Raw genomic sequence first — 72,089 nt, 5'->3', positions numbered from 1 at the left:
ATTGCATAAGATGCAAGCACCAAATAATTGCTTTACTTTATCGCTATGCGATAGCAATAGTTGCAAGAGCAATAGTTGGCGAGACGACCATCACTACAAGAAATATGTCAACTTATGACCTTCTGTCAGTGACCCTCGAAGAATTGGTCATAAATTTATGACCATTTTAGACCAATTGGTCAAAAGCTGTTCAGGGGGCTCCAAACCCTAAACCATTGCGACCATTTTGGTCAGAAAGGTCGTAATTTCCTTACACGAAATGGTCACAAAGCAAACAGTGCTAGTCCGCTTCCTTATTTCTAGTTGTTAATGACCAATATAGATGGTCATAGCCTTGTAGATTGTGGTGGGTTGTGATGACTAGGCGCCATCTCATCAGTTTTGCCTATGTGTCATGTCCATGTGGCAGTTTTTGCCCTAGGTTGTGAAGCAACCTATATTTCTATCATTCCCAAAATTCCCAAAAAAATCTCATAAATTCTTTGGGGCATATCTTCATCAAATATGTAAAAATCCTTCCTTGCCTAGTTCCAAACTAATTCAACAATATTCATTTTCCTATTCTGTTCACAACAACACTTTATGAAGGAAGTGCCATTTATATATTCTTGATTGCCCTTGGAATTTTTGGGCACTCTTTCCTATCCAAATCATTACCGCATGACAAAATTCAGCTCAATTTGCCTAGCAAATCTTCCTCGGCAAATTTCCAAAGTTTTTGTCCACCTAGAAGCATTGTGAAGGAAGTACCTTTTTTATATCTCTAAATGACATGAAATTTATACAGTTCCTTCATATGCCCAAATTATCACCCTCCTCCAAATTGCAGCTCAGTCAAATCATCTATGTGAGCCCAGGTTCAATTTATATTTTATGGCCAAATTGGCACGTTGCAAAGCAAGTGTTATATAGACCCCTCCTATTACCCTCAAACTTTTTGGGCACTCTTCCATACCCAAATCATTGCCACATGATAATATTCAGCTCAATTTTCCTAGTAAATCTTTCTCAGGAAATTTCCAAAGTTTCTACCTCGAGAGAAGCTTTGTGAAGTAAGTACTAGCTAGGATTACCCAAATGATCTGAAAATTTACCAGCGCATGACCATATCTATGTAACTTACCTACACCAATTTTTAGCTCATTTCATTCATCCAATCTCTCTCACTAGTTTTCTCAAGTTTTTGTCCATAGAAGAGCATTGTGAAGGAAGTACTACTTTGGCATGTCAAAATGATATCAATTTTCTACAATGCTTTCCTATGCCCAAATAACCATCCTCCACCAAATTTCAGCTCAATCCATTCATTATTTTGAGCCCAGCTTCAACATTCATATTTTTGTCCAGTGTGGTACTTTGCAAAGAAAGTACCACCTAGGATCCTCCTTTTGAGCTGAAAATTTGTGAATACATTCTCCTTAGTCGATAATCATCCTCGGCCAAAACTCACGCCCATTGGCCATGTGCATTTCCCGTACCGCTAATCAAACACTTGGCTGCTTATTCATGTTTGAGCATCGATCGGTCTCCTCGTGAGAATCTTATGTTGTAATTTTCTTCCTAGCACCTACCTGGGGAGTTCCCAACCCACTAGACATGCCTATGCCGCCCAGAACACATGGCAATGCCAGGGTCACGCGGTGACCACGCGGCGGGCATGCGAGTTTACGCGCTCTAGAGTTGGGGCCCTCGGCCACCGCCCAAACCTCGACGTATCGCCACCAAACCATGTATTTATGATTAAATAGGTACTTATGTACCTAGAAATGATTTTTGGAAAAAATAAATAGCAAACTATGAGACAGCTGCAGTTCAAATTTGACTCGCTTCCTACTGAATCGGCGGAAATTTGTCTTTTTCATGAGAGGTGGATCAAAACATTTTACACCCAACCATTTTGTCAATTGTGCATTAAATATGGCCTAGTATTTTAGAAAAATGATTTGGTCCAATTTTGCAACAATTATTTGGGAGGTCCTTCACAAAAAAACCTCCTTTTGGGCACTCGAAAAATGGAAAATGGTCTTTTCGTCCAAAGAAAATGAAAACTTCCTTAGGCAACATTGTTTGCCATTCCAATATGCACCCTTGTGCACAATATGAGATCATTTGAACAAACTATGCCATGAATGTGGCCATAAGATTGATCATTTGGCTTGAAAGCCATTGATCTCCACACGTGATAGCTCGTTTCTGAGAACACTTTTTTAAAATAATTGCCGTATTACAAGTTTGTTATTTTTCCTGGGAACTTGTCCACATATAATGACACAATGCGCAGGTTTTCCATTTTTTATTTTTTTTTGAATTTTTATGCCCGTTTCAAAATGCGGTCAAAACGGCGGGAATGACCGTTCCTAGCTAGTGGTTGAATCTTGGAATTTTTTTGGTGTTTCTATGATAAAATAGATACTTATGTACCTAGAAATGATTTTTGGAAAAAATAAAAAGCAAACTACAAGGCAGCTATAGTTCAAATTTGACCCGCTACCAACTGAATAGACGGAAATTTGTCTTTTTCACGAGAGGTGGATCAAAACTTTTTACACCCAACCATTTGGTCAATTGTGCATTAAATATTGCCTAGTATTTTATAAAAATGATTTGGTCCAATTTTGCAACAATTATTTGGTAGGTCCTTCACAAAAAAACCTCATTTGGGGCAATCGAAAAATGGAAAATGGTTTTTCCGTGCACAGAAAATGAAAAATTCCTTAGGAAACATTTTTGGACATTCCAAGATGCACCCTTTTGCACAATATGAGATCATTTAAACGAACTATGCCAAGAATATGGCCATAAGATTGATATTTGGCTTGATAGCCATGAATCTTCACGCATGATAGCTCATTTCTAAGAACACTTTTTTAAAAGAATTGTCGTATTACAAGTTTATTATTTTTCCTGGAAACTTGGTCACATATAATGACACAATGCGAAGGTTTTCCAATTTTTTGATTTTTTTTGAAGTTTTTATGCCCGTTTCAAAATGCGGTCAAAACGGTGGGCTTGACCGTTCCTAGCTAGTGGCTGAATCTTGGAAAACTTTTGATATTTCTCTGATTAAATAGATACTTATGTACCTAGAAATGATTTTTGGGAAAAATAAAGAGCAAACTATGAGGCAGCTACAGTCCAAATTTGACCCGCTTACAACTGAATCGGCGGAAATTTGTCTTTTTCACCAGAGGTGGATAAAAACTTTTTACACCCAACCATTTGCTCAATTGTGAATTAAATATGGCCTAGTATTTTAGAAAAATGATTTAATCCAATTTTGCAATAATTATTTGATAGGTCCTTCACAGAAAAACCTCATTTGGGGCACTCAAAAAATGGAAAAGAGCTCTTTTGTGCAATGAAAGTGAAAACTCCCTTAGGCAACATTGTTTGGAATTCCAAGATGCACCCTTGTGCATAATATGAGATCATTTGAACAAACTATGCCATGAATGTGGCCATAAGATTGATCATTTGGCTTGAAAGCCATGAATCTTCATGCATGATAGCTCATTTCTGAGAACAATTTTTTTAAAATAATTGCCGTATTACAAGTTTATTATTTTTCCTGGAAACTTGGTCACATACAATGACACAATGCGAAGGTTTCCCAATTTTTTGATTTTTTTAATTTTTTATGCCCGTTTCAAAATGCGGTCAAAACGGCAGGCATGACCGTTCGTAGATAGTGGTTGAATCTTGAAATTTTTTTGGTGTTTCTCTGATTAAATAGATACTTATGTACCTAGAAATGATTTTTGGAAAAAATATAGAGCAAACTTGCAGTTCAAATTTGACCCGCTTCAAGCTGAATCGGCGGAAATTTTTCTTTTTCACCAGAGGTGGATCAAAACTTTTGACACCCAACCATTTGGTCAATTGTGCATTATGTATGACCTATTATTTTATCAAAATGATTTGGTCCAATATTACAACAAATATATGGTAGGTCCTTCACAAAAACTCATTTTGGACACTTGAAAAATAGAAAATGTTTTAAAAAACTCATTTCTCCTAACTCTTTTAAAAGACATTTTTCTTATTTCGATTTGTCATTATTCCTGAAAACTAAGGTCAAATTGGATGACACATGAGAAGGTATTCCATTTTTATTTTTATTTTTCAGGTCATAAAATAGCCAATATGATTTAAAACCTTACTTTTAATCGATTACGACCAATTTAGATGGTCAAAATATCATACTTGTATACTGCGTTCTGATTGGTCTAGGAGCATCTCACGCGGATCATGCCTAATCACCGTCGGATGCTCCTGAATCCAACGGCCCGCCTGTCTCACCCACGCACCCAACCCACAACACGCACTCCTCTCTCGCGAACCCCACCCAACCCCTCGTGTCCTCCTCTCTCTCTCTCTCTCGAACCCTAGCGCTCCACTCCTCCCTGGCCGCCGCCACCTCCGGCGCCCTCTGTCCGGCGAGATCCCCTCCAACCCACGACTCCACGACTCCTCCTCCTCTCTGGATCGATCACCCCCAACCCACGACTCCTCCTCTTCTCTGGATCGATCACCCCCAACCCACGACTCCACCTCCTCTCTGGATCTATCCACAACTGCTTCCAACCCAGCCACCGCCGTAGACCTCCCCCAATCCCGGCCTCCTACACGCCGAGCCGAGACGTACCCCTTCCTGCTCGATGGCTAACCCCTCCATGGCGGCCGGCGGCGGGGTGCCATTGGCGGAGGGGGTCCGCAGTGTCGGGGCCCAGATCCGCAACCGCTTCTGCGTGGCGCCTGTCGACCGCGTGGCTGTGGCCCTGGCGACGCGATGGCAGCATCGGCCCTGGCGGCGTCGGCGGTGGCAAGCAGTCCCTGAGAAACTGCGAGATCCTCGACACCGTGGGCACCACCACGGCGGCGCTCTCACTCGCTGGCTCCTCCTTCATCGTGCTCTCCTACCTCCTCTTCCGCGAGCTCCGCAAGTTCTCGTTCAAGCTCGTCAATTTCCTCGCTGTTGCGGTGAGAGCATTGGATCTGGGAGCTTTGCTTTCTGTTTTATAGGTTTGGGATGCTGATTGCGTGATTTGGCATGGCCACGACTTGGAATTTGGGGCTGGTGGCGCGATCTGCGAGCAGTGGTTTGATAGTTTGGTCCGTAATTGAGCGATTTTGATGCCTGGTTTCGTTAGTTTGCACATAATGGTTTACCTTTAGTGCATACGAGCTGAAGTAGATGTGGAGAATTCGGTGCAGGAAGTAGTCAGGACTGGGATCTTTAGAAATGTTCGTCGAATTTTGACACGTGATGCTTATTTCTGCCAGTTGGGGCCAGTATAGAGTCATTTTCCTGATAGTTTCGTAGCTGCAGCAGCTTTGGCACGATGCTAAGCATGTCTTACACTATGGTTTGCTTCAATTATTGATCAACTTAACACTTGTTTCATTTTGTTGTTGAATTTGCAAGTTGCAACCAGTGAGATGATGATCATACACCTACTTTTGGTTGAGGTGCTCCCAAACATTGTTTCTAGGTCCTGCTCCACCTAAAACTTTGTTTGAATCGTAGGAAATGTTTGTGTGGAGAACTGATAGCACTTCATTAGAATGTAGAGAACTTTGAAATGTCCAGAATATTTTAACATTACAGATCACTGAAACGGATAGCTTTGCTTGCTCCTAAACATAAGCTTTTCATGATTAAGATCAGTACTTAATGTACAGTTCAATTTTGAGCAAATGTGATGTTTATTCTCTGAAGTTGATTCTCATGTGAGCAAATGTGTGAGCAAATTAGAATGTCAACTTAAATTTTTCATGATTAAGATCAGTACTGAATGTACAGTTCAACATCAGTGGCTGGATTGTAGTTGTTTGAATCAGGAAAAAAAATTTGTGGGGAAATGGTCCATTTATCCTTGATTGCATTGTGTTTTCTTTTCTAGAATCAGTGTACTGTACATACATGTTTATATGTTGTTTGGATGCATGAGAGGAAGTGTACTGGATCCTTATTGCGTGGCTAAGCCTGGCATATCAGTTTGCATGTCATGGGGTTGCAACGGCATACAGATGCTGCATTGCGTTGTGTGGATGGCTCTCTTAGACTTGTATAGAGCTGTACTTGGTGGCGGTGCCCTGTGTTTCGATGCTCGGTTCCCCGTGTTGTTCCCCGTGTTCTTGGCTTCCGCGGGCTCTGATCGTTTGCATTGGTGGTTGTTGCTGCAGGTTGGCGGCCAGCGGCAGGATGAAGGCCAAGGAAGGCTCCCACACCGGCGACTCCCTTGCTGCTGGCGGCAGGATGATGGCCAAGGCAGGCTCCCGCACCGGCGACTCCCTTGCTGCTGGCGGCAGGATGAAGGCCAAGGTCAGTGCCCCGACCCGGCCCTTCCCTCGCTCCTCGTCTCCCCAGTATCATCTCGTTTCGTTTCCCGTGGTGGTTCTGCTTGGGTTCTCCTGCTGCTGTTGTCTCGCGTCGGCTTCTGATCCAGTTTGGTCTGCTGATGCTATTTCTGTGGCGGTGGCTGTAGATTGGGTGTTTGGGTGTTTGGGTGCAACTGCTGTAGATTGGGTGTATAGGAGGCTGACCTACTACTCTTCTTAGTACCATGGCTGCTGTAGGTTGGTTTTCTCTGCAGTACATACTATCTTGGTTTAGTTTAGGGGCAAATAGAGATGTTTCTATTGGACCGTGTTATGTGATTGATAGGTCACTGTCCCATTACATACTATCATGTAAACATACTATTTTCCTGAAATGCTATTATTGATAAGTCACTGTCCCATGACATACTACTCTATTTGAGCAGGAATAGGTGGTGCCAGCGGTGCTGGATGCAGCATGAGTGGTTTAGGTGACTTTTTTGGTCCCTCCCCTTTCTTGCCTATGTGGTCTGCGATACCACGATCGTCGAGGCATGGCTGGCTTTTGTTACGCTGTTATTTAAACGCATTGAAACTGTTGTAACATCCAAGTAGTTCTCTTGAACTTTCAGTCTTTATGGACAGATAAAGTAAAACATTAAAGGGACCAGTCTCATTATAACTTAGTTCCTGTATTTGCAGCCATGACTTGGTTTCAACCTATTGTTTGCTAGCAGAAAATATGTGGCTTATTTTTTATCTTATCTTGCATTAAGCTGCCTTGTCTGTATTGAACTCTGTAATTCCGGCAGCGACCACCACATCTGGTGAGAGAGACACTCTCTCTGCTGTATTTTCTGTTTATTGTTTCTAGTGAATGACTTTCTATGTCTTGGTAGGTAACTGGTATCATGTCCATGTTTTTTTTGGCTAGATGGTAATGGTTATCAGAATATGTACACATGAGTGTATCATGTAACAAATGACAGGGTCACCAGAATATAGACACAGTAAATCCATTGTTCTGTTTTATCATTATGCTTCATATGTTAACGTGTTGCAGTCAAGTTTTGGAAGTTTTGCTATGCCATGCTTAGTGCTTGCTGAACTGAGGCATTTGGGCATTTATGTATAATTTTTATTCTCTTGAATGGATATATTTTATTGGCAATGATTTAACTTCCAATAATAATTTATGTAGATCAAGATCTAATGTCGTCGAGGTTGCTGCTATTCTAACAGAAGATCAGAAGAAGCCTGAAGATGTGCACCATAGTTTTAGTTGATGGTGCCTGTGTATTTGTTTTTTATTGTATATGTATAGTTGTTGGATCGTGCAGACATGTATGTGCTGTTGTGAGTTTGTGGATTTGATCATTTAATTGAGAGAATTATTGATTGTTTGCATTTGAAATGTGTAAAATGAAATATGTGAATGAAAAAGATGAATGTTCTACTGGATCGAATAGTATTTGGGCTTTAAAAAGGCTATGCCCCAAACAATAGTGGACTAGAATATTCTGCATTTATGAAAAACCTGTAAAAAAGGCTTAATGAAATGGACTGCGAAATGGAATGAAATAAAAAGGCCGAATTGCTGGGCCAGCCCATGTAGCTAGCAAAAATTAATAGGAAAAATAAATATTAAAAAGGCCGAATTAATGGGCTCGGCCCATATAAACACCGAATTGGACCGGGCTGAATCTTGTGCCACGTCAGATTGCCACGCTGGATGCCTACATGGCCTGGGGAGGTTGCTAGTGACCAAAACGCCACAGTAGACGTATTTTGGTCGTAAACGTCTTCGACCATTCCAGAAGAAAGGTCGCAATAGTCAGTTTATGACGGCCAGCTTTTGACCTTATGTTTTTGGTCACAAAAAGGTCACAAATGGAAATTTGTGACCATTCAGTGACCAATAGTGGTGGTCACAAGTTGACATATTTCTTGTAGTGCATATGACGACACATTGATATAGATCAAGATGATGGAGATCATGGTGTCATGCCGGTGACGATGGAGATCATTACGATGCTTTGGAGATGGAGATCAAAGGCACAAGATGATGATGGCCATATCATGTCACATATTATGATTGCATGTGATGTTTATCTTTTATACATCTTATTTTGCTTAGTTCGGCGGTAGCTCTATAAGATGATCCCTCACTAAATTATCAAGGTATAAGTGTTCTCTCTGAGTATGCATCATTGCGAAAGTTCTTCGTGTTGAGACACCACGTGATGATCGGGTGTGATAGGCTCTACGTTCAAATACAACGGGTGCAAAACAGTTGTACACGCGGAATACTCAGGTTAGACTTGACGAGCCTAGCATATAACAGATATGGCCTCAGAACACTGAGACCGAAAGGTCGAGCGTGAATCATATAGTAGATATGATCAACATAGTGATGTTCACCATTGAAACTACTCCATCTCACGTGATGATCGGACATGGTTTAGTTGATTTGGATCACGTGATCACTTAGAAGATTAGAGGGATGCCTATCTAAGTGGGAGTTCTTAAGTAATATGACTAATTGAACTTTAATTTATCATGAACTTAGTCCTGGTAGTATTAGCATATCTATGTTGTAGATCAATAGCTCGCGTTGTTGCTTTCCTATGTTATATATATGTTCCTAGAGAAAAACTAAGTTGAAAAATGTTAGTAGCAATGATGCGGATTGGATCCGTGATCTGAGGTTTATCCTCATTGCTGCACAGAAGAATTATGTCCTTGATGCACCGCTAGGTGACAGACCTATTGCAGGAGCAGATGCAGACGTTATTAACGTTTGGCTAGCTCAATATGATGACTACTTGATAGTTTAGTGCACCATGCTTAACAGATTAGAATCGGGACTTCAAAGACGTTTTGAACGTCATGGACCATATGAGATGTTCCAGGAGTTGAAGTTAATATTTGAAGCAAATACCCGAGTTGAGAGATATGAAGTCTCCAACAAGTTCTATAGCTAAAAGATGGAGGAGAATAGCTCAAGCAGTGAGCATATGCTCAGATTGTCTGGGTACTACAATCGCTTGAATCAAGTGGGAGTTAATCTTCCAGATAAGATAGTGATTGACAGAATTCTCTAGTCACCATCACCAAGTTAGTAGAACTTCGTGATGAACTATAATATGCAAGGGATAACGGAAACGATTCCCAAGCTCTTCATGATGCTGAAATCGACGAAGGTAGAAATCAAGAAAAACATCAAGTGTTGATGGTTAACAAGACCACTAGTTTGAAGAAAAGGGCAAAGGGAAGAAGGGGAACTTCAAGAAGAACGACAGGCAAGTTGCTGCTCAAGTGAAGAAGCTCAAGTCTGGACCTAAGCCTGAGACTAAGTGCTTCTACTGCAAAGGAACTGGTCACTGGAAGCGGAACTACCCCACGTATTTGGCGGATAAGAAGGATGGCAAAGTGAACAAAGGTATATTTGATATACAGATTATTGATGTGTATTTTACTAGTGTTCGTAGCAACCCCTCGGTATTTGATACTGGTTCAGTTGCTAAAAGTAGTAACTCGAAACGGGAGTTGCAGAATGAACAGAAACTAGTTAAGGGTGAAGTGACAATGTGTGTTGGAAGTAGTTCCAAGATTGATATGATCATCATCGCACACTCCCTATACTTTCGGGATTAGTGTTGAACCTAAATAAGTGTTATTTGGTGTTTGCATTGAGCATGAATATGATTTGATCATGTTTATTGCAATACGGTTATTCATTTAAGTTAGAGAATAATTGTTGTTCTGTTTACATGAATAAAACCTTATATGGTTACACACCCAATGAAAATGGTTCGTTGGATCTCGATCGTAGTGATGCACATATTCATAATATTGAAGCCAAAAGATGCAAAGTTAATAATGACAGTGCAACTTATTTGTGGCACTGCTGTTTAGGACATATTGGTGCAAAGCGCATGAAGAAACTCCATGCTGATGGGATTTTGGAATCACTTAATTATGAATCACTTGATGCTTGCGAACCATGCCTTATGGGCAAGATGACTAAACACTCCGTTCTCCGGAACAATGGAGCGAGCAACTGACTTATTGGAAATAATACATACTGATGTATGCGATCCGATGAGTGTTGAAGCTCGCGTCGGGTATCGTTATTTTCTGACCTTCACAGATGATTTGAGCAGATATGGGTATATCTACTTGATGAAACATAAGTCTGAAACATTTGAAAAGTTCAAAGAATTTCAGAGTGAAATGGAAAATCATCGTGACAAGAAAATAAGGTTTCTACGATCTGTTCGCGGAGACAAATATTTGAGTTACGAGTTTGGTCTTCAATTAAAACAATGTGGAATAGTTTCACAAATTCGTGCCACCTGGAACACCACGGCATAATGGTGTGTCCGAACGTCATAACCGTACTTTATCGGATATAGTACAATCTATGATGTTTCTTACCGATTTACCACTATCGTTTTGTGGTCATGCATTAGAGACAGATGCATTCACGTTAAAAAGGGGCACCATCTAAGTCCGTTGAAACGACACAATATGAGCTGTGGTTTGGCAAGAAACCAAAGTTGTCATTTCTTAAAGTTTGGGGTTGCGATGCTTATAAGAAAAAGTTTCATCATGATAAGCTCAAACCCAAATCGGAGAAATGTGTCTTCATAGGATACCCAAAGGAGACAGTTGGGTACACCTTCTATCACAAATCCGAAGGCAAGACATTCGTTGCTGAGAATGGATACTTTCTAGAGAAGGAGTTTCTCTCGAAAGAAGTGAGTGGGAGGAAAGTAGAACTTGATAAGGTAATTGTACCTTCTCCCTTATTGGAAAGTAGTTCATCACAGAAATCTGTTCCTGTGACTACTACACCAATTAGTGAGGAAGCTAATGATGATGATCATGTAACTTCAGATCAAGTTACTACCGAATCTCGTAGGTAAACCAGAGTGAGATCCGCACTAGAGTGGTACGGTAATCCTGTTCTGAAAGTCATGTTACTAGACCATGACGAACTTGTGAACTATGAGGAAGCGATGATGAGCCTAGATTCCGCGAAATGGTTTGAGACCATGAAATATGAGATAGGATCCATGTATGAGAACAAAGTATGGACTTTGGTTGACTTGCCCGATGATCGGGAAGCCATAGAAAATAAATGGATCTTCGAGAGGAAGACGGACGCTGATAGTAGTGTTACTATCTACAAAGCTAGACTTGTCAAAAGGGGTTTTGACAAAGTTCAAGGTGTTAACTACGATGAGATTTTCTCACTCGTATCGATGCTTAAAGTCTGTCCGAATCATGTTAGCAATTTCCGCATTTTATGAAATCTGGCAAACGGATAACAAAACTGCAATCCTTAATGGATTTCTTAAAGAAGAGTTGTATATGATGCAACCAGAAGGTTTTGTCAATCCTAAAGGTGCTAACAAAATATGCAAGCACCAGTGATCCATCTATGGACTGGTGCAAGCATCTCGGAGTTGGAATATACGCTTTGATAAATTGATCAAAGCATATAGTTTTATACAGACTTGCGGTGAAGCTTGTATTTACAAGAAAGTGAGTGGGAGCACTACAGCATTTCTGATATGTATATATGAATGACATATTGTTGATCATAAATAATGTAGAATTATTCTGCAAAGCATAAAGGAGTGTTTGAAAGGAGTTTTTCAAAGAAAGACCTCGGTGAAGCTGCTTACATATTGAGCATCAAGATCTGTAGAGATAGATCAAGACGCTTGATAAGTTTTTTTTCAATGAGTACATACCTTGACAAGATTTTGAAGTAGTTCAAAATGGAACAGTCAAAGAAAGAGTTCTTGCCTGTGTTACAAGGTGTGAAGTTGAGTAAGACTCAAAGCCCGACCACGGCAGAAGATAGAAAGAGAATGAAAGTCATTCCCTATGCCTCAACTATAGGATCTATAAAGTATGCGATGTTGTGTATCAGATCTATTGTATACCCTACACTGAGTTAAGCAAGGGAGTACAATGGTGATCTAGGAGTAGATCAATGGACAGCGGTCAAAATTATCCTTACTGGAATAAGGATATGTTTCTCGATTACGGAGGTGACAAAAGGTTCGTCGTAAAGGGTTACGTCGATGCAAGTTTTGACACTGATCCAGATGACTCTAAGTCTCAATCTAGATACATATTGAAAGTGGGAGCAATTAGCTAGAGTAGCTCCATGCAGAGCATTGTTGACATAGAAATTTGCAAAATACATGCGGATCTGAATGTGGCAGACCCGTTGACTAAACTTCTCTCACAAGCAAAACATGATCACACCGTAGTACTCTTCGGATGTTAATCACATAGCGATGTGAACTAGATTATTGACTCTAGTAAACCCTTTGGGTGTTGGTCACATGACGATGTGAACTATTGGTGTTAAATCACATGGTGATGTGAACAAGATTATTGACTCTAGTGCAAGTGGGAGACTGAAGGAAATATGCCCTAGAGGCAATAATAAAGTTATTATTTATTTCCTTATTCCATGATAAATGTTTATTATTCATGCTAGAATTGTATTAACCAGAAGCATAATACATGTGTGAATACATAGACAAACAGAGTGTCACTAGTATGCCTCTACTTGACTAGCTCGTTGATCAGAGATGATTATGTTTCCTAGCCATAAACATGAGTTGTCATTTGATTAACGGGATCACATCATTAGGAGAATGATGTGATTGACTTGACCCATTCCGTTAGCTTAGGACTCGATCGTTTAGTATGTTGCTATTGCTTTCTTCATGACTTATACATGTTCCTATGACTATGAGATTATGCAACTCCCGTTTACCGGAGGAACACTTTGTGTGCTACCAAACGTCACAACATAACTGGGTGATTATAAAGGTGCTCTACAGGTGTCTCCAAAGGTACTTGTTGGGTTGGCGTATTTCGAGATTAGGATTTGTCACTCTGATTGTCGGAGAGGTATCTCTGGGCCCACTCGGTAATGCACATCACTATAAGCCTTGCAAGCATTGTAACTAATGAGTTAGTTGCGGGATGATGTATTACGGAACGAGTAAAGAGACTTGCTGGTAACGAGATTGAACTAGGTATTGAGATACCGACGATCGAATCTCGGGCAAGTAACATACCGATGACAAAGGGAACAACGTATGTTGTTATGCGGTCTGACCGATAAAGATCTTCGTAGAATATGTAGGAGCCAATATGAGCATCCAGGTTCCGCTATTGGTTATTGACCGGAGACGTGTCTCGGTCATGTCTACATAGTTCTCGAACCCGTAGGGTCCGCACGCTTAACGTTACGATGACAGTTATATTATGAGTTTATATGTTTTGATGTACCGAAGGTTGTTCGAAGTCCCGGATGTGATCACGGACATGACGAGGAGTCTCGAAATGGTCGAGACATAAATATTGATATATTGGACGACTATATTCGGACACCGGAAGTGTTCCGGGTGATTTCGGAGAAAACCGGAGTGTCGGAGGGTTATCGGAACCCCCCGGGAGAAGTAATGGGCCTTATGGGCCTTAGTGGAGAGAGAGAGGGGCAGCCAGGGTGGGCCGCACGCCCCCTTCCCCTCTGGTCCGAATTGGACTAGGAGAGGGGGGCGCCCCCTTTCCTTCTCCCTCTCCCCCTTCCTTTCCCCCTCCTAGTAGGAGTAGGAAAGAGGGGAGTCCTACTCCTACTAGGAGGAGGACTCCTCCTCCTGGCGCGCCTAGCAAGGGCCGGCCGGCCTCCCCCCTTGCTCATTTATATACGGGGGCAGGGGGCACCCCATAGACACAACAATTGATCATTGATCTCTTAGCCGTGTGCGATGCCCCCCTCCACCATAATCCACCTCGGTAATACTGTAGCGATGCTTAGGCGAAGCCCTGCGTCGGTAGAACATCAACATCGTCACCATGCCGTCGTGCTGATGAAACTCTCCCTCAACACTCGGCTGGATCGGAGTTCGAGGGACGTCATCGGGCCGAACGTGTGCTGAACTCGGAGGTGCCGTGCGTTTGGTACTTGATCGGTCGGATCGTGAAGACGTATGACTACATCAACCGCGTTGTGATAACGCTTCCGCTTTCGGTCTACAAGGGTACGTGGACAACAATCTCCCCTCTCGTTGCTATGCATCACCATGATCTTGCGTGTGCGTAGGAAATTTTTTGAAATTACTACGTTCCCCAACATTTTGCGCGGCCTTAGGCCTTTGCTTATGCTTCTTTAGACTCCTCGCGGTGGCAAAAAGCCTTCTATGGAGGTTCTCTTGCTCCAAGTGCCTTTCCGGGATGATGTATGCATCGTCGTCCGAACTGTTCTCCTCTCCCGAGACAGGTTGATTAGCTTTATCCTCGGCGTCGCCGTGATCGGACAGCGGCTCCGTACTATGTTCGTCGTCCGCTGGCTCGTCCTGCTCTGTCGCTGGGTCCATGGGGTCGTTGTTTCCTTTGGAGTTGACCGGGGTATTATTTTTCCTTGCGTTATTATCGCTGTTTTTTCCGAGGCGGTATTTGGAGCGGCGCCTACGTCATCGCTTTGGTTGCTTCTCGAGGGAACTATCCTTCGCTGCATCCTTCCGTTCCTCGTCATTGTTTTCTTTGGGTGTATCCACCATATATATCGTGTGATGAAGTGGCTGTCCAGCGCCCTATGGGCGGTGGTTCCTGTTCCTCTCCTGCATCATCGTCCATACCGTCGATGTCTTCAGAGTCGAAATCGAGCATGTCAGTTAAGTCATCGACAGTGGCTATTAAGTGGGTGGTGGGTGGCGAACGAATTTCTTCGTCGTCCGCCTCCCGCTCGAGCCGGACATAGTTCGGCCAAGGGCCTCCTGACAAGGAGAGAGACCTTAACGAATTTAGCACATCACCCAAGGGCGAGTGCTGAAAGATATCCGCGGAGGAAAACTCCATGATCGGCGCCCAATCAGATTCGATAGGCATGGACGCAGGCGGTTCGGAGCCCGTGGCCGGGGACGAATCCAAGGATCCGGCAACACAGGTCTCGTAGGAGGTAAAGTCAGTATTTGGCTCTATCGTCGCTGAGTGTGCGGCCTCCGTGACGGGGTCCATCCACCCATCCTCGGGCGGCGCGATCTGCTCTGGATCGAGGGCCGGAGTTGCCGCAGGGGTGACCTCCCGAACACTCTTTGGCGGCAGAGCTAAGTCATGCTCGTCGTGACTGTGCGGCGCACCTGACACGGGCTCGCATCCGTTGAAGATCAAGTCTCCGCGGATGTCGACAGTATGATTTAAGTTTCCAAACCTGACCTGGCGGCCAGGGGCGTAGCTCTCGATATGCTCCAGATGGCCAAGCGAGTTGGCCCGCAGTGCGAAGACGCCGAATACAAAGATCTGTCTGGGGGGAAAACCTCACCCTGGATCGCATCGTTGCCAATGATCGAAGGAGCCATCAAGCCTTATGGTGACGGCACAGTGGAACTCTCAATGAAAGCACCAATGTCGGTGTCAAAACCGGCGAATCTCGGGTCGGGGGTCCTGAACTGTGCGTCTAAGGCGGATGGTAACAGGAGGCAGGGGACACAATGTTTACCCAAGTTCGAGCCCTCTTGATGGAGGTAATACCCTACTTCCTGCTTGATTGATCTTGATGATATGAGTATTACAAGAGTTGATCTACCACGAGATCGTAGAGGCTAAACCCTAGAAGCTAGCCCATGATTATGATTGTTGTCCTCCTACGGACTAAATCCTTCGGTTTATATAGACACCGGAGGGGGCTAGGGTTACACAGAGTCGGTTACAAGGGAGGAGATCTACATATCCGAATTGCCAAGATTGCCTTCCACGCAAAGGAGAGTCCCATCCAGACACGGGACGAAGTCTTGAATCTTGTATCTTCATAGTCCAACAGTCCGGCAGAAGTATATATATAGTCCGGCTGTCCGAGGACCCCTTAATCCAGGACTCCCTCAGTGAGCGTATGAAATTTTTTGTTTCCCATGCAACGTTCCTCAACACTCCTATCAATCTGGTATCACCTGTCTCGGGATCGATCATGTCTGCCACTCTGCCCACCGCCACCCTCCCGCTGTCGGTCGCCACCACGTCGCCGATGACCACCACGGCGGGCACACCGTCCCTGTCACGGCCGGTCTCCTCCGCCGCCTAGATGCCACCCGCGCCCGCCCCTGCCATCCTCACCCCGGAAGAGATGTCGGCGACGCTCTGGGACCTCACTCAGGCGGTCTAGGGCATCCACACCTTCCTCGCGGGGCCCTACGGCCTGCAGCCACCTGCCTCCTTCGCCACCATCATGGGGCCGTAGCTGCGCCCGTGGCAGCCGCCGCCCCCGGCAACCTTCGTCGCCCCCACCATGTCGCTACCGCAGCAGCAGCAGCTGCCGCCGCCACCACCGGCGACCTCGGGGTCGGGTATCCCGACGACGGCGCTTGAGGTGCCCATTCACCAGGTCCGGTTTCCCCCGTCGCTGTCCCCGCTGTTGTCCTGGCTATCCGGGTCCCTTGGGACGGTCTACATGACGGCCTCCGACCAACCGCACGTGCCGCCGCCCACATCGCACTCAGCCCTGCAGTACGACGGACCCTCGAGCTCCACCGGTCACTATGACGGCATCGATGGGCCCCTGTTCTAGGGCGGCACCTTGATGTCCGCCTACTCAGCCCCGCCATCCTCGTTGTTCCACGCTGACGAGGCGCACCCGACCCTCGTACACGCCCAGCCACCACCGCGATTCTACAAGTTGGAGTTCGCCACGTATGACGGCACCGTGGACCCCCTGAATTGGCTCAACTAGTGCAACCAATTAATCAGGGGCAGCGCATGCTCGCATCCGACCGCACCTGGATCGCCTCATATCATCTTTGGGGAGCAGCTCAGATGTGGTACTACACCCTCGAACAGGACAAGGGCGGCATGCCCCCATGGGAGCGCTTCCGCGAGCTTTGCCTCTTGCGCTTCGGACCGCCGATGCGCGGGAGTCGGCTAGCGGAGCTTGGGCGCCTGCCTTTTTCTCTCCACGGTGCAAGAATTTGCCGACCGCTTCCAGGCCCTGGCTTGCCACGCTCCCGGCATCACGCCTCACCATCGGGCGAGCTCTTCATTGGCGGTTTGCCGGACAACATCCGCGTGGACGTGGAGATGCGCGGGCCACGGGGCCTCCATACGGCCATGTGATACTTCTCCAACGTATCTATAATTTTTGATTGTTCCATGATATTATATTATCTGTTTTGGATGTTCTGTATGCATTAATATGCTATTTTATATTATTTTTGGGACTAACCTATTAACCTAGAGCCCAGTGCCAGTTTCTGTTTTTTCCTTGTTTTAGAGTTTCGCAGAAAAGGAATGTCAAACGGAGTCCAAACGGAATAAACCTTTCACGATGATTTTTCTTGGACCAGAAGACATCCAGAGGACTTGGAGTACACGTCAGGGAAGCCACAAGGCGGCCACAAGGACGGAGGTTGGGCCCAGGGGGGTAGGGCGCGCAACCCACCCTTGTGGGCCCCTCGTGACTCCACTGACCTATTTCTTCCGCCTATATATTCTCAAATATTCCGAAACCTACGAGCAGAGCCACGAAAACACTTTTCCACCGCCACAACCTTCTGTACCCATGAGATCCCATCTAGGGGCCTTTCCCGGCCTCCTGCCGGAGGGGGATTCGATCATGGAGGTCTTCTACATCAACATCATTGCCCTTTCAATGAAGCGTGAGTAGTTTACCACAGACCTACGAGTCCATAGCTAGTAGCTAGATGGCTTCTTCTCTCTCTTTGATTCTCAATACCATGTTCTCCTCGATGTTCTTGGATATCTATTCAATGTAATACTTTTTGCGGTGTGTTTGCCGAGATCCGACGAATTGTGGATTTATGATCAGCTTATCTATGAATATTATTTGAATCTCCTCTGAATTCTTATATGCATGATTTGATATCTTTGCAAGTCTCTTCGAACTATCGATTTGGTTTGGTCAACTAGATTGGTTTTTCTTGCAATCCGAGAAGTGCTTAGCTTTGGGTTCAATCTTGCAGTGTCCTTTCCTAGTGACAGCAGGGGCAGCAAGGCACGTATTGTATTGTTGCCATCAAGGATAAAAAGATGGGGTTTACATCATATTGCTTGAGTTTATTCCTCTACATCATGTCATCTCACTTAATGCGTTACTCTGTTCTTCATGAACTTAATACTCTAGATGCAGGCAGGAGTCGGTCGATGTGTGGAGTAATAGTAGTAGATGCAGGCAGGAGTCGATCTACTTGATACAGACGTGATGCCTATATTCATGATCATTTCCTTAGATATCGTCATAACTTTGCGCTTTTCTATCAATTGCTCGGCAGTAATTTGTTCACCCACCGTAATATTTTCTATCTTGAGAGAAGCCTCTAGTGAAACCTATGGCCCCCGGTGAGGAAGTCCTGAATTAGGGGGTCCTCGGACTGCCGGACTATGTACTTTGGCCGGACTATTGGACTATGAAGATACAAGATTGAAGACTTCGTCCCGTGTCCAGAGGGGACTCTCCTTTGCGTGGAAGGCAAGCTTGGCAATTCAGATATGTAGATGTCCTCCCTTGTAACCGACTCTGTGTAACCCTGGCCCCCTCCGGTGTCTATATAAACCGGAGGGTTTAGTCCGTAGGACAACGACAATCATAATCATAGGCTAGCTTCGAGGGTTTAGCCTCTACGATCTCGTGGTAGATCAACTCTTGTAATACTCATATCATGAAGATCAATCAAGCAGGAAGTAGGGTTTACCTCCATCGGGAGGGCCCGAACCTGGGTAAACATCGTGTCCCCCGCCTCCTGTTACCATCCGACTTAGACGCACAGTTCGGAACCCCCTACCCGAGATCCGCCGGTTTTGACACCGACACCCGGGTCTACTTTCTATCATATAAGTTTTCGATCTACAATTTTAGTTTCCTATTTACTTCCTTTGCAATCTCTTACTTTCCATTCCATAAACAAAAAATACCAAAAATATTACTTTACCGTTTATCCATCTCTATCAGATCTCACTTTGCAAATAACCGTGAAGGGATTGACAGCCCTTTTATCGCGTTGGGTGCAAGTTGGTGTTTGTTTGTGCAGGTATTCGGTGACTTGTGCATTGTATCCTACTGCATTGATACCTTGATTCTCAAAACTAAGGGAAATACTTACTCTACTTTACTGCATCAGCCTTTCCTCTTCAAGGGAAAAACCAACGCAAGCTCAAGAAGTAGCACCATGTACTATGCCCGCGCCTTCGGGCGCCGCGCGGTGGCCTTGGAGCAGGCGCCACCGTCCCGGGCCGCCCGACAGCCCCCCCCCCCCCCGGCCGCACCACTAGCGCTGGGGCGTCCTGCCCAGGCCCCCGCGACGCCCAACGCCCCAGCCATGACGCGCCCCTTCTGTTGGCTAACCCCGGCCGAGTAGCTCGAGCGCCTTCATTAGGGGATGTGCTACAATTGCGATGAGCCCTACGTTCCGGCCATGTTTGCCCGCACCTCTTCTACTTGGAGGCTGCGGACTACATCGAGGAGGACGCCGCCGCTGCCGGGCTCGGTGACCCGGCCGCCCCATTTGACGCCGAGGTTCCCCCGGGGCCCGCCCAGGCGAACGCCCTCGTGGTCTCCCTCCATGCCCTCGCGGGCATACGGACGTTGAAGACTATGCTGCTGCCGGTGACGATCAACGGGGAGCGGTTCCTTGCCCTGCTGGATACAGGTTCCACCCACAACTTCTTGCCCAGGGCCACCATGCGCTTCTTGGCGCTACAACCGACTCGCGGGGAGCAGCTACGAGTTAGCGTGGCCAACGGTGACCGTCTACACTGCCAGGGTATTGCTCGGCATGTCCCCATCATCATCGGTGACAAGCACTTCACCATAATCACCTGCGTCGGCATTGACTTGGGCTCCTTCGACTTCATCCTCGGCGTCGACTTCTTGCGGACCCTGGGTCCCGTCCTCTGGGATTTTGATGCCATGACGATGATCTTCTAGCGCCTGGGTCGCCGCGTCCGGTGGGAGGGCGTGGGTGGCGCCACCCCGGCAGTGAGCTGACGACAGCCGCCGTCGATGCCGAGCACCCCCTGTTGGCTAGCCTATTGTAGCAGCACAGCGACCTCTTCGACGAGCCACGAGGCCTCCCGCCAGTCCGGCCCTACGATCACCGCATCCACTTGCTACCGGACACAGCTCCCGTCGCCGTGCGGCCGTACCGCTACCCCCAGGTGCAGAAGGACGAGCTAGAGCGGCAGTGTGCAGTCATGCTCGCCCAGGGCATCATCCGGATCTCGACATCACCGTTCTCCGCGCCGGTGGTCCTTGTTCGCAAGGTCGACGGCTCATGGCGTTTCTGCATCGACTACCGTGCTCCCAACGCCAAGACGTCCAAGGACAAATTTCCTATCCCCGTCGTTGATGAACTCCTGGACGAGCTACATGGGGCCCGCTTCTTCACCAAGCTCGACCTCCGTTTGGGCTCCCACCAGGTGCGGATGCACCCGGACGATGTCGCGAAGATAGCCCATTTTAGTTAATAACTCCCTATATTTATAGCTCTCTGTGCTGCCTGCTCAAGTTTTCTTCTCCTCAGCAATTGCTAGCCGTATTTTTGAGAGACCATTATTTATCTTATGAACTTGAACATGCATGGCTTAGGATGACACCATTTCTCCTTCTCTTTTTTTGTCCTCCTTTGGTCCTTGTTGGCAAGCTAGAAACCAAGGAAGCTCTGTTATAAACAGTTTCTCAAACTAAACAGATCATAAATTCTTATCAGTTAGGAGTGTAAATAGTTCTGACAGTTTAACCTACCATGCATTGATTGTGGTCATTCTTGAAGTCTAATGGAGTAAAATGGTTGCCAACTTGCCATAGCTTTACTCCAAAGTTTACTCAAGTTATGAAGGGCTGAATATCTAGCATATGACCATCAGTACAGAAGAAAAGTAAGGCAAAAGGTGCCAAGGATAACTTATTAGGACAAATCCAGGACTGGCAAAACTAATTAAAAATTGAAGATTAGCTGAGGCCAAATGTGCAACTCCCTTGAAGTAGTAGCCATCCATATGTATGAAACACATATAGTGGATCAACAAAATGGTGATAGTCAGAAAGTTTACTACTAGCTTGTTGGAAGAAGTACTAAAAACTCTCTAGAAAAGGTTGACAGTCGGAAAGTTTACTACAGTTTCTCCAACGATTATTACATTTCAAACGTACTAAAAAAGGAAAAGGTTGGAAGAAGTAACCTACAAAGAGAAGTTCACCCCTCGATTAGCACTCCAGAGCATCTAGGAAAAATCTCTAGAAAAGGTTTCAATCAGTGCCCTGTTCCAGAAAAATAGTGGTATTTTTCGGGGAGTAACTCCTTATATTCCTGGCCTTTCCCCCCTGATGCAACTGCAGCCAACAAGCTAGCTCTGGAAGCTTCAAAGGTGAACCTCCTCTCATCAATTTTAGACAGATAAGTCCCAGCTCTGGGCACCTCCCCTTTCTGAAGTAAGCTTCTAACTATAGCATTTAGGATATGGGAGTCGGCAACACATCCATTCTTCTCCATAGAAAGGAATAGATCATCAGACTCTTGTAGAGAACCTTCTTCTATAAGTTTTTGTATCATTAAGCTATATGTAACAACGTCAGGCACTAATCCTTTGGCCCAGATACCGCCAAACAAATCTTTGGCTTCTTCCTTCCTGCTACCTTTAAGCAACACACCAATCATAATATTAAAAGTGATAATAGAAGGCTTAACACCGTCCAACATTTCCCTGATAACAACCAGTGCATCATCTATCCTTCCATTCTTAGAGTAACCATCTATCAGTATGCTATAGGTGACAACATCCGGTTTCAAGCCAATTGAGCACATATTTTCTAGTAACTTCCTCACTTCATCCATCTTACCATCTGAAAAGTATCCATGCATCAATGTGGCATAAGTATAAACGTTAGGCTTGACACCCATGTGTACCATCAGGTCAAAGATATCTTGGGCTTCCATAATCCTTCCATTTTTGCAAAGCATGTCGATAATTGTGGTGAAGAACAGTGTGTCGGGATAGATACTGCGATCCAACATTTCAGAAAATAGTTCATGAACCTTCTCCAGTTTGCCACACGTACAAAAACCACTAATAAGGGGGGGGGGGGGGGGGGGGTGAAAACTATGATATTAGGAGCTAATCCTTCCATTATCATCCATTCGGCCGATGCTGCAAAGTAAGTTTATTACCGTTCCGTAGTTCGCAACATTAGGGTTCAATCCTTGCTGCCGCATTTTTATAAATATATGCATTACCTCACCAACCGTTTCTTCTTGAGCATATGCAGATATGAGTATGTTGTAGACATGATGATCCGGTGCAATACCATTTCCTACAATCAAGTCAATGAGACAATGCATATCATGAAAAGATTTTTCCATAGAATACCCATGAAGCAGAATACTGTAGGTAGAAACATCCGGTTTTTGGCCCAAACTGATCATAGAATCAAAAATCTTCCTAGCTTCTGCGCATCTTCCGCTCTTGCAAAGATAATCCATCTGTATACTGTAAGTTACAACATTTGGTTGAACACCATTTCTAGACATTTCCTTGAAAATCCGATCCACCTCTTCACACTGTCCTAATAAATAATATCCATGTATCAGACTATTATATGTGGCAACATCTGGCAGAATTCTTCTATCAAGCATCTGTTGAAGAACCTCCTCAGCCTTGTCCATTGCATGAACCTTGCACATGCCAGAGATGATGGAACTACAGGTCACAACATCCGGTGATATCCCCTAACGCAGCATTCCAGAAAATAGGGTGTAAGCTTTGCCCACCTCACCCTCTTTCAACAGGCCATCAACTACGGTGTTATAGGACACCACATTAGGTTGGCAGCTACCTCCATGCTGTACCATCATGTGAATCAGCTCAAGAGCCTCTTGGCTTCTCCTTTCGTTGCAAAGACCCTTGAAAAGAATGTTGTAGGAGAAAATGTTGGGTATGCAGTTAAACATGGGCATTATTCAGAGTACAATGTCCATTGCATAGCTGGTCTTGTTCTCCGCACAGATGGCCTTTAGTAGGTGGTTGAAAGTGACAATAGCATCTGCAGTAAATCCCAACTTAATGACGTGTCCCATGGCAGTGTGTCCAAGGTCCTGGCGGCCAGCACGGCAGCAGCAGTCGACTAGAATGGCATAGGTGATACTGCAGGGCGCCACCTTGGCTCTTGCGACGCGGTTGAAGAGGCAGACGCCGAGTGCAGGGCAATCACGGCCGACAACGGTGAGGAGGCAGTTGATGGCATGGATCGAGGAGCGCCCAGCATACTGGAGCAATTCGTCAAACAGGTGGAGTGCGTCCTCGGTGCCCATGCCTCCGGCGTGTACCGAGCCTTGATGTTCTGCTCCAAGATGCGCCTGCCAACGGGGACGACGCGACGGCTCATAGCCGCACCTAGCCTGAACCTAGGATTTGGAAGAATCGGGCAACAGCAGAGGAGGACGCCGCCGCCCCGGCACAGCCTGGGCATAAATCTGGGATTAGGAGGAAGGAAAGCAGAGTTAGGAGGAGGAGCATGCTGTATGGTCGACGGCGCAGCTCGCCGATGCTCACCATGGATCTGGAGTTAAGAACTGAATCTGCTGTGGATGTGGCTGCCGGCGAGCTGGTCGACACGGAGACACCTCTGATCTCCGCCGCTCGCTGGCGCCTGCCGAGGAAGACGAGACGACCCTCCTTGGCGTGTGCTGCCACCCCGACGCCGGCGTGGACCCCTACTCCCGTATGTCCGCCACCGGTGCCGCCGGCCAGAGACCCCAGATCTTTTCTTCAGAAAAATCTTCAGTCCATTTTGGTCAGTCCCTCATGCCAACTGGTGATGGGTTTTGTGTACCTGACATGCGGGTCCAACTAGTAATAGGAAACCTTAAGTGACTACATAATACAGTAGGGTAAAAGAACACGATGAGCACTGGAGAGTAAAATGTAGCAACAGAATTTAAACTGGAACTGCTACTATCTAATTTGAAACTTCTCCCATTGATGTGTGGTTTTTCAAAGTCTGAATGTCCCTCTGAATGTCTAACTGTCAGCAACTTATCCCATTAATTGATGGTTGGTCCTGGATGCCTCTTGTGACTAACTTGTGCTGATCATGTTGTTCCTCCGACAGCTTTGTAAAACTCCCATAGCACACAGCAATCCTATTCCACACGTGCCGCCGGGGATAGCGTGCAATCGGCAACCCTACCAAATGCGGGAGTTGCGGCGCTATGGGCCGACCCTGTATATGTTTTTTTTTCTGCACTGTTTTTAGGAAGGTTTTAGGACCATCCCTAAACCAGGTTTTCTCAGAAATTCGTGAATTTTTCAAGTTTGTGAGCATTTTTTTAAAATTTTAAACACATTGCAAATTCATCAACATTTTTGAAATCATCAATGTTTTCAAATAAGGGAACAATTTTCAAATTTATGAACATTTTCTAAAATCTGGGAACATTATTTAAATTCGATAACATTGTTTGAAATTCAAAGAATTATTTTTTAATTTGGGAAAAAATCAAACTCATGACTTTTTTGAATTTCGCAAATATTTTCCAAATTCATGAACATTTTTTTAAAATTTAGAAACATTTTTAAAATTAGTGAAAAAAATTAAAATTATGCACATTTTTTAAAATTCATGAACATTTTTAAAATTCCTGAATAACTTTTGAATTCCATGCACATATTTTCAAATTTCTAAACAATATTTGAAATTTAGGATCTTTTTTTTAATTCATTAAAAAATTAAATCCTGGAATTATTGCCAAATTCATAATTTTTTTAATATCCAAAAACATTTTCAAATTCATAAAAAAATCCTTAACATTTTCAAAGTAAAAAAAGAATAGAAAACGTAAAAAAAAATAGCGGTGCCATGCGCCCGCACATGGGTGGGCCCAGATGCAAAAGCTATAGAAGGGATTTACATACTAGAGTAGCACAACCACTTATCCAAGCTGACTGCCAAACGAGTTACATGACTATTTAGTGACAAGGCATCGAACTGCTAACTAAAGATAATGTTAGAGGTGATTATGGCTCCAGCAACAACAACCACATGAAATTGACTCTACTCTAGCTCCAGTTGTGTCACCACTTGGTAGCAGCATCCTTTAGCTGCTATTGGATATATGTATGCTCTAACTTCTAGTTGTCAACTACGGAAATGAGTTATAGCTCAAGCCTATATTGGACCCTGCAACCTAAAAATATTTTAATGCATGTTTCTCATGTTCCTAATGCCTCCTACTGCGAGTGGTTGTAATTTCAGTAGTTCTTCCATTCTTCTCTCATCTCCGAAAGCAACGAGTTCCTCCTTTGTGTTTCCTATGTACAATGTTAGCAAAAAAAGGTACTCTTATCTTGATTATTCTAGAGGTCTAGAACTAGTTTACTTTTGTTTGTGTGAACATTGGGTAGAATATATATATATCCATGCAATGGGAAATACCTAGGACCAGAGCACATGGGTGCTACACTCCCCTCTTTTTATCCCAACCATACACATGGGAACCAGGGCCGTACCTCGGAAATTGAGGCCCCGGAGCGAAATCACAATTTAGGCCCCATGTATAAGAAAGTCAAGTAGGCAATTTAAACATTATTTTTATTAGTCACTACAGCAGGACAGCTTTCTCAAGGAACTACATAATACAAGAGAAAAATCTTAAAATTTTGAGCCACAAGTCCATCTTTTACTCTGTTAGCCAAAGCGTGCAATCCTTTGAGCATTTCTTGATACAAAATCTTCAATTAGATCTTCATAAGCAACCCTCTCCAGTATATCATTTTCAATTGCTATAGTAGCCAACCCACTGAGCCTTTCTTGTGTCATTGTTGAACGTAGATAGGACTTCAATAATTTCAATTTGGAGAAACTTCTCTCAGCTGATGCGACGGTCACTGGAATAGTTAACAAAATTCTATATGCAATAGTTGCATTAGGGAAACAATCTAGCCGTTTAAGAAATTTCAAGATATCAACCGGCCCCATATTATCATTTGGAATGAAACTTTTAAGTAAATTTAGCTCAACATATAATTCACTACCATTAATGTCCGATTTCGCCCCACTCTTTAGTGCAGCCTCAAGAACACTACAAGAAGATTTTAAGCTCTTCTCATCCAATGATTTTAGTGCATCAGAAGTAAATAAGAAACCAAAGTTCTTTTGGAATGATTCATATTGCTCAAATCTTGTTGTAAGTGAACTGATAGCCTGATCAACAATAGGAATAAAATATTTTCTCCTAAATGATTCATGTGCAGGTTGTGAAGAAATTAACACATCATCTGGGTTTTCGTCAAATTGTTTCTTTCTTTTAATCTCACGCTTTTGACGAAATGTAGGATCGATCTCCATTTCAAGGCAATTTCTTTTGCTGTTTCCAATGCATTACAAAAACCAGTGTCTCTATACCCATTAAAAAAGGTAATTAGCCCCTACACTTGCTCAATAGCAACATCAATAAGCATATCCTTTGATTGTAAGTTCTTGCTGACCAGATTGACGGCATACAGTATTTCATACCAAATAACAATAGCTACTAAAAATTCAAAATCACCAAGTTCATTATTCGCGAGAGATTTAGCTTCACTGCTAGTTTTTGGATCATTATCAATATCAGATACTTGCAGTAAAGCTTCTCGTATGTTCGAAATCTGAAATCTTATAGCTTTAACACTATCTATTCGACTCTCCCAACGAGTAGATGACAACGACTTGAGAGTCAATCCTGTTGTATCATCTATATTATCTTTCAAGATCTGCCACTTTTTAGTTGAATTAGCAAATGTTGTGTAGATGCGTTGTATGATTCCAAAAAAGTCCTTTGCTTTACCACAAGTTTTTGCCATGTCACAAAGTGTCAAATTAATACTATGACAACCACATGCTGAATAAAAAGCTCTAGGATTTTTATCCAAAAGTTTCCTTTGAACACCATTATTCTTACCTTTCATATTTGCACCATTATCGTAGCTCTGTCCTCTCACATCATCTAGATCCAGGTCAAGATTCCGTAGTTCTTCCTGCAAAACATCAAAAAGCCCTTGCCCAGTTGTATCATTGACATCCAAAAATCCTAAAAATGATTCCTCAATGGAAACAAAAGTCGAAGATGCATTGACATATCGTATTATCAGAGACATTTGTTCTTGGTGGCTCGCATCAGGGGTACAATCAAGTATCACGGAAAAATACTTTGCTTCTTTTATTTTTTTAATTATCTCTGACTTAATTGCAGAAGCAAGCAAATGTATTAACTCATTTTGTATCCCATGACCAAGGTATTGAACATGAGTTTCATTGTTTGTTATGCGCCTAACATGCTCCTGAATAATTGGGTCGAACTCAGCTAGCATTTCAACCAAGCCTAAGAAATTTCCATTATTATCTTGATACAATGTCAAGTTAGTACCACGAAATGCAAGATTGTGTTTCGCAAGAAATTTTACCATCAAAAGAATTCTAAATAGAACCTTTCTCCAATGGTCCTTTTCTTTCTCAAGTTGTCGCTGCGCTACACAATTAATAGTTTGATGCTTTTGCAACCATAGTCGCAAATCATACCAAGTGACCATATTCAGAACATGTTCGGCACTTGTTTCGTGCTCTCTAATTCTAATGCTAATATGTGCCCAATCATTAAAACCCTCACTAGGCAAATGACCCTTTTCCATGCCCCTTTCGAAATAATTTGCAACAAAAGCAGAATACCTTGTCAAGTTCTCTAGAGTATACAAGCCAATCTCTATCACACTTCTCTCCATTTGGTAGAACTCTTGTGTAAAATATCGAAGAAAAGCATCTTTTATTTTTATCCTTCCGGCCTTTTTTATAGTTAAATCTCTTTTGGGATCCTTTTCTACCAAGATGTCAATCGCTTTTGAGTCAAGGGCATCCCAATTCCTTGGATCATATATATCTGGCCGGAAAGAAGCATTACCATCGGAAGATGCATCCATGTTATTCTTATCAGGTGAACTATCCATGTTTTCATTAACACTAGCGCCAACGACATTTCCATGAAGGTTAGCCTCATCAGGATTAGTATTCTCAACCTGAATGTTGTCAACATTATCATCCACATCAGCCTCTATATTCTGATTTTCGGAAGAAACTTGTGGTTCTTTCACAACAAAGTTATCAAGAGACCCCTTCAGAGAATGAATAAGATTTTCAGCTTTTTTCTTCTTTGTACGTTTTTCATACCCAGATTCATACTTCCTACCAGGGCGTTTAGAACTAGAAGACATCTTAGAAAATTAAGAAAAACCAAGGATACACAAATGCAAGAAAGAACAATGGATCAACTAAAAAAGGGGTGAAAAGGGGGCGAAACAACCTTTTGTTGCTGACTGTTCACGGATGCAGATCATCAGGCGGGGGCGCTTGGTGCTCTGATTGCTCACCTCCAGGGACTACGGCCACCAAGCAGCGAGATTCCAACCCAGGCCTGTTCCAACCTCTTGATTCTCTAAGGGGACGATGGATGGATTGATGGATCAGTGGAAGAAGCGGTAGAAAACGCCCTAATTTATAGATTGATGAGGAAACGAACCTGCAGTTCATTGTGTACTTGCCATCAACGGCTCTCTTCTTGGATAATAATTGGGAAGCCATTCGAGAAAGGAGATGAGGAGTCTGCGAGTTAATTGCGAGCGATTTAATTCGCCAGCCGCCGGCAAGTCCTGGTCTCGAGGAACAGAGTTGTAGAGAGAGAGAGAGAAAAGAACAGGGGAATTCGATCCGTCTTCAGTCTTCTGGAATTCTCCGTGAGAGAGATGAGTTGGGCTATGGGCCTGTTGTTCCGTTGGGGCTTGGTGGATTAATTGACATGCGTTGGGCTGGGGCTGCACTTTATTTTTTTGGCAGTTTAAGGATATATATATACGGCGGCCTTAGATTTTTGGGGGCCCTGTGCAGCGGCTCCACTTGCACCTGTACATGTACGGGCCTGATGGGAACCCATGCACCAATATGTGTCGGTGTTGTATAATTGTTTTTTTGGCGAGATGGTGTTGTATAATTGTTGTGCATCCACGATCAAAAACCATATTTTGATGGTAATTACTGGCAAATGCACCCTGGCAGGCTTGTCACGTCCTTTTTTGGTACTTTCAGCTACTCAACCCTTATTTCTGCTTAACATCAACTCTACTCTTTCAACCCCTATGTCAATCTTGTTGTCCATCCAAATTATATCACTCGGACTCATACATCACAATGCATGTTCACAAGGGTAAAAAAGAAAAGAAAAAACTCGGATAGATCGATACCATTACTAAGGCTCTGTTCAGAAAAAAGGAATGCAAAACCAAGTAACAACAAAATAAAATGAGTATGGGTTGAAGTACTGTAATGTGAAAAGGCACGTGCATTTAAAACGTTGGAACATGCTCTTCATTTGATCTTGGTTGCTTTGCTTGACATAAAAGCTTAATTTTCTGAAGTAAACGGTAAAGTCTCAGCAATGATATAATTCCGTAGGAAGGCATACCTTTACAATTCCTGCGGAAATCCCATGAATGGGGCCTAAATGGTACAACATATAATATATATACCAATCTCGCTTTGAGAGACTTATGTTCCTATACTAATTATTTGTTATTGTGTCAACCATAGTTTTAGGTTTGTCGTCTCTAATCACATCGTTGGTTGAATAAGGAAACAACCATACAAGTTTCGTCGGTGTGTACATTTCTAGCTGCCGGTAGATTGCATCATGTTGTGTACATTTCTAGCTGCCGGTAGATTGAATTGACCAGCCGGCCGGAGAAGAATCAATCAGGCCAGCTTTTGCTAGCTTTGCGTAGGATTGTCTCGGAGGCAAATCAAGCCAGCTCTTGCAAGACCTGCTCTCGCCACTAAGTACTCAGCGGCGTCAGGGTTGTGGCTACAACCGAATCTGCTACACCTTCTTGAACTCAAGTGTACTCTAGCACCAAGTTGTCATAACTCGTAGTGTCTTGTGTACCTTTCGGTCATTTGCAGCGGCATCGTGCTCTAACTACTGGTTGTCAGCAGCGAGGGCGTGCTCAAGCTCGGTGTTGAGTTATTGCCTACATTGGACCCTGCAACCTGCACACATTTAGGTGGATGTTCCTCTTGTTCCCGATACCTCTTACTCCCAAATGGTTGTTGTTTCACAATTCTCATCTCTCTAGGCTTCTAGCGCCTTTGCATTTCCTATCTACAATCTTTTGACACTAGCAAAATGTACTCATGTTATTCTAGAACTAGCTAGTATGCTTTTGGTCGTGTGGAATATATATCCATGGCACGGGAAATACATTAATTGGATCAAAGCACATGGGTGCTACACTCCCTCTTTCTGTCCCAAGTCCCAACCACAGACATGGAGATCCGGGCGCTAGTATGTATCAGTGTTGTTAACTGTTGTACACCCACAATTACAAACCATTATAATTCCTTGTAAAATGCACCATGGCTATACCTGGCCATCCGTCGGGCCAGGCCGGGCTTTGGGCCAGGCCTAACAAAGCCCGAGGCAGAATACTTAGCCCGGGCCTAGTTTCCAGGCCCAAGCCTAGCCCGTCAGTGAAAATGCCTGCCAGGCCTCGGGCTGGGCCACTTCCCTAAAATGAAAAAGGCCAAGCCAAGTCCTGGCCCGACATGTCTTTTGGGCTCAAAACTCAGGCCCAACCCCAGCCCGCGGGCAAGACTGGGCCGGATCAGGTTGGGCTTTTTCGGTCCGGGTCGGGCCGGCTAGGCCGGGTATCCCATGGACAGGTATAACTATAGCATAGGCATTCCACGCCCTTATTGCTGCTTAATTGACAGCTACTCTACCCTCTACCACAAAAAAAAAATGTCGACTCTACCCTACTCTACTCGTGCACCTGCTATATATGCCCATCTTGTTCGTTCAAGTATTGTGCACATATCAAGATGCATCTTCTCAGAAACAAAATAAAAATCCACATGGTATATAATCAAACTTGCATGGGGAAGCGAATGGTGCTTTTCTTCCGGTACTTTATGTTATTGCATCGACATTGCATAGACTGAAGTTAAGTACTCCCTCCGTTCCAAAATAGATGACCCAACTTTATACTAAAGTTAGTACAAAGTTGAGTTATCTATTTTGGAACGGAGGGAGTAACTGTGAGAAAGAGAAACTGGTTTTAGTGTTAGGTTTGGGAGGCAATGGGAAAACCACCGCAACTCCCCCGTGATGTACTCTGTACTCCCCTGGATAAAACTTTGACCAATAATTACTCCATTAACATGTGGTTTATGTGACACAAAAGCGATATGACCAAATCCATGTCCTTATGATTATGGTTTGTCACTTAAGAGTAATTGTAAGTCAAAAACTTGCCCTAGCAAATCAAAATGCGCCATAAATTTTGGACTGGATAGAGTAGTGGCCAAAGTTATAATTAGAAACCTTGCAAATGTTGAAAATAACATCATCGCAAAGATTGGAGGCATTAATACAGTGGCCTTGTCATGCCTTAAGCCATTTAATCACCAGTGTCATATTCCTTACTGACGGTACTTTGTCAAGAAGAACAGTGTTTTCTTATTTCACATCATGTACATTGTCAAGAACAAATGTATTTATTTTATTTTCAGTTTTTTCTATTCACATCAAAGCCACAGTGATATCACTCATAAATCCATGTGCACCTACGTAATTGGCATTGATGTTATATGCCAAAGAGAAATATGTTATGTTATTACGCATACAATTCTCAATGACCAATTTTGGCAAAATAATCACCACTGCCACATGTGAAGATGTGGCTGACTCATGTGGGTCATCATCCAATGGCCATATTTACAATACAAGACCATAGATGCATTCCACAAAAATATTCCATCGACGTTTTTTCAACTCTAAAGACAGCTGCCATTCACTCTGAAGATTTTAGCCATATCTAGTGTGTTTTGCTAACATGGACAAAATAAAGCATCTATGGAATTAAAGAGCAGATTCAGTTGGTTGTGCACTGGAAACAAGAGACACCGCAGAAAAGATGATGATGATTTTGTCACTTTGTTACTGTGATCTTCATACTCTTCTAAAAACATATCTGTTTATACCTCAGTATGTTCACAGAAGGATCTACTTTTAAGATGGACCCGATAAGGAGTTGGATTCCTGAAAGATACTTTCATGGAGAAGGAAGATATGTAGTACATGAGTTAGGATAGAGGTGTTCTTAATGAACTCGTGAATTGAGGTTTGATCCAGCCTATGAAGAGAGACCAATACAGTAATGTTTAAAGTTGTCAAGTTCATGATACAGTCACGGACTTCATCATATCCAATTCAATCAAAGAGAACTTTGTTACACCATAGTGTTCCCGGTCCAATTATTGATCAGATATGAAGCACAGTTCATCGATTCTCCCTCCAAGCTACAGAGGAAAGCAGTTCTTTTCTAGAGATTCGCCTTCTCATGCCCGATCACTTCCAAGTATCGGGATTATTGTGGGGAATCCCCTCTCTAGATGAGTTCAAGCATTTGCGACTTTGCTAAATTTCCTGAATGGGGAATCAGGAAGATGCAAGCACTAGAGATGTTGAAACAGGTCAGAGCCTTTAAGCAGACAATTTAATTTCTTCAAGATTTTGGCCAGCTACAGAATCTCAGGAAGCTGAATATTGATCTTAGCGATGATCAAAAGGCCACTGAAGATTCAGAGGAGTGCATGAAAGCTATTGCATCTTCTCTATCAACTAGGCACAGACAATCTGCGTCCTTGATCTATCTGGAATTGTGATTGCAGCTTATTACTGGAAGAATGGTGCCCTGCTCCGCTTGGCCTCTAAAATTGGATGTTACAGTCAACCTTCCCGCGGGTTCCAAATTGGATGAGCGCCCTCGTCAACCTTAAGCAGTTACAGTTCGAACTGCAGAGGGTCAAGCATGAAGACCTCTGCATCCTTGGAGGCTTACATGCTCTCCTAATTCAGACACTAATAGGTGAAATGGGATTCCCATGCTTGAGGAATTCTGCTTACAGCATGAACGGTGGATTAGAAATCGAGAACCTCCCCTGCGGTGTGCGGTCTCACGACCGCCACATGCAAGTGTGGAGCATATAAAGAAGATTGCATTGCACTCTTGAGGCCACGATGGCGCCTGTGGAGGGAGCACTCAGCACAAACCCCAGGTTCCCCATCTAAGTTCTAATCTAACCTCATAATCCATGTACATACTTAGCTAATTCTGCGTGCCTATATCTATAGTTCTCCTTTGTTGCCTGCTCAAGTGTTTTTTTCAAGTGAAGTGACGTACTAATTATTGAGTGACCATCATTTATCTTTTAATTGGTCATTTTCCTCGAACAAAACTGTCTGACAAGCTATAAACCAAAGAATTTTCATGCCACTGTTCTAAACAGTTTCTCAAACTAAACAGCTCAGAAGCTCTTATCAGTTATACATAGTTTTGACAGTTTGACTTACCATCGCTTGTGGTCATTTGCAGTACTACTCTCCGCAGATCGCTAGAGCACCAGCATCTCTTACACCTGTAGTCTGCACATTCTAAGCCTTCATCACCACATAAGTTGATTCAGAAACTTGCCAGCCCAATCAACAAAGCACATATGGTGTACAAGATCAAAAAAGGGGAGTTAACAGCTGATGTAAAACTTGTACTCCCTCCGTCCGGAAATACTTGTCCTAAAAATGGTTGTATCTAGACTTATTTTAGTTATAGATTCATCCATTTTTAAGACAAGTATTTCCGGACAGAGGGAGTATGTAAGAGCAAGTAATACTCTACATATGAAACCTAATGAGTTATCAGCACCCGAATTTATTAGATCATGGGAAGGGGAACTAGCAGGACTCCCACGAAAATAAAGTTCCAATTTTACTATCTTTCATGAAACATATGTAGCCATAAATATGCATGACATGACAGAAAAAAAGGATGGACGCAATTGTCTCTGACCAAATTTCAACATCACTCTGTTCAAAAGATACTGCTATATTCCTGACAGCCGTTCAAATTATCAGGCATATTTTGGCTCATGTGCTCACAAGCTTCTGGAAAACATGGAGGCAGATGTGTCGATTCGATGGTCAATCATTATTGTTTGATGGATAGCAAGAGGCAGAGCCACAGAGGGTCACCAGCAACTGTCGTAACACGGTTAGTTTCAGCAGCATTCATTTGTGTTAGTTATGCTGTTCATAAAGATCTCCTTGATAGCAGGAAGTGGCAACAGTTCTAGCAAAGTGTGAGAAAAAGACGAGCATCATCCTTCCTCTCCATGCATGGGAATTCGTATAATGGTGCTATCCCAATATTGCATCAAAAGAACTTCTTATTACTCTCTTACAGTATAATGTGGTGCTGAACTGCTAGGAGAGCAAACTCAGCAAGGAATTTGCTAATTCGTATTAGAGATTGAGATTTTCAGCCAACCAAGGATGAACGATGAAGCTATGAGAATGAATTTATTATACCAAATTGTAGACTTCATTAGAGAATGATTAATTACCATTGAAAAGGGCACACAAGTATGAAACTAAGAGCAGGTACCTAATACACCAGAAACGTTTATACATATATAATGTAATAAAACAGAGCAACACCCCAGTGTCATCTCAATAATATGGCGGACTGTGAGTTGCAACAAAGATGTACAAACTGAAATAAAAGTATTGAATATTACACCAAAGTTTTAAAACTGAGTTGTAAATGGCATGAGAAAATCACACAAAAATGACTTTTATTGCCACTGCAATTTTTTCTCGTTGAATTGCTGTACAATAATACAATCAGACAGATATAAATTTCTTCAAAAAATTGAAGAAACATCACCTCCCATGAGGCGAAAGTATTTAACACCCAAAAGTCCTAGTAAAACCACACAAAATTGAACAGAAACAAGCAAGAGTAATGATGCGAGCATCTGATAACTCAGTTTGTGTCTCTGTACCTGAAGAGCAGTTTACAAAAAGAGAAGTAGGACAAGTTAATACTTATACGTCATTAAAGAGAGACAACCTTGTTTGCACATATTGTACGTACTTCTCGATATATAGATCAAGAAAAAAATGGTCTATATGACCTTTGATCAGTTCACCAAAAAATATAGTTGATAACATATCCAATGGACTCAATGAATAATCATGCGACAGATATGTGGATCAATGTTCACCCAAAAATGGTCTATACTACATGTTTCCATTCAAATGTAAAGAAGAAAGGGAATATATAAACTAACTTGCTGCTAGCAACTTCAGTGAGTCCACGGGCACAACGCGGTCATGATACCATAATCAGCCGTAAACATCATGGTTGGTGGCCATTGCCAAAGGTCTTCTCACATTATGAAGTGGTGAATATCTCGTATATGTCCATCATTAGAGCAGACAAGGAAAAAGGCGTTGAGATTAATTTATTAGGTCAAATCAAGGCTGAAAAAACTAATATAATTTGCAGCTTAGTTGAGGCCAAATGCACAGCCCCATTGAAGAAGGCAGCCATAGAGAAAACACAGATAGTCGTTCATCAGAATAGCGCACAGTCAGACATATACTACGGGTACAAGTTCCTCCAAGAATTACTAGTAAGAGAAGTGGCCTTCATTTTAGACGTACTACAAATAGAAAAGATTGGGAGATGTAACCCACAAAGAAAAGTTCAGGCCTCGATTAGCAGTTCAGAGTAATTTTCCGGGAGTAACTCCTTATATTCCTGGCCTTTCCCCCCTGACACAAGTGCAGTCAACAAGCTAGCAGTGGAAGCTTCAAGGGTGAACCTCCTCTCATCAATTTTAGACAGATAAGTCCCAGCCCTAAGAATCTCCTCTTTCTGAAGTAAGCTTCTAACTATAGCATTCAGCATACGGGAGTCGGCAGCACATCCATTCTTCTCCATAGAAATGAATAGATCATCAGACTCTTGTAGAGAACCTTCTTCTATAAGTTTTTGTATCATTAAGCTATATGTAACAACATCGGGCACTAATCCTTTGGCCCAGATACCATCAAACAAATCTTTGGCTTCTTCCTTCCTGCCACCTTGAAGCAACGCACCAATAATAATATTAAAAGTGATAGCAGACGGCTTAACCTTCCCATCCAACATTTCCCAGAAAACAACCAATGCATCATCTATCCTTCCATTCTTAGAGTAACCATCTATCAGTCTGCTATAGGTGATAACATCTGGTTCCATGCCAATTGAGACCATATTGTCAAGTAATTTCCTCACTTCATCCATCTTACCAACAAACAAGTATCCACCTATCAGTGTGTTATAAGTACACACGTCAGGCTTAACACCCATGTGTCCCATCAGGTCAAAGATATCTTGGGCTTCCATAACCCTTTCATTTTTGCAAAGGCGGTCCATAACTGTGGTGAAAAACAAGGTATCAGGATAGATGCCGCGATCGAACATTTCAGAAAATAGTTCATGAACCTTCTCCCATTTGCCATACGTACAAAAACCACTAATAAGGGGGGGTGAAAACTATGATATTAGGAGCTAATCCTTCCGTTATCATTTGACTGAATTGCGACATAGCATCATCCATTCGGCCAATGCTGCAAAGTAAGTTTATTACCGTTCCGTAGTTCACAACATCAGGGTTCAATCCTTGCTGCCGCATTTTTGTAAATATATGCATTACCTCACCAACCATTCCTTCTTTAGCATATACAAATATGAGTATGTTGTAGACATGATGATCTGGTGAGATACCATTTCCCACCATCAAATCAATGAGACAATGCATACCATGCAAAGATCGTTCCAGAGCATACCCATGAAGCAGAATGCTGTAGGTAGTAACAGTCAGTTTTTGGCCCAAATCGATCAGAGAATCAAAAATCTTCCTAGCTTCCGTGCATCTTCCGCTCTTGCAAAGATAATCCATCTGTATATTGTAAGTTATCATATTTGGTTGAACACAATTTCTAGACATTTCGTTGAAAACCCGTTCCACCTCTTTGCACTGTCCTGATGAATAATATCCATGTATTAGACTAGTATATGTGGCAGTATCTGGGAGAATTCCTCTATCAAACATCTGTCTAAGAACCTCCTCAGCCTTGTCCATCGCATGAACCTTGCACATGCCAGAGATGATTGAGTTGTAGGTCACAACATCCGGCAAAATTTCCCTCTGTAGCATTTCACAAAATAGGCTGTAAGCCTTGCCTGCCTCACCCTCTTTCAACAGGCCATGAACTACAGTGTTATAGGACACCACATTAGGTTGGCAGCTACCTCCATGGTCAACCATGATGTGAATCAGCTCGAGAGCCTCTTGGCTTCTTTTCTCGTTGCAGAGACCCTTGAAAAGAATACTGTAGGAGAAAATGTTCGGTACGCAGTTAAACATGGGCATTATTCGGAGTACGATTTCCATTGCATAGCTGGTCTTCTTCTCGGCGCAGATGGCTTTGAGTAGGTGGCTGAAATTGACGATGGCTTCTGCTGCAAATACCAACTTAATGACGTGTCCCATGGCTGCGTGTCCAAGGTCCAAGCGGCCAGCACGGCAGCAGCAGTCGACTAGAATGCCATAGGTGATATTGTGGGGAGGCACCTTGGCTCTTGCAACACGGTTGAAGAGGAAGATGCCGAGCGCAGGGCAATCACGGCCGACCACGGTGAGGAGGCAGTTAATGGCGCGGACCGAGGAAGGCCCAGCAAGCTGGATCAATTCGTCGAACAGGTTGAGTGCGTCGTCAGTGCCAATGTGTCCGGCACGGTACCGGTCTAGAATTTTCCGCTCAAAGATGCGTCTGCCGACAGGGGGAAAGCGGCGGCTCATAGCTCCACCTGGCCTGAAGAAGGCCTCGCCACCGCTCACCACCTACCGGACCGGATCGGCGCAGCCTGGGCGATAACCTGGGATAGGAAATAACGAGAGCAGAGTTAGGAGGACAGGCTTGCTCCATGGACGGCGGCGCGGCTCGCCGCAAGGATGTTCACCATCGAGCTACAGCGGCTGTAGGAGGTACACTGAGATCTGGCTGCCGGCGAGATGGCGACGGCGCTGAGGAGGGGGACGAGGAGGAGATCTCCGCTGCTCGCTGCTGAAACTCGCTGCCCTGACGCTGGGGAAGACGAGACAGCCCTCCGCCGTGCACTGCCTCCCCGGCGCCGGCGAGGACGGGCCGGCCCTCGCCGCTGGTTGGCTCTCTCCAGAAGGGAAGTGGGTTTGCAGCACACCTCTGTACCGTGAAATAACGGGGAAGACTAGTATAGGATCTGGACTACTACATGTGCGATCTACGATCTGTCACTACGGGCCTTTGGATGTGCAATGTGTGGCTCAGATATAGGCAGGTACATTTTCAGCCAACGCGGCGGTTCATTTCTCATTTACTCCCTCCATTTCAAAATAGATGACTCAACTTTGTACATGAAACGGAGGGAGTACATCCCTGCACATACTCAATTTTGATAAAATCCCCCCTTCAGCCAGCTCTTCGTCATCTTTCATCCCGTCGGCGGCGGCTTGCTCTATTCTCATCCATCTCTTCCCCATCCCCATCCCCTCACGTAAGCAGCGATGGGATTGTCCAGCTAGACAGGATCTGTATGTAATTCTGTACGCCGAAACCCCCTCGTGTCGACGGCGGCGGCTCTTTTTCTAGCCAGCTCTTCTCTCACTACTAAGGAAAACCTTATACACAAAATCTTAGCAGCAACGCGGTCTAAAAATAGGCGCTACTGCTAATTACCAGTAGCGAGCTTCAGAAAAGAGCGCTACTAATGACTGAGTAGCAGTAGCGCTCTAGGTGAAAAGAGCGCTACTACTATAATTGCCACGGTGTTGCCTCCAGGCTAGATATAATAGTAGCACCCTTCCCGTGGACGCGCTACTGCTAAAGAACTTAGTAGCATCGGTTTTCCTCAAAACTCGCTACTGCTAAGTATCACCGCAACTAATTAAATTTAGTCTCATACTGCTAAGCGAACAAGGTGTTTACCACCTTAAATATGTTGCTTCTCGACCTATCTCGAGCATTTGGTCTTCATTGAACTATGTGTATGATTTGTGGTTGCAATATGAATCCTCGCCTGTACCTATACAGGTACAGTGAGGATTCATGTTGACTATTTAGATTATACACAAAAAGATCAATGATGACCAATGTATATTTTTTATGTTTTTACTAAACAAAAGAAATAACTGCTTCCATTAGCAGTAGCGGTTTTCTCTAAAACGCGCTATAGATAAGTTAGCTATAGCGTGTTTTCCGTACGAGTGCTACTGCTAGTTCGAGTTAACCACCCCCCGAATTAAAATTTCGCTAAGTCCTCCTCCCCCCCCCTCCTAGCCTGTTCCCCTACTCCTGTCGCCGCCGCCCGAGCCCGAGCGCGCCTGCCCTCACCGCCGCCGCCGCCGCCCGCCCTCAACCTCTCCGTCGCCGCTCTCGACCACACTGTCGCCGCCCTCGACCTCATCGCCGCCGCCCTCGACCGAGCCCGCCACCCAGGACCGCCGCCTCCCGATCCCGAGCCCGCCCTCGCCGCCACCGTCTCTCCCTCTGTAAGCCCCCCACCCCTCCCCCACCCCCTCTCTCTTTGCTTAGTTAGTAGATGATTTTAGTAGTAGTAGATGTTAATTTAGGGTTCATAGATAATGATTTTTAGAAGTAGTGGATATTAATTACTAGTGGTGATGGTAAACTAGTTGTATAATTAGCAGTAGTAGATGTCAATTAGTAGTAGATGTAGTAGTTAGATGTTAATTAGTAGTAGTAGATGTGCTAGTTTCTTTCTATTTATAGTAAGTTTATATTTAGTAAGAACGAGTTGAATTAATAGAACTAGTTTAGTTTTAGTTGAACTAGTTAAGTTTTAGTTGAACTAGTATAGTAAGTAAATTAATAACTAGTTGAACTACTTCATTTTTAGAAAGAACTAGTTTTTTTCTTTTTATACTAAGTTTATATTTAGTAAGAACTAGTTGAATTAATAGAACTAGTTGAACATGCCATATTTGTTGTTATTTTTTAGTTTAAGCAATTATTTCATGTTTTGGTTACACCTCCGAGTGGCCTATGTTTTGCCGGAGTGTTGATTAATTTCCGTTCCGGCAAATTTCAGACGCTCGATATGTCCTTTTTTAGCAAAGGTCATGCCGGATTTTTCCGTGAATTCTGGCATGACTTGTGCTAGAATATGTATAAGTTTAATCTTTGAATTATGAACGTAGGAAATGTCGTACTCGGACGACGATAGTCTCCCGGGGGAGTGTAGCTGGTGCCACGATGATCGAGGTATGTGCGACAGGTTCATTGAGCTGGATGAAGATCGGCGTTTCAGCATTAAGCTCGAGGAGACCTTCGATGTTGAAATGGTACGCAACAACGACAAGTGTTTTTTTCGTAATTAAGCATGACTTCAACTATTTCAACGTCTAATTTTCATCTTTTACAATTCGACTAGCTTATCCCATGCCATGCAAGACGCTATGTCTTGGAGAGGATGGGTTTTAAAGACCATGAAAATTATGAAACAAAGAAAATACACCTAAGAACCCATCATGATATCGATTTTGAAGTAAATCTGTACAATTCTCAGAGCGTAACCCATTTTGGTTGCCAAAATTGGGAAGCACTTTACAAAATGTACGGTTTTTATGAGGGTATGATTGTCATCATGGATCTTGATAATCCTGACATCGAGCAAGACAATATGGACATTTGGGTCCTTGTTGATACGCTTTCGATTCTACCGCAATGTGAGTTTCTCAAACATAGTTATTAACTAATTTATATTGTTTATTTCAAAATAGTTGACAGCTTATTTTCATTGACAACTTATTTTGAATCTTCAAAGAATGTCCAGAAGATGGTAGACAAAACCCACTACACTGATGGCTCCGAATTAACTTATAAGGAGAAAAGTCATCTGATTGCTTATTGTACTTTTCTTGAGAATTACAATACCTATTATCGAACTCCTCCAAATTATGGTGAATACGTGCCACTAGTGCACGTATTGAACCGCGGTAACTTCAATGGAGATACCCTGGTAAGATTTTTTACTATTACGACATCCGTGCATCTTTTGCATACTTCTAAAACTAGTACATCATTGCTAACTATGAAGTTATTACTATGTTTTTCAACAGAAAATCCCGATGGATTGTGTGCCTCATCTGATGTATCAGAATGGTCGCCTTGCAGTTATGAACATACAGCCAGGTGAATCTAAGGAGCTCACCTGTGCATATCGGATTTCTAAAAGCGGTGAACACATGCTAATCAAAGAATGGAAAAAATGTTTGGACATTCGCAAGGAGGTTTTTGGAAGTAACATTAAGCGAAAGACAAGAATTGGAGACAGGATAATCTCCATTCTCCATAATGGAGAGTCAGGGGCTATCTTGTTTTTTGCTATTTTACCTTAGAGAATATAGTAGGTCCTAAGAGAATGTAGTAGGTCCTATGAGGTACAATATGTTTATTATGTGATACAATGTGTTAGAGTTGATGATGTGAGGAGTACTTGTGATTACGACTAGTGACCAATGATATAATGATGATGATGATGATAAGTTATTAATGATATGATGATGATGATATTTATTATATCATTGGGTGAAAGAACCGCGGATTAGTTTCAAGTGGATGTCCGTCCACACGGTTCTTTTACCCCGTGATGTAATAACTCATTATGATGTAAAAACAATTTTTAAATTCCTGTTGTATGAAAACTTGTGTAAAGGTGTACGAATGCAACATGAAATAAAAAAGAAATAAAATACGAAATAATAGTAGCAGCGCGGGCAGGGAGAAGCGCTACTACTAATTACCAGTAGCGCTCCTCCGGGAACTCGCTACTACTAAGTCGATTTAGCAGTAGCGTGAGAGGAGGCACGCTACTGCTACACGTTAGCTGTAGCGCCTTATCAGTAGCGCATAACCCCGCGTTACTGATAGGTCTAAAACCCGCGCTGCTGCTAGGCTTTTCCCTAGTAGTGTCTGTCCGCTAACCCTAACCATGAAATCCCCTCTCAACACCATGTACTGATCTGTCCCCTACTAGTGTTGAAGAGTACCTTGCGAGGGCGGTGGCGGCACAACATGTCCTGTTCAATATTCCGAGGAAGTCACGGTTAGTACAGTCCTGCTTGATTCGTTAATCACTCATTTTAGTTTAGTAGACTTGCCTGATATGAGCTGCACTTCTCTAATATGGATCCAGTTCCTCACTAGATATGTGACAAATTTTGCATTTTTATTTGATAGGGGTAGCAAAGAAGTGAAGGTAACATAATTTTCTTATTGTTGCTAGTAGTAAAACCGACTACAACATTGTTGTGTTTAACAAAACAAAGTTGTTTTTCTAATAAAAATAGTTGATTTTCATTTTGCAGGGTTCATTTTATAAACCAGTGTGTGATGAGGCGCTTAAACCAACCATAGGCATGAAATGATATTGCTGTTGTAGAGGCATTTTACAAGAAGTATGCACATCATGTGGGATTTGGTGTCCGCCTTGGGGCGCAAAGGTTGGTGAAAAATGTAATTCAATTGAAGCGTTTCTTATGCTCAAGGGAGGGATACCGGTCCTCGAAAGATACTTGTATTGTTAATTGCTTGGATAAAAATCCTCCAAATAAAAGATGCAAGGTCAAAGTCACTAGGTGTGGATGTGAAGCTCACATTTATGTCAATCGGGACAAGTGCGGAAAATACAAGATAGCTTCAATGACTGAACACCACAATCATGAACTAGTGTCTCCTAGCAAGCAACACTTGATAAGATCAAATAGGAAAGTAAGTGACAAGGTGAAGTCAGTACTATTTGATTGCCACAAAGCTAGCACCGGTCCAGCCCAAGCATATAGGCTACTTCATGTTCGTGCAGGGGGGGTTTCAAGATGCCGGGTGTACCAAGAAAGACTTACAGAATCACTAGTCTATGTTCAAAAATAAAATCAAGAATTGTGATGCTCAAATGCTAGTGGACTAATTTGGTAGACTGAAGGAACTCAACCCTGGATTTTTCTTTGAGTACGAAGTCGATGAAACTGGTACATTATTGCGTTTGTTTTGGGCAGATCCAACCAGCATGAAAAATTACAGTCATTTCCATGATGTGTTGTCCTTTGATTCCACATACAACGCGAACCAATACGACTATATTTTCGCGCCTTTCACTGGTATCAACCATCATATGTAGAGTGTGTTTCTAGGTGCTGGTTTCTTACTCAATGAGACGGCCAAGGACTACCTCTGGTTGTTTGACGTTTTTCTCAAATGCATGGGCGGGGTTGCGTCTGGCGTTATCATAGCAGATCAGTGTGATAGCATGAGGAAAGCTATTGAGGCACTTCTACCTAATACCACACGTCAGTTGTGTATGTGGCACATTATGCGGAAGGTTCCTGAGAAGATCGCTCCTGAACTGAGAAGCGATGAATTATTCTATAAGAGAATGGATTCTTGTGTATGGAATTCTGAGACACTTGAAGAATTTCAAGAAAGTTGGAAGTCTTTAATATCAGATTTTGGCTTACAAGACAATACATGGTTTGCAAAATGTTACTCGATCCGTGGGTCATGGGTGCTAGCATACTACATGGACACCCCCTTGCTGGTATTCTCAGAACCACCTCTAGGTCAGAGAGTGAAAACTCATTTTTCCAGAATTTCATCCGGTGCAAGCTCGCTTTTATTGAGTTTTTTCTTAGGTTCGACGCAGCCTTGAAAAGTCAGAGGCAAGAGGAGTTGATTGCTGACCGCACAAGCATTCATACGACACCTAGCTTGCTGACATGTTGGGAAGTGGAAAGACAAGGCAGCATGATATTCACTCATGAGGTCTTTGCCTTGTTTCAGTCAGAAGTACTTGTTGCTAGAGAGCATTGTGATGTCCAGGACACAACAACTGTGGGGGATGTCAAGATCATGTTGATTAGCGATCAAAGTCATTGGAAAAACAAGGTTTTCTCTGTAGGGATGTTGTCTACGATGATGAAGGAAATCCACTTGAAGATAATCCCATTGATTGTGTTGACATGGATACAAGAAGAAAGATCTCTGCGGCAAGGGACAAATTAGAACATATCATCAGGTGTGCTAAAAAGTCGAGCGGAGAACTTGACTTACTCAATATGGGTTTGTGCTCGAATCAGCTATCTTGCAATCCGCCCCTGATCGATGTACCTCAGACTACACAAGAAGAGCAAGAATCATTCGTTGGTAGCACCATACCCACCCAAGTTGATATCCTAACACCAACTAACGTCAACGCGAGGGGTACATGCTCCAGAATGAAGGGCCATAGACACTAGCAGAAAACAGGGCTTTGGTCTAGGCCGGGTAAGCCCATTAATCCCGGTTCACTCACGAACCGGGACCCATGGGGGCATCGGTCCCGGTTCATGAAGCCAGGGTGCCGGCCGGGCCTCGTGTGGCATTGGTCCCGGTTTGTCTGACCCCTTTGGTCCCGATTCCATACACGAACCAGGACCAATGGGCCTCGCTCCTGGCCCACAACCATTGGTCCCGGTTTGTGGCTGGAACTGGGACCAAATGGGGTCCTTTAGTCCCGGTTCAAGCCATGAACCAGGACCAATGAGATGCCTATATATACCCCCTTGCCCGCGAGCAGAGTAGTGGAGTGCTCTGTTTTTTTGGCCGACCGTGGGAGCTTTGTGGTGCTCTAGCTCACCTCCTATGCACATGAGGTGTTCGATGAAATGCCCGAGCCACACTTAAGCTTTTTCCTCTCGAAGCTCTTTGTGCAATCTCCATTTTCCTCAAGATTTGTTTAGGTTTGGTGGTCCGTCCTGTCCCGGCCCCGTCCTCACCGCCGTCGATCGCCCACGCCGATATCGTCGCCGGCACCACCATGGTGAGCTGCTACCTCTTGAGCACTGCGTTGGATTTCCCCGAAGAGGAGAGGATGATGCAGCAAAGTAGCGTAAGTATTTCCCTCAGTTTTTGAGAACCAAGGTATCAATCCAGTAGGAGGCCACGCGCAAGTCCCTTGTACCTACACAAAAAAAATAGCTCAACGCAACCAACGCGATTAGGGGTTGTCAATCCCTTCACGGTCGCTTACGAGAGTGAGATCTGATAGATAATATTTTTGGTATTTTTGGTATAAATATGCAAGGTAAAATAAAAGGCAAAGTAAAAAAGCAGAGCAATAATAAAGTGATTGAAGATTAATATGATGAGAATAGACCTGGGGGCCATAGATTTCACTAGTGGCTTCTCTCAAGAGCATAAGTATTTCTACGGTGGGTGAACAAATTACTGTTGAGCAATTGACAGAATTGAGCATAGTTATGAGAATATCTAGGTATGATCATGTATATAGGCATCACGTCCGAGACAAGTAGACCGACTCCTGCCTGCATCTACTACTATTACTCCACTCATCGGCCGCTATCCAGCATGCATCTAGAGTATTAAGTTAATGAAAACAGAGTAACGCCTTAAGCAAGATGACATGATGTAGAGGGATAAATTCATGCAATATGATAAAAAAACCCATCTTGTTATCCTCGATGGCAACAATACAATACGTGCCTTGCTGCCCCTACTGTCACTGGGAAAGGACACCGCAAGATTGAACCCAAAGCTAAGCACTTCTCCCATTGCAAGAAAAACCAATCTAGTAGGCCAAACCAAACTAATAATTCGAAGAGACTTGCAAAGATAACCAATCATACATAAAATAATTCAGATAAGATTCAAATATTGTTCATAGATAATCTTGATCATAAACCCACAATTCATCGGTCTCAACAAACACACCGCAAAAATAAGATTACATCAAATAGATCTCCACGAGAGAGGGGGAGAACATTGTATTGAGATCCGAAAAGAGAGAAGAAGCCATCTAGCTACTAACTATGGACCCGAAGGTCTGAGGTAAACTACTCACACTTCATCGGAGAGGCTATGGTGATGATGTAGAAGCCCTCCATGGTGGATTCCCCTTCCGGCGGAGCTCCGGAACAGGTCCCAAGATGGGATCTCGTGGATACAGAAAGTTGCGGTGGTGGAATTAGGTTTTGGGCTCCATATCTGATCGTTTGGGGGTACGTAGGTATATATAGGAGGAAGGAGTACATCGGTGGAGCTTCGAGGGGCCCACGAGGCAGGGGGTGCGCCCTAGGGGGGCGCCCTCCACCCTCGTGACCGCCTCTCTTCTTTCTTGACGGAGGGTCCAAGTCTCCTGGATCATATTTGTTGAGAAAATCACGTTCCCGAAGGTTTCATTCCGTTTGGACTCCGTTTGATATTTCGTTTCTTCGAAACACTGAAATAGGCAAAAAATAGCAATTCTGGGCTGGGCCTCCGGTTAATAGGTTAGTCCCAAAAGTAATATAAAAGTGGAAAATAAAGCCCAATGTGGTCCAAAACAGTAGATAATATAGCATGGAGCAATCAAAAATTATAGATACGTTGGAGACGTATCAGGCATCCCCAAGCTTAATTCCTGCTCGTTCTCGAGTAGGTAAATGATGAAAAGAGAATTTTTGATGCGGAGTGCTACTTGGCATAATTTCAATGTAATTCTTCTTAATTATTGTATGAATATTCAGATCCGAAAGATTCAAGACAAAAGTTCATATTGACATAGAAATAATAATACTTCAACATACTAACTAAGCAATTATGTCTTCTCAAAATGACATGGCCAAAGAAAGTTCATCCCTACAAAATCATACAGTTTAGTCATGCTCCATTGCTCCATTTTTGTCACACAAGAATGCTCTCATCATGCACAACCCCGATGACAAGCCAAGCAATTGTTTCGTACTTTAGTAATCTCAAACTTATAAACCTTCACGCAATACATGAGCGTGAGCCATGGATATAGCACTATGGGTGGAATAGAATATGATGATGGGGGTTATGTGGAGAAGACAAAAAAGGAGAAGATCTCACATCAACGAGGCTAATCAATAGGCTATGGAGATGCCCATCGATTGATGTTAATGCAAGGAGTAGGGATTGCCATGCAACGGATGCACTAGAGCTATAAATGTATGAAAGCTCAACAAAAGAAACTAAGTGGGTGTGCATCCAACTTGCTTGCTCACGAAGACCTAGGGCATTTGAGGAAGCCCAATGTTGGAATATACAAGACAAGTTCTATAATGAAAGATTCCCACTACTATATGAAAATGACAAAACAAGAGACTCTCTATCATGAAGATTATGGTGCTACTTTGAAGCACAAGTGTAGAAAAAAGGATAGTAGCATTGCCCCTCTTTATATATATTTTTTGGGGGGCCTTCTTTTTTTTCTTTGGCCTTTCTCTCTCTTTTTTTATTGGAACAATGCTCTATTGAATGATGATCATCACACTTCTATTTATTTACAACTCAATGATTACAACTCGATACTAGAACAAAGTATGACTCTATATGTATGCCTCCGGTGGTGTACCGGGATATGCAATGAACCAAGAGTGACATGTATGAAAGAATTATGAACGGTGACTTTGCCACAAATACTATGTCAACTACATGATCATGCTAAGCAGTATGACAATGACGAATGTGTCATGATGAACGGAATGGTGGAAAGTTGCATGGCAATATATCTCGGAATGGCTATGGAAATGCCATAATAGGTAGGTATGGTGGCTGTTTTGAGGAAGATATAAGGAGGTTTATGTGTGAAAGAGCGTATCATATCACGGGGTTTGGATGCACCGGCAAAGTTTGCACCAACTCTCAATGTGAGAAAGGGCAATGCACGGTACCATGGACTCAACATTAGTCATAAAGAACTCATATACTTATTGCAAAAATCTACAAGCCATCAAAAACCAAAGCACTACGCGCATGCTCCTAGGGGGATAGATTGGTAGGAAAAGACCATCGCTCGTCCCCGACCGCCACTCATAAGGAGGACAATCAAATAACACCTCATGTTTCAAATTTGTTACATAACGTTTACCATACGTGCATGCTACGGGACTTGCAAACTTCAACACAAGCATTTTTCAAATTCACAACTACTCAACTAGCACGACTTTGATATTATCACCTCCATATCTCAAAACAATTATCAAGCATCAAACTTTTCTTAGTATTCAACGCACTCAAAAGAAAGTTTTATAAATCTTGAATACCAAGCATATTATTATTAAGCAAATTACCATGCTATTTAAGACTCTCAAAATAATCTAAGTGAAGCATGAGAGATCAATAGTTTCTATAAAACAAATCCACCACCGTGCTCTAAAAGATATAAGTGAAGCACTAGAGCAAAAGCTATAAAGCTCAAAATATATAAGTGAAGCACATAGAGTATTCTAACAAATTCCAATTCATGCATGGCTCTCTCAAAAGGTGTGTACAGCAAAGATGATTGTGGTAAACTAAAAAGCAAAGATTCAAATCATACAAGACGCTCCAAGCAAAACACATATCATGTGGTGAATAAAAATATAGCTCCAAGTAAAGTTACCGGTGGAAGTAGACGAAAGAGGGGATGCCTTCCGGGGCATCCCCAAGCTTTGACTTTTTGGTGTCCTTGGATTATCTTGGGGGTGCCATGGGCATCCCCAAGCTTAGACTCTTGCCACTCCTTGTTCCATAATCCATCGAAAAAAAATTCACCCAAAACTTGAAAACTTCACAACACAAAACTCAACAGAAATCTCGTGAGCTCCGTTAGCGAAAGAAAACAAAAGACCACTTCAAGATACCGTAATGAACTCATTCTTTATTTATATTGGTGTTAAACCTACTTTGTTACAACTTCTCTATGGATTATAAACTATTTTACTAGCCATAGATTCATCAAAATAAGCAAACAACACACGAAAAACAGGATCTGTCAAAAGCAGAACAGTCTGTAGTAATCTGTAACTAACGCAAACTTCTGGAACTCCAAAAAATCATCCAAAATAGGACGATCTAGGCAATTTGTTTATTGATCAGCAGCAATTGGAATCACTTTTTTATCACGTTCTGGTGATTTTTAATAATTTTTTTCGTGAACCAAAAGTTTCTGGAAATTACAGCAAGATCAAATAACTATCATCCAAGAAGATCCTATAGGTTTAACTTGGTACAAACACTAAATTAAAGATAAAAACACATCTAAACAGAAGGTAGATGGATTATTTATTCCTTAACAGAAACAAAAGCAAAAATATTAAAATAAAATTGGGTTGCCTCCCAACAAGCGCTATCGTTTAACGCCCCTAGCTAGCCATAAAGCAAGGATAGATCTAGGTATTGCCATCTTTGGTAGGCAATCCATAAGTGGCTCTCATGATAGATTCATATGGTAATTTTATTTTCTTCCTAGGGAAGTGTTCAATTCCCTTCTTTAATGGAAATTGAAATCTAATATTCCCTTCCTTCATATCAATAATTGCACAAATCGTTCTAAGGAAAGGTCTACCAAGAATAATAGGGCAAGAACGATTGCAATCTATATCAAGAACGATAAAATCTACGGGCACATAATTCCTATTTGCAACAATAAGAACATCATTAATTCTTCCCATAGGTTTCTTAATAGTGGAATCCGCAAGATGCAAGTTTAGAGAGCAATCATCAAAATCGCGGAAATCTAGCAAATCACACAAAGTTTTGGGAATAGTGGAAACACTAGCACCCAAATCACATAAAGCATAAAATTCATGATCCTTAATCTTAATTTTAATAGTTGGTTCCCACTCATCATAAAGTTTTCTAGGGATAGAAACTTCCAACTCAAGTTTTTCTTCATAAGATTGCATCAAGGCATCAACGATATGTTTAGTAAACGCTTTATTTCAACTATAAGCATGTGGAGAATTTAGCACGGATTGCAACAAGGAAATACAATCAATTAAATAGCAACTTTCATAATTAAATTCCTTGAAATCCAATATAGTGGGTTTAGCAACATCTAGGGTTTTACTCTTTTCAATCCCACTTTTATCAATTTCATCAAGATCTAAAAACTCCGAATTTTTGGAATGCCTTATAGGTAAAGGTGGATCATATTCAGTTTCATCAAGATACATATTGCAAAACAAAGATTTAATAGGGGACACATCAATAACTTTTAGATCTTCATCTTGATTTTCATAGGAATTGGAAGAACATGCTTTAATAAAGGCATCTTTCGTAGCACGCATCCTAGCGGTTCTTTCCTTACACTCATCAATGGAAATTCTCATGGCTTTGAGAGACTCATTGATATCATGCTTAGTAGGAATAGATCTAAGCTTTAAAGAATCAACATCAAGGGAAATTCTATCAACGTTCCTAGCCAATTCATCAACTTTAAGCAATTTCTCTTCAAGCAAAGTATTGAAATTCTTTTGCGAATTCATAAACTCTTTAACAATAGTCTCAATTTCAGAGGGCATCTTATTAAAATTTCCGTAAGAGTTGTTGTAGGAATTTCCATAATTATTAGAAGGATTACTAGGATAAGGCCTGGGATTAAAATTCCCTCTATACGCATTGTTACCAAAATTATTCCTAGCAACAAAATTCACATCCATAGATTCATTATTATTCGCAATCAAAGTAGACAAAGGCATATCATTAGGATCAGAAGAAACACTCTTAGTAGCAAATAATTTCATAAGTTCATCCATCTTTCCACTCAAAACATTGATTTCTTCTATCGCATGCACTTTTTTATTAGTAGATCTTTTAGTGTGGCATTGAGAATAATTAACCATAATATTATATAGGAGTTTAGTAGCATCTCCTAAAGTGATTTCCATAAAAGTACCTCCCATGGCCGAATCTAAAAGATTTCTAGAAGCAAAATTCAATCCGGCCTAAATTTTTTGTATAATCATCCACAAGTTCAAGCCATGAGTAGGACAATTACGTATCATTAATTTCATTCTCTCCCAAGCTTGTGCAACATGTTCATGATCAAGTTGCTTAAAATTCATAATATCGTTTCTAAGAGAGATAATCTTAGCGGGAGGAAAATACTTAGAGATAAAAGCATCTTTGCACTTATTCCAAGAATCAATACTATTTTTAGGCAAAGATGAAAACCAAGCTTTAGCACGATCTCTAAGTGAAAAAGGAAATAGCTTCAATTTAACAATATCATTATCAACATCTTTCTTCTTTTGCATATCACATAAATCAACGAAGCTATTTAGATGAGTAGCGGCATCTTCACTGGGAAGGCCGGCGAATTGATCTTTCATAACAAGATTCAACAAAGCAGTATTGATTTCACAAGATTCAGTATTGGTAAGAGGAGCAATCGGAGTGCTAAGGAAATCATTATTGTTGGCATTGGTAAAGTCACACAATTTGGTGTTATCTTGAGCCATCGTGACAAGCAAGCAATCCAACACACGAGCAAACAAAAAGCAAGCGAGAAAAAGGCAAACAGAAAAGGAGAGGGCGAATAAAACAACAAGGGTGAAGTGGGGGAGAGGAAATGAGAGGAAAATGGCAAATAATGTAATGCGAGAGATAAGGAATTGTGATGGGTACTTGGTATGTTGACTTTTGCGTAAACCTCCCCGGCAACGGTGCCAGAAATTCTTCTTGCTACCTCTTGAGCATTGCGTTGGATTTCCCCGAAGAGGAGAGGATGATGCAGCAAAGTAGCGTAAGTATTTCCCTCAGTTTTTGAGAACCAAGGTATCAATCCAGTAGGAGGCCACGCGCAAGTCCCTCGTACCTACACAAAACAAATAGCTCAACGCAACCAACGCAATTAGGGGTTGTCAATCCCTTCACAGTCACTTACGAGAGTGAGATCTCATAGATAATATTTTTGGTATAAAGATGCAAGGTAAAATAAAAGGCAAAGTAAAAAAGCAAAGCAATAATAAAGTGATTGAAGATTGATATGATGAGAATAGACCCGGGGGCCATAGATTTCACTAGTGGCTTCTCTCAAGAGCATAAGTATTTCTACGGTGGGTGAACAAATTATTATTGAGTAATTGACAGAATTGAGCATAGTTATGAGAATATCTAGGTATGATCATGTATATAGGCATCACGTCCGAGACAAGTAGACTGACTCCTGCCTGCATCTACTACTATTACTCCACTCATCGACCGCTATCCAGCATGCATCTAGAGTATTAAGTTAATGAAAATAGAGTAACGCCTTAAGCAAGATGACATGATGTAGAGGGATAAATTCATGCAATATGATAAAAAAAAACCCATCTTGTTATCCTCGATGGCAACAATACAATACGTGCCTTGCTGCCCCTACTGTCACTGGGAAAGGACACCGCAAGATTGAACCCAAAGCTAAGCACTTCTCCCATTGCAAGAAAAACCAATCTAGTAGGCCAAACCAAACTGATAATTTGAAGAGACTTGCAAAGATAACCAATCATACATAAAAGAATTCAGAGAAGATTCAAATATTGTTCATAGATAATCTTGATCATAAACCCACAATTCATCGGTCTCAACAAACACACCGCAAAAATAAGATTACATCAAATAGATCTCCACGAGAGAGGGGGAGAACATTGTATTGAGATCCAAAAGAGAGAATAAGCCATCTAGCTACTAACTATGGACCCAAAGGTCTGAGGTAAACTACTCACACTTCATCGGAGAGGCTATGGTGATGATGTAGAAGCCCTCCGTGGTGGATTCCCCTTCCGGCGGAGCTCCGGAACAGGCCCCAAGATGGGATCTCGTGGATATAGAAAGTTGTGGCGCTGGAATTAGGTTTTTGGATCCGTATCTGATCGTTTGGGGGTACGTAGGTATATATAGGAGGAAGGAGTACGTCGGTGGAGCTTCGAGGGGCCCACGAGGCAGGGGGCACGCCCTCCACCCTCGTGACCACCTCTCTTCTTTCTTGACGGAGGGTCCAAGTCTCCTGGATCATATTTGTTGAGAAAATCACGTTCCCGAAGGTTTCATTCCGTTTGGACTCCGTTTGATATTCCGTTTCTTCGAAACACTGAAATAGGCAAAAAACAGCAATTTTGGGCTGGGCCTTCGGTTAATAGGTTAATCCCAAAAGTAATATAAAAGTGGAAAATAAAGCCCAATATGGTCCAAAACAGTAGATAATATAGCATGGAGCAATCAAAAATTATAGATACGTTGGAGACGTATCATGAGCCTCTTGATCTTATCTTCTTTCTAAAAGAAAAAAGTTCTTACTTGTATGATTTAGATAGATACTTGTGTAATTTTCTTACTTTTATTATTGTTTGTTATTATATAGTGCGATGGTTTTGGTATCCGCCTCTGTCGGCCCTCGTCCTGTCTATGATTCGGATGTGGTATATATTATCTTTTAAAACTATTTGGTTCATTTATTGTTTATGACAATTATGCCGACCAACGTGACATAGATTTTCTTTATCTTGGAGGTATGTGAACCAGAAATTCCAACCGACCCTATTGTCGAGAGGTTAAATTTAGTTGAAGAAGAAAACAATTACTTGAAGGAAAAAATAAAAAAATTGAGGAGGAGAAGATGATATTGGAGTTGCATGTTGCGAGTGTCATCGATGATCACAAAATCAAGATGGACGCAGTGCGTTTGAAGATTAGAAAGATTAGAAAATATGCCATTCATACCGAGGCTTGGTATCATTATGCCGTTGGATCAATTGTTACCTTGGTTGCGATTACGATCACATTTGTTGTTGCATTGAAATGTTTTACACAGTTTCAATGTATGGTTTAATTAGATGCTCTGGAGAGCTATATGTTGTTCAATAAGTATGTACTTTGGTTTTAATGTGATGATGAACTTCTATTAATTTGGTCACTTATCTATCCATGATATTCTGTAATGGTTTTTGACACACTTAATTATATATAATGCACGTAGATGAACCGGCAATTGATGTACGGTGACAGATGCACCTCTGAGTACATTAAGGGCGTGCATAATTTTCTCGAAGTGGCTGAGGCAAACAAGCAGAATGGTTTTATGTGTTGTCCATGCCCTAGATGTGGGAATACAAAGTCTTACTCTGACTTGAAAACCCTTCACACCCACCTTCTTTATAAGGGTTTCATGCCACACTAGATGGCACAAGCTAGGCTAGCTTTATTTTTCTTTCTCATGAAGAACATGTGCCAACACTAGATGGGCTGCATTGGCTCTGTAAGCCCACACCAAACGGCCATGGACACTTGATATGCCCTGCAAGGCCCAAATGCCCTAGGTTTAAGCCCCTATAAATTGGGTGCACCGCCCATCAAGTGAGAAACGAGAATAGTGCCAACCCGCCGCCGCCACCGTTCCAAGCCCCCGCCGACTAACACCAGCAAGTATGCCTCCCACTCCACACCTCCTACCCCCGCCCCATCCCGCACCAACTACCCAGCGATCACTGATTGCTACCCTTTTTTATCCGCATGGATCACCGACCAGCCGCTGCCGTCTACGAGAGGAGGGCGATGGCCGACACCAACCGTTGCAAGTGAGTGGCCTCTGTTTCCTCCCCCAATGCCCCCAGATCCCAGCGTTCCTCTTCTTCTGCTATATCTGGGGCCTGTGCTGCTTTTCGTTCCCTTCCGCAGCTAGATCTTGGTTTTGTTGCCCATTTGGTTTGGTTTCTCATGCTTGCTCTTGCTCTGCACCGCAGCTTGAAGGTGGTCGCCTTCGTCAAGGTAAAGCATGGCAACTCACAGAGGGGCAGCGTGGTGGGGGACAAGGAATGTGCGCTCCGATTCCCGGTCTACGACATGCCTCACAGTCAGAGACGCTGCTTGTTCGTCAGATTCCCATTCCTGGCCTTTTTGATGGGTTGTGTTTGATTCCTGATGCGCTTGTTTTTGTTGGAATGTGCAGACGTCCTGTTCGATCTCGAGGCGGCCTCAGCCGTCCCCGCCGACCTCAAGAAAGACATGGCCGCCCAGAACATGAGCGGTGGTGTTTGATTCCTTCGTCGGCCACCATGGGCGTCAAATGTTGGGGTAACGTAGTAATTTCAAAATTTTCCTACGCACACGCAAGATCATGGTGATGCATAGCTGAAGGAAATATGCCCTAGAGGCAATAATAAAGTTATTATTTATTTCCTTATATCATGATAAATGTTTATTATTCATGCTAGAATTATATTAACCGGAAACATAATACATGTGTGAATACATAGACAAACAGAGTGTCACTAGTATGCCTCTACTTGACTAGCTCGTTCATCAAAGATGGTTATGTTTCCTAACCATGAACAATGAGTTGTTATTTGATTAACGGGATCACATCATTAGGAGAATGATGTGATTGACATGACCCATTCCATTAGCTTAGCACCCGATCGTTTAGAATGTTGCTATTGCTTTCTTCATGACTTATACATGTTCCTATGACTATGAGATTATGCAACTCCCGTTTGCCGGAGGAACACTTTGTGTGCTACCAAACGTCACAACGTAACTGGGTGATTATAAAGGAGCTCTACAGGTGTCTCCAAAGGTACATGTTGGGTTGGCGTATTTCGAGATTAGGATTTGTCACTCCGATTGTCGGAGAGGTATCTCTGGGCCCTCTCGGTAATGCACATCACATAAGCCTTGCAAGCATTGCAACTAATGAGTTAGTTGTGAGATGATGTATTACGGAACGAGTAAAGAGACTTGTCGCTAACGATATTGAACTAGGTATTAAGATACCGACGATCGAATCTCGGGCAAGTAACATACCGATGACAAAGGGAACAACGTATGTTGTTATGCGGTCTGACCGATAAAGATCTTCGTAGAATATGTAGGAGCCAATATGGGCATCCAGGTCCCGCTATTGGTTATTGACCGGAGACGTGTATCGGTCATGTCTACATTGTTCTCGAACCCGTAGGGTCCGCACGCTTAAGGTTTCGATGACAGTTATATTATGAGTTTATGAGTTTTGATGTACCGAAGGAGTTCGGAGTCCCGGATGAGATCGGGGACATGACGAGGAGTCTCGAAATGGTCAAGACGTAAAGATTGATATATTGGACGACTATATTCGGACATCGGAAAGGTTCCGAGTGATTCGGATATTTTTCGGAGTACCGGGTAGTTACGGGAGAAGCAATGGGCCTTGATGGGCTTTAGTGGGAAGAGGAGAAAGGGCCAAGGGGCTGCTGCACCCCCCCCCCTCCCCTCTAGTCTGAATTGGACTAGGGAAAAGGGGGCCGGCCACCTCTCCTTCTCCTCCACTTCCTTCTCCCTTCCTCCCCTCTTGGTGGACTCCTACTAGGACTTGGAGTCCTAGTAGGACTCCACATCCTGGACGCACCTAGCCTTGGCCGGCCTCCTCCTCCTCCATCCTTTATATACTGAGGCAAGGGGCACCCCAAAAACACAAGTTGATCCACGTGATCTTATTCTTAGCCGTGTGCGGCGGCCCCAGCCACCATAGTCCTCGATAATATTGTAGCGGTGCTTAGGCGAAGCCCTGCAGCAGTAGTACATCAAGATCGTCACCACGCCGTTGTGCTGACGGAACTCTTCCCCGACACTTTGCTGGATCGGAGTCCGGGGATCGTCATCGAGCTGAACGTGTGCTAAAACTCGGAGGTGCCGTAGTTTCGGTGCTTGATCGGTCGGGCCGTGAAGACGTACGACTACATCAACCAAACGCTTCCGTTGTCGATCTACAAAGGGTACGTAGATCACACTCTCCTCTCGTTGCTATGCATCACCATGATCTTGCGTGTGCGTAGGAAATTTTTTGAAATTACTACGTTCCCCAACAGTGGCATCCGAGCCTAGGTTTTATGTGTTGATGTTATATGCACGAGTAGAACACAAGTGAGTTGTGGGCGATATAAGTCATACTGCTTACCAGCATGTCATACTTTGGTTCGGCGGTATTGTTGGATGAAGCGGCCCGGACCGACATTACGCGTACGCTTAGGCGAGACCGGTTCTCCCGACGTGCTTTGCACAAAGGTGGCTAGCGGGTGACAGTTTCTCCAACTTTAGTTGAACCAAGTGTGGCTACGCCTGGTCCTTGCGAAGTTTAAAACAACACCAACTTGACAAACTATCGTTGTGGTTTTGATGCGTAGGTAAGATTGGTTCTTGCTTAAGCCTGTAGCAGCCACGTAAAACTTGCAACAACAAAGTAGAGGACGTCTAACTTGTTTTTGCAGGGCATGTTGTGATGTGATATGGTCAAAACGTGATGAGATATAAGTTGTTGTATGAGATGATCATGTTTTGTTAAAGTTATCGGCAACTGGCAAAAGTCTTATGGTTGTCTCTTTATTGCATAAGATGCAAGCGCCAAATAATTGCTTTACTTTATCGCTATGCGATAGCAATAGTTGCAAGAGCAATAGTTGGCAAGACGACCGTGTGACGACACATTGATATAGATCAAGATGATGGAGATCATGGTGTCATGCCGATGACAATAGAGATCATGACAGTACTTTGGAGATGGAGATCAAAGGCGCAAGATGATGATGGCCATATCATGTCACATATTTTGATTGCATATGATGTTTATCTTTTATACATCTTATTTTGCTTAGTTTGACGGTAGCATTTTAAGATGATCTCTCACTAATTATCAAGAAGTGTTCTCCCTGAGTATGCACCATTGCGAAAGTTCTTCGTGCTGAGACACCACGTGATGATCGGGTGTGATAGGCTATACGTTCAAATACAACGGGTGCAAAACAGTTGCACACGCGGAATACTCAGGTTATACTTGACGAGCCAAGCATATACAGATATGGCCTCGGAACACGGAGACCGAAAGGTCGAGCGTGAATCATATAGCAGATATGATCAACATAGTGATGTTCACCAATGAAACTACTCCATCTCACATGATGATCGGACATGGTTTAGTTGATTTGGATCACGTGATCACTTAGAGGATTAGAGGGATGTCTATCTAAGTGGGAGTTCTTCAGTAATATGATTAAATTGAACTTAAATTTATCATGAACTTAGTCCTGGTAGTATTTTGTAAATCATGTTGTAGATCAATAGCTCGCGTTGTTGCTTCCCTGTGTTTATTTTGATATGTTCCTAGAGAAAATTGTGTTGAAAGATGTTAGTAGCAAAGATGCGGATTGGATCCGTGATATGAGGTTTATCCTCATTGCTGCACACAAGAATTATGTCCTTGATGCACCGCTAGGTGACGGACCTATTGCAGGAGCAGATGCAGACGTTATGAACGTTTGGCTAGCTCAATATGATGACTACTTGATAGTTTAGTGCACCATGCTTAATGGCTTAGAATCGGGACTTCAAAGACGTTTTGAACGTCATGGAGCATATGAGATGTTCCAGGAGTTGAAGTTAATATTTCAAGCAAATACCCGAGTTGAGAGATATGAAAGTCTCCAACAAGTTCTATAGCTAAAAGATGGAGGAGAATCACTCAACTAGTGAGCATGTGCCCAGATTGTCTGAGTACAACAATCGCTTGAATCAAGTGGGAGTTAATCTTCCAGATAAGATAGTGATTGACAGAATTCTCTAGTCACCATCACCAAGTTAGTAGAACTTCGTGATGAACTATGATATGCAAGGGATAACGGAAACGATTCCCAAGCTCTTCGTAATGCGGAAATTGACGAAGGTAGAAATCGAGAAAAACATCAAGTGTTGATGGTAGACAAGACCACTAGTTTCAAGAAAAGGGCAGATGGAAGAAGGGGAACTTCAAGAAGAACGGCAAGCAAGTTGCTGCTCAAGTGAAGAAACCCAAGTCTGGTCCTAAGCCTGAGACAAAGTGCTTTTACTGCAAAGGGATTAGTCACTAGAAGCGGAACTACCCCAAGTATTTGGCGGATAAGAAGGATGGCAAGGTGAACAAAAGTATATTTGATATACATGTTATTGATGTGTACTTTACTAGTGTTTATAGCAACCCCTCAGTATTTGATACTAGTTCAGTTGCTAAGATTAGTAACTCGAAACGGGAGTTGCAGAACAAACAGAGACTAGTTAAGGGTGAACTGACGATGTGTGTTGGAAGTGGTTCCAAGATTGATATGATCATCATCGCACACTCCCTGTACTTTCGGGATTAGTGTTGAACCTGAATAAGTGTTATTTGGTGTTTGCGTTAAGCATGAATATGATTTGATCATGTTTATTGTAATACGGTTATTCATTTAAGTAAGAGAATAAATTGTTGTTCTGTTTACATGAATAAAACCTTCTATGGTCATACACACCAACGAAAATGGTTTGTTGGATCTCGATTGTAGTGATACACATATTCATAATATTGAAGCCAAAAGATGCAAAGTTAATAATGATAGTGCAACTTATTTGTAGCACTGCCTTTTAGGTCATATTGGTGTAAAGCGCATGAAGAAACTCCATGCTGATGGGATTTTGGAATCACTTGATTATGAATCACTTGATGATTGCGAACCATGCCTCATGGGCAAGATGACTAAGACTCCGTTCTCCGGAGTGAGCAACTGACTTATTGGAAATAATACATACTGATGTATGCGGTCCGATGAGTGTTAAGGCTCACGGCAAGTATCGTTATTTTCTGAACTTCACAGATGATTTGAGCAGATATGGGTATATCTACTTGATGAAACATAAGTCTGAAACATTTGAACAGTTCAAAGAATTTCAGAGTGAAGTGGAAAATCATCGTGACAAGAAAATAAAAGTTTCTACGATATGATCGTAGAGGTAAAATATTTGAGTTACGAGTTTGGCCTTCAATTAAAACAATGTGAAATAGTTTCACTACTCACGCCACCTGGAACACCATAGTGTAATGGTGTGTCCGAACGTCATAACCGTACTTTATTAGATATAGTGCGATCTATGATGTCTCTTACCGATCTACCACTATCGTTTTGGGGTTATGCATTAGAGACAGCTGCATTCACGTTAAATAGGGCACCATCTAAATCCGTTGAGACGACACCGTGTGAACTATGGTTTGGCAAGAAACCTAAGCTGTCGTTTCTTAAAGTTTGGAGTTGCGATGCTTATGTGAAAAAGTTTCATCTCGATAAGCTCAAACTCAAATCGGAGAAATATGTCTTCATAGGATACCCAAAGGAGACAGTTTGGTACAGCTTCTATCACAGATCCGAAGGCAAGACATTCGTTGCTAAGAATGGATCCTTTCTAGAGAAGGAGTTTCTCTCGAAAGAAGTGAGTGGGAGGAAAGTAGAGAACTTGATGAGGTAACTGTACCTGCTCCCTTATTGGAAAGTAGTTCATCACAGAAATCTGTTCCTGTGACTACTACACCAATTAGTGAGGAAGCTAATGATGATGATCATGTAACTTCAGATCAAGTTACTATCGAATCTCGTAGGTAAACCAGAGTGAGATCCGCACCAGAGTGGTACGGTAATCCTATTCTGGAGGTCATGTTACTAGACCATGACGAACTTGCGAACTATGAGGAAGCGATGATGAGCCCAAATTCCGCGAAATGGTTTGAGGCCATAAAATCTGAGATATGATCCATGTATGAGAACAAAGTATGGACTTTGATGGATTTGCCCGATGATCGGCAAGCCATAGAAAATAAATGGATCTTCAAGAGGAAGACGGACGCTGATAGTAGTGTTACTATCTACAAAGCTAGAATTGTCGCAAAAGGTTTTCGACAAGTTCAAGGTGTTGACTACGATGAGATTTTCTCACTCGTATATATGTTTAAGTCTGTCCGAATCATGTTAGCAATTGCCGCATTTTATGAAATCTGGCAAATGGATAAACAAAACTGCATTCCTTAATGGATTTCTTAAAGAAGAGTTGTATATGATGCAACCAGAAGGTTTTGTCAATCCTAAAGGTGTTAACAAAATATGCAAGCTCCAACGATCCATCTATGGACTGGTGCAAGCATCTCGGAGTTGGAATATACGCTTTGATAAATTGATCAAAGCATATAGTTTTATACAGACTTACGGTGAAGCCTGTATTTACAAGAAAGTGAGTGGGAGCACTACAACATTTCTGATAAGTATATGTGAACAACATATTGTTGATCGGAAATAATGTATAATTTTCTGGAAAGCATAAAGGAATATTTGAAAGGAGTTTTTCAAATAAAGATCTCGGTAAAGCTGCTTACATACTGAGCATCAAGATCTATAGAGATAGATCAAGACGCTTGATAAGTTTTTTCAATGAGTACATACCTTGACAAGATTTTGAAGTAGTTCAAAATGGAACAGTCAAAGAAAGAGTTCTTGCCTGTGTTGCAAGGTGTGAAATTGAGTAAGACTCAAAGCCCGACCACGGCAGAAGATAGAAATAGAATGAAAGTCATTCCCTATGCCTCAGCCATAGGTTCTATAAAGTATGCCATGCTGTGTACCAGATCTATTGTATACCCTACACTGTGTTAAGCAAGGGAGTACAATAGTGATCTAAGAGTAGATCACTGGACAGCGGTCAAAATTATCCTTAGTGGAATAAGGAAATATTTCTCAATTATGGAGGTGACAAAAAGGTTCGTCGTAAAAAGTTACGTCGATGCAAGTTTTTGACACAGATCTGGATGACTCTAAGTCTTGATCTAGATACATATTGAAAGTGGGAGCAATAAGCTAGAGTAGCTCCGTGCAGAGCATTGTTGACATGGAAATTCGAAAAATACTTACGGATCTAAATGTGGCAGACCCGTTGACTAAAATTATCTCACAAGCAAAACATGACCACACCTTAGTACTCTTTGGGTGTTAATCACATAGCGATGTGAACTAGATTACTGACTCTAGTAAACCCTTTTGGGTGTTGATCACATATCGATGTGAACTATGGGTGTTAATCACATGGTGATGTGAACTATTGCTGTTAAATCACATGGCGATGTGAACTAGATTATTGACTCTAGTGCAAGTGGGAGACTGAAGGAAATATGCCCTAGAGGCAATAATAAAGTTATTACTTATTTCCTTGTATCATGATAAATGTTTGTTATTCATGCTAGAATTGTATTAACCGGAAACATAATACATGTGTGAATACATAGACAAACAGAGTGTCACTAGTATGCCTCTACTTGACTAGCTCGTTAATCAAAGATGGTTATGTTTCCTAACCATGAACAATGAGTTGTTATTTGATTAACGGGATCACATCATTAGGAGAATGATGTGATTGACATGACCCATTCCATTAGTTTAGCACCCGATCGTTTAGTATGTTGCTATTGCTTTCTTCATGACTTATACATGTTCCTATGACTATGAGATTATGCAACTCCCGTTTGCCGGAGGAACACTTTGTGTGCTACCAAACGTCACAACGTAACTGGGTGATTATAAAGGAGCTCTACAAGTGTCTCCAAAGGTACATGTTGGGTTGGCGTATTTCGAGATTAGGATTTGTCACTCCGATTGTCGGAGAGGTATCTCTGGGCCCTCTCGGTAATGCACATCACATAAGCCTTGCAAGCATTGCAACTAATGAGTTAGTTGCGAGATGATGTATTACGGAACGAGTAAAGAGACTTGCCGGTAACGAGATTGAACTAGGTATTAAGATACCGACGATCGAATCTCGGGCAAGTAACATACCGATGACAAAGGGAACAACGTATGTTGTTATGCGGTCTGACCGATAAAGATCTTCATAGAATATGTAGGAGCCAATATGGGCATCCAGATCCCGCTATTGGTTATTGACCGGAGACGTGTCTCGGTCATGTCTACATTGTTCTCGAACCCGTAGGGTCCGCACGCTTAAGGTTTCGATGACAGTTATATTATGAGTTTATGAGTTTTGATGTACCGAAGGAGTTCGGAGTCCCGGATGATATCAGGGACATGACGAGGAGTCTCAAAATGGTCGAGACGTAAAGATTGATATATTGGACGACTATATTCGGACATCGGAAAGGTTCCGAGTGATTCGGGTATTTTTTGGAGTACCGGGTAGTTACGGGAGAAGCAATGGGCCTTGATGGGCTTTAGTGGGAAGAGGAGAAAAGGCCAAGGGGCTGCTGCGCCCACCCTCCCCTCTAGTCCGAATTGGACTAGGGAAAAGGGGGCCGGCCACCTCTCCTTCTCCTCCACTTCCTTCTCCCTTCCTCCCCTTTTGGTGGACTCCTACTAGGACTTGGAGTCCTAGTAGGACTCCACATCCTGGCCGCACCTAGCCTTGGCCGGCCTCCTCCTCCTCCATCCTTTATATACTGAGGCAAGGGGCACCCCAAAAACACAAGTTGATCCACGTGATCTTATTCTTAGCCGTGTGCGGCGCCCCCAGCCACCATAGTCCTCGATAATATTGTAGCGGTGCTTAGGCGAAGCCCTGCAGTAGTAGTACATCAAGATCGTCACCACGCCGTCATGCTGACGGAACTCTTCCCCAACACTTATGGATCGGAGTCCGGGGATCGTCATCGAGCTGAACGTGTGCTAAAACTCGGAGGTGCCGTAGTTTCGGTGCTTGATTGGTCGGGCCGTGAAGTCATACGACTACATCAACCAAACGCTTCCGTTGTCGATCTACAAAGGGTACGTAGATCACACTCTCCTCTCGTTGCTATGCATCACCATGATCTTGCGTGTGCGTAGGAATTTTTTTGAAATTACTACATTCCCCAACAATAGCAACAAGAGGAGAGTGTGATCTACGTACCCTTTGTAGATCGACAACGGAAGCGTTTGGTTGATGTAGTCGTACGTCTCCACGGCCCGACCAATCAAGCACCGAAACTACGGCACCTCCGAGTTCTAGCACACGTTCAGCTCGATGATGATCCCCGGACTCCGATCCAGCAAAGTGTCGGGGAAGAGTTCCGTCAGCACGACGGCGTGGTGACGATCTTGATGTACTACCGTCGCAGGGCTTCGCCTAAGCACCGCTACAATATGACCGAGGTGGAATATGGTGGAGGGGGCACCGCACACGGCTAAGGAACGATCACGAAGATCAACTTGTGTCTATGGGGTGCCCCTTGCCTCAGTATATAAAGGATGGAGGAGGAGGAGGCCGGCCAAGGCTAGGTGCGGCCAGTATGTGGAGTCCTACTAGGACTCCAAGTCCTAGTAGGAGTCCACCAAGGGGGAAGGAAGGGAGAAGGAAGTGGAGGAGAAGGAGAGGTGGCCAGCCCCCTTTTCCCTAGTCCAATTCGGACTAGAGGGGAGGGGGGGCGCAGCAGCCCCTTGGCCCTTTCCCCTCTTCCTACTAAAGCCCATCAAGGCCCATTGCTTCTCCCGTAACTACCCGGTACTCCGAAAAATACCCGAATCACTCGGAACCTTTCCGATGTCCGAATATAGTCGTCCAATATATCAATATTTACGTCTCGACCATTTCGAGACTCCTCGTCATGTCCCCGATCTCATCCGGGACTCCGAACTCCTTCGGTACATCAAAACTCATAAACTCATAATATAACTGTCATCGAAACCTTAAGCGTGCGGACCCTACGGGTTCGAGAACAATGTAGACATGACCGAGACACGTCTCCAGTCAATAACCAATAGCGGGACCTGGATGCCCATATTGGCTCCTACATATTCTACGAAGATCTTTATCGGTCAGACCGCATAACAACATACGTTGTTCCCTTTGTCATCAGTATGTTACTTGCCCGAGATTCGATCGTCGGTATCTTAATACCTAGTTCAATCTCGTTACCGGCAAGTCTCTTTACTCGTTCCGTAATACATCATCTCGCAACTAACTCATTAGTTGCAATGTTTGCAAGGCTTAAGTGATGTGCATTACCGAGAGGGCCCACAGATACCTCTCCGACAATCGGAGTGACAAATCCTAATCTCGAAATACGCCAACCCAACATGTACCTTTGGAGACACCTGTAGAGCACCTTTATAATCACGCAGTTACGTTGTGACGTTTGGTAGCACACAAAGTGTTCCTCCGGCAAACGGGAGTTGCATAATCTCATAGTCATAGGAACATGTATAAGTCATGAAGAAAGCAATAGCAACATACTAAACGATCGGGTGCTAAGCTAATGGAATGGGTCATGTCAATCACATCATTCTCCTAATGATGTGATCCCGTTAATCAAATAACAACTCTTTTGTTTATGGTTAGGAAACATAACCATCTTCGATTAACGAGCTAGTCAAGTAGAGGTATACTAGTGACACTTTGTTTGTCTATGTATTCACACAAGTATTATGTTTCCGGTTAATACAATTCTAGCATGAATAATAAACATTTATCATGATATAAGGAAATAAATAATAACTTTATTATTGTCTCTAGGGCATATTTCCTTCATCAAAATCACCGCATATCTTCGCCGCATAGTTTCAGAAAATAGAAGATGATGAGAAGAGGTGCGGGGATGTAAATAGATGGATCCCAAGCCCTCCATTGACATCAAGTGACCCAGATAACCACTGCTCGGTTAAAAGTTGAATATAATTTATACTAAACCTTTGTACTTATGATTACATTTTTAATGCGTATAATTTTCTTAGTTGACATACTTATCCATGCAACATTATTGCTAAGTACTCACTATGTTTTTATTTACTCTCCATATTAGCTTTGTCATAGGCCAAACTTTATAGAGTTTGACAAAGTTTATAGAAAATAATATGAACATTTAAAATAACATATATATTCAATGATTAATCCAACGCTATTAATTTGTCATTTTCAATGTTAATAACTTTTTTAGAAACTTCGTCGAAGTTTACAAAGTTTGACTCAAGATAAAGCTAATATGCAAAATAAATAAATAAACAAAGGGAGTAATAGTTATAGTCATCCTTTTTTATACAATTATTATGTGTATCATTGTAAAATACATATGCTAAACTTGAATAGTTTAGTAATAAAAGCCTTCTTGAGTTATTTGGACTTTAAATTACTGTGTAACAAAAACCTTCAATAATTATTTTGACAAATGTATAAACTGTATGAATTGTGTGTGTGTGACCACATCTTTAAATCTCATGGTACAAATCTCTAAAGCATACCACCAAAAGAGTATCTCAATAGTTTCTAGTTTATGATTAACTAAGCATATTTATAGAAAATTTCTAGATTATAAGTTGAACTGTTGGCATTAATTCATATTTTCAAGGTGAAAATGTGTCCTGCAAATTTTCAGGGTTTCAGCAACAAAGTTGAACATATCCATGCTATGTACTTTCTGTTGAAATAACATCACTTGTAATAAATCACCTCACACATAATAATGTTGTGGATTTTACTATTTATGTGGACATCCGACTTGATTATGTGATATGCTCGTGGGCAATGTACTTAATACCATATAGTGTATTTTCTGCACTTGTAGATCGTGAGCTACCTTTTCTTTTGCTTCTTCGGCTCCCTAGGCGAAGCATATGCAGGCGGTGGGGGCGGAATATCTCCCCTGGAACCCACTCCCCCATTTTTTGTTATCATTATTCTCCTGCACAATCAGATCATTCGCATTTTCTTTATTCTTCTCCATCGATTCATGTTGTATGGTCTCTCCTCCGCGAATAAGTTTATGATGAGGGTTGAGAGAGTCCAACCCCTGCTTGTCACTCTACCTTGTCTTTCTCACCATTGTTGTTGAGTTGAGAACGACACATAATGGCTTTTTGGGGGGATTACTAAGCTTTGTTGAGGGGAGTATAAGTTTTATCTTATATTTGTATGAAGTAGTAATATTTTTAAGTAGATTCGTTTAAATAACTTCCAAAAGTTTGACTTGACTTGCTTAGGATCACAGAAGCTCCACCGTCCCCTGTTTCCCACTCACCTCCCTTCCCTTCCCTGTCCCATTCGACAAAACACGCCAAGCACGCGCACCGAATCCATCGCCGAGCGAGCAAGCAGACACCACCTGCCCCGCCCCGCCCTGCCCAGACTGCCGCCCACCGTCTCCCAGGAGCTCAGAGGCGCCACCAAGAACCGCACGGAAGCGGCACCTGAGCCACCGGATCGATGGCGATGGCCGGCGGAGCCCCGCCGGCGCCGCTGCCGGTGGTGGGGCACCAGTTCTGCGCGCCCTACGTGGTGCCGCTGACGGTCACCAAGAAGGCCCTCAGCCTCTCCGACGGCGACTTCGCCATCACCGACGCCAACGGCGCCGTCGTGCTCAAGGTCAAGGGCGCCATCTTCAGCATCCGGAGCCGCCGCACCATCCTCGACGGCGCCGGGATGCCCCTCCTCACCATGCAAGAAAAGGTCCCTTTCCGTCCATCTCCCTCCCCTGGCCTGGCACCGCTGAAATTTTCTTGATCCGTAGACATGTCTCCAAGTTCTTTGCAGAGTAAGATCGTTGACCCGTAGACAAGGGTGAACTGAGTCGTCGCAAATTGGAATAGTGTTGCTATTCATTTTTATTTATTTTTTGAGCTGGGGGAAGGAATAGTCTTGATTTTTCGAGTTGAGCTGGGGGAGGAATAATCTTCTAACCTCTACATCACGCGCACAAGTCACAACCCAAATTATTATTATTATTTATTTATTTAGCCGGGAGGAATAGTCTTGATTCTTCCAGTGGAGGAGATATATCTGCTGACCTCTACATCATGCTCACAAGTCACAGTCCAAATTATTGCAAAATCATCACAAGAAAGTAGCACAGGAAAATGACGTGTATAAATGAAGTTGACTAATTCCAAACTGCCAGTATTCTTAGCAACCGTTCAACTTGAACTTGATGCATGATGAGGAGTTTTGAACTAGTCCAACATGAGTATTTCTTTCTTTCTGTTTTGTTGCGACAAGCAGAGCAGGATGGGGATTCCGAATGATTCCAGTGCTTCTAATGCTTCTGCCGTTTGCGATAACGCTGCAGATTCCAGTTGTGAACACCAGAATGTTTGATCAAAGTTTTTTTTGTTCTTGTCCAAGAAATTAATCTGGAAAAGTTTCTCGTGGCAAAAAAACTTTCTTGGCGACCTATTATACACATAGATAAACAATTAGTGCCATCTGAATTTTGTGGCTTAATTTTAAACAACACAATTACAGATCAGATCCGTGAAACACGCTTCAAATTTGAACTCGACTAATTTCAACCGCCAACCGGAGCTGGAGATTGCTGCCATCACACCCTTTCAACTGTTCATAATAACTGAAACTCAAACAAGTAACACTGTTAACAAAACATCCAAGTTCAGTGCGTTTAGGGATTATTACGTGCCTGCTGTAGCTGAAGCGCCGTAGTTGATAATTGTGGTGGCATAATAACAGTTTCACTTGATCAGGTGTTCAGTATGCACCACAGATGGGAGGTGTTCAGAGGGGACAGCACCAGCTCAGGCGACCTGCTCTTCAGCGTGAAGACAACTTCGCTGATCCAACTCAAGACGGAGATGGATGTCTTCTTGGCCGGGAACACCGCGCAGCAGGTCTGCGACTTCAAGATCAAGGGCAGCTACTTCGACAGGTCCTGCGTCTTCTACCTTGGCGACTCCAACACCATGGTAGCTCAAGTAAGTGCTTTTCTGATCATGCTGTGAAGTTTCACAACTTTTTTTATCTAGCAAACATATGTATGTAACCGATTACATCTGTCGCTGCAGATGAGCCGTAAGCTGACTGTTTCAAATGTGCTGCTGGGGAGGGACACGTTCAGTGTGACCGTGTTCCCGCACGTCGACTACGTGTTCATCGCGAGCCTTGTTGTGATCCTGGATGAGGTTCACAGGGACAAGCGCGAAGATTGATGAGTGAGTTATATACACTCCTGGATCCTGAGCGTTCCTGGAGTTCTACTACTGTGGTGTCATCTCAAGTTGATGTGTTGTCACTGGTCACTGGTGCTATCTGCATTTGATGTGGTGCGAGCATGGTGAACCATGCTGAATTGTGATGTTGTGGAATAATGTTTATGCACCTTACATTTGATCCCTGGCCTGCTAGTGTATCATTTGTATTTACCGCAGTGATTGATTGTTTGTTTGCTTGAGATGAAATGCTGCACATGTTTAGTGTTACAACCAAGGAACAAAAAGTAAATTATGTTATGCAAAGTAAGGTATCGAGCGATTTAAACTAAGAAGTATCCAATAGGTTTGTTTCATATTGTCACTTCTTTCTAGAAAAGGAGGATCACTTCCTGCCTCTACATCATTATGATGCAGACAAGCATATATTATTAAAGTTTACCAAGCACCAGTACTGAAGTACACAAATAACAAATAAAAAGCCGGTGTGAAGTGCACAAATAACAAATAAAAAGCCACAACCGGCGAAAATATCACTTTTTTTAATGGGCAGCACACTACTACAAACTACAAGAGTGCAAAAGGGAAATCAAATAGTCCTAATTAAACTGGAGGTGGTATGACTAAATATTGGTTTCTAACTATAACTATAGACACTGAGTGCTAAATCAGAATACAATCATGTCTGTATTTAAAAAAAAAATCAAAGCTCATTTCTTGGTTAAAGATAAATCTTGCAAAGCGCCTGCAACTTATACTTTTGGACAACCTAAATCAAAGGATATATATGATAAAATTAATTTTAATTTTCATACATTTTTATTGTAGTTTGTATGTCTTAGCAAACTTAGCATATATGTCAGATAAATCTTGCAAAGCGCCTGCAACTTATACTTTTGGACAACCTAAATCAAAGGATATATATGATAAAATTAATTTTAATTTTCATACATTTTTATTGTAGTTTGTATGTCTTAGCAAACTTAGCATATATGTCAGATAAATCTTGCAAAGCGCCTGCAACTTATACTTTTGGACAACCTAAATCAAAGGATATATATGATAAAATTAATTTTAATTTTCATACATTTTTATTGTAGTTTGTATGTCTTAGCAAACTTAGCATATATGTCAGATAAATCTTGCAAAGCGCCTGCAACTTATACTTTTGGACAACCTAAATCAAAGGATATATATGATAAAATTAATTTTAATTTTCATACATTTTTATTGTAGTTTGTATGTCTTAGCAAACTTAGCATATATGTCAGATAAATCTTGCAAAGCGCCTGCAACTTATACTTTTGGACAACCTAAATCAAAGGATATATATGATAAAATTAATTTTAATTTTCATACATTTTTATTGTAGTTTGTATGTCTTAGCAAACTTAGCATATATGTCAGATAAATCTTGCAAAGCGCCTGCAACTTATACTTTTGGACAACCTAAATCAAAGGATATATATGATAAAATTAATTTTAATTTTCATACATTTTTATTGTAGTTTGTATGTCTTAGCAAACTTAGCATATATGTCAGATAAATCTTGCAAAGCGCCTGCAACTTATACTTTTGGACAACCTAAATCAAAGGATATATATGATAAAATTAATTTTAATTTTCATACATTTTTATTGTAGTTTGTATGTCTTAGCAAACTTAGCATATATGTCAGATAAATCTTGCAAAGCGCCTGCAACTTATACTTTTGGACAACCTAAATCAAAGGATATATATGATAAAATTAATTTTAATTTTCATACATTTTTATTGTAGTTTGTATGTCTTAGCAAACTTAGCATATATGTCAGATAAATCTTGCAAAGCGCCTGCAACTTATACTTTTGGACAACCTAAATCAAAGGATATATATGATAAAATTAATTTTAATTTTCATACATTTTCATTGTAGTTTGTTTTTCTTAGCAAACTTAGCATATATGTCTTGATTTTATTATAGTTTTCAGAGTAGTTTACAATCAAACTCACATGAAGGGATGTTGCTAAGATAGTGCTTATGAGTGCAAATGTGCAGATAAAAAATTATTGGTAATGGTATCCGGCGCAGATGGCAAAGAAGCGCATTTTGCTGGCAGTTTTAGTTGCGACGCATGATCAAACGATGGAAGTTTCTGCCCGTTTTGTGTGACACGTTCAGTGTGACCGTGTTCCCCCCACGTCGACTACGTGTTCATCGCAAGTCTTGTTGTGATCCTGGACGAGGTTCACAGGGACAAGCGTGAAAATAATTGATGAGTGAGTTATATAAGCTCCCGGATCCTGAGCGTCCTCGAGTACTACAGCTGCCGTGTCATCTCAAGCTGATGTGTTGTCCCCGGTCACTGGTGTAGTCCTGGCTATGGGCAGCCCGACCCAACTTTTTCCACAGGCCGGCCCTGGGCCTAGATTTTGAGCCTGATGGCCGAGCCCGGGCCCGTCATTTTCGCCGTTTACGGAAGAGGCCCGACCTGTGGCCCGAGGCCTGGCGGGCTTTTAGCGTGATGGGCCAGGCTCGGGCCCAGTTTTTAGGCCCGACGATCGGTCGGGCTTGGGCCTGAGATTTTTGCGTCAGGCTTTGGTTGGCCCGGCCCGGCCTGACAGATGGCTAGGTTTACACTGGTGTTATCTGCATTTCTTGTAGCATTATGCTAGCATGATGAGCCATGCTGAATTGTGATCATGGGCGGATTTAGGCCCCAGGCAGAAGGGGCGTGAGGCCCATGTTCTTCATATATCTGTGTACTGTAGCTACACTAATTTGCTACAGTCAACAAAGCTGCCTGGGCCTTGGCCCAGTTTGCCTGGGCCTTGGCTCATTCCTGGGTCCGCCATTGATTGTGATGTTGTGCAATAATAATGTTTATGCACCTTACATTTGATCCCTGGCCTGCCAGTGTATCATTAGTATTTACCGTAGTGATTGATTGTTTGCTTGAGATGAAATGTTGAGCTATATATAATTGAGAGTACACGCCATTCATCGTCGACGATCCACCCATGCATGTATAAGCAATAAGTTGGCCGTATATTGTGGCGATAATCCTAAACACACGGGGTTTTACAGGCCTGTCACGGGCTTTTCTCAAACTAATCCCTCTGCCTCCACTGATTTTGGGTGAGTCCCTCACCTTTATCTCTATCCAATCAAAAGATTCTAATTTATCCAATCAAAAGATTCCAACTAGGATGCCCCTCTATTTTCAGTGGGGTGAGCCCATCACCCTCATCTCTATCCAATCAAAAAATTCCAAC

At 42.7% G+C, this 72,089-nt stretch overlaps 1 protein-coding gene and 6 pseudogenes across 3 annotated transcripts; 4 read left to right on the top strand and 3 right to left on the bottom strand.

Annotated features, from left to right (window-relative positions):
• Positions 1 to 21,330: 21,330 nt before the first annotated feature.
• LOC125512476 (uncharacterized) lies at positions 21,331 to 24,361 on the bottom strand (annotated as a pseudogene). The gene is made up of 2 exons (XR_015609370.1): positions 23,911 to 24,361; positions 21,331 to 23,831 (listed from the first exon to the last, which is right to left on the bottom strand). The product of XR_015609370.1 is annotated as an uncharacterized LOC125512476 (transcript).
• Positions 24,362 to 26,044: 1,683 nt separating this feature from the next.
• On the bottom strand, positions 26,045 to 28,599 carry LOC147963678 (uncharacterized; annotated as a pseudogene).
• Positions 28,600 to 32,067: 3,468 nt separating this feature from the next.
• LOC147963677 (disease resistance protein RGA5-like) lies at positions 32,068 to 33,995 on the top strand (annotated as a pseudogene).
• A 1,771-nt stretch (positions 33,996 to 35,766) lies between these two features.
• On the bottom strand, positions 35,767 to 38,552 carry LOC125512475 (uncharacterized; annotated as a pseudogene). Its single transcript, XR_015609369.1, has 2 exons — positions 38,316 to 38,552; positions 35,767 to 38,202 (listed from the first exon to the last, which is right to left on the bottom strand). The product of XR_015609369.1 is annotated as an uncharacterized LOC125512475 (transcript).
• Positions 38,553 to 42,489: 3,937 nt separating this feature from the next.
• LOC147963676 (protein FAR1-RELATED SEQUENCE 5-like) lies at positions 42,490 to 43,500 on the top strand (annotated as a pseudogene).
• Positions 43,501 to 43,629: 129 nt separating this feature from the next.
• Positions 43,630 to 55,160, top strand: LOC147963675 (uncharacterized; annotated as a pseudogene).
• Positions 55,161 to 66,913: 11,753 nt separating this feature from the next.
• On the top strand, positions 66,914 to 69,075 carry LOC125514519 (protein LURP-one-related 15). The gene is made up of 3 exons (XM_048679857.2): positions 66,914 to 67,343; positions 68,372 to 68,599; positions 68,690 to 69,075. Exons 1-3 carry the CDS (start codon positions 67,101 to 67,103, stop codon positions 68,831 to 68,833), a joined length of 615 nt encoding a protein of 204 aa, XP_048535814.2. The 5' UTR covers positions 66,914 to 67,100; the 3' UTR covers positions 68,834 to 69,075.
• Positions 69,076 to 72,089: the final 3,014 nt, after the last annotated feature.

This window comes from Triticum urartu, chromosome 6A (genome assembly GCF_056163025.1).
Source record: "Triticum urartu cultivar PI428250 chromosome 6A, HENAU_Tu73, whole genome shotgun sequence".
Lineage (NCBI taxonomy): Eukaryota > Viridiplantae > Streptophyta > Magnoliopsida > Poales > Poaceae > Triticum > Triticum urartu.
The sequence above is the reverse complement of the archived record's forward strand: the minus strand, read 5'-3'. Positions and strand labels throughout refer to the sequence as shown.

What these genes read in the sequence shown, in the direction of transcription:
- LOC125514519 (XM_048679857.2), top strand. Translation starts at nt 67,101, where the DNA reads ATGGCGATGGCCGGCGGAGCCCCGCCGGCGCCGCTGCCGGTGGTGGGG. An exon ending in TCCTCACCATGCAAGAAAAG is followed by an intron (nt 67,344 to 68,371) that starts GTCCCTTTCCGT and finishes TCACTTGATCAG; the next exon opens with GTGTTCAGTATGCACCACAG. An exon ending in CCAACACCATGGTAGCTCAA is followed by an intron (nt 68,600 to 68,689) that starts GTAAGTGCTTTT and finishes CTGTCGCTGCAG; the next exon opens with ATGAGCCGTAAGCTGACTGT.